This window comes from Cynocephalus volans, chromosome 2 (assembly GCF_027409185.1).
Source record: "Cynocephalus volans isolate mCynVol1 chromosome 2, mCynVol1.pri, whole genome shotgun sequence".
NCBI lineage: Eukaryota > Metazoa > Chordata > Mammalia > Dermoptera > Cynocephalidae > Cynocephalus > Cynocephalus volans.
In genome coordinates, this window is record NC_084461.1 from 66,782,350 (window position 1) to 66,854,438 (window position 72,089).

A 72,089-nucleotide genomic window follows, 5' to 3' on the forward strand; every position below is an offset into this window, starting at 1 on the left:
TGGAAAGTGGCGGGCAGCCAGCCGGGACCAGCAAATCACATGGTGAGAGGAGGCAAGAGAGGGAGAGGGGAGGTGCCAGAGTCTTTTAAACAACCAGCTCTCACCGGAACTAATAGAGTGAGATCTCACTCAGGACACCTACCTCCCAGAGAGACAGCATTAATCCATTCCTGAGGGATCTGCCCCCATGACTCAAACAGCTTTCGGCACTGCCACGTTGGGGATCAGATTTCCGCATTAGTTTTGGCGGGGATGACACATCCAAACTCTATCCAAGATCAAATGTCAACTGCAAATCCAAAGCCAACTGCATTTCTATCTACTAACAGGATTTCAAAAAGAAAAAGGGACCATTTGCAATAGCAACAATAACATAAGGTATTGGCCTCATGGCCAGCTTAACATCAGCACAGCCAGATAAGCAACTTTCCACCATCTTCCTCCTTGCCCCTCCCTATCTCATGTTAATTGACTTTCCACCCCCTACCCCTTTGCTTTCTGAGAAAAACCAGAATTTGTGCAAAACAGATTCTTATGCAAAAATGACCACCCAGTGCCCTTCCTCTAATTCAAACCCTATAAAACCTTCCTAATCTGTATGGGGGCAAGAACTGATCTGACTCAGTCTCTCCTCCACACAGGTGGAATAAAGCTTCTTGGCTGAAATAGTGCCTGGCTCAGGTCTCTGTCTTTTCTCCCTCTTGCCAAACCTAACATAAGGTACCTAAAAACCAATCTTATAAAAATTTTGAAAAATTTAACATTTTATGGAAAGTAGTCATTACAGAAGATGGTATTGTTGGAAACATGTTCATGGACAGGAAGACCTGATATTACAAATCTCTGTGAAAAAATAGCCTAAGTGATTCATTTTCAGGAATAGTTTAGCAAAGGGTGTTTAACTGGCTCAATCCAAAAGTTGTTTAACTGGCTCAACCTGTTCCCAGAGAGTCTCGAAACACACAGAGCTCAGAAGCAGCACGTCACTCTGGAGAAATGATTTCTCAACATGGTGGGTGGTCCCTAGCCCTTTGTTCTCTTCATTTCCTGGTTCTTCTCCCTTCTCAGGACTTTTAACAGGCCTTTTTCGTAGGCTTGTCTTCAGCCATCAGACAAAGGAATGCTTTGCAAGGGGATAATAAATCTTAAGTGGCTTCCGGGAAGACTGTACATCCCGTAGTACTCAGCCAGTGAGGAACTGGGGGAGGGACTTGTGCACTAGGGAATAAATTGCTTGCTGTAACTGTTTCGGGTGTGCCTGCCCATCAGACACCTGATCTTGCAAGACCACTATTACAGTCGCGCTGTGCTGTACCTTGTGTCTCTGTGTCCATTCTTTGGCATTGGACGGGTGAGGGTATTTCTTACATCTCCAATGTCACTGTTGCCCTTTTTAAACTGTAAACATACTTTGCATTCATTTTATCACACCTAAGACAAATTTGTTTGTTTGTTTGTTTTTGGCAGCTGGCTGGTTTGGGAATCTGAACCCTTTTTTGTGTGTGTATTTTCTATCAGTCAGCAACAGAAAAGTCTTAACAGTCTAGATTCTACTTGGAGAATAATCTTGAATTGTCAATTATTTTAGTCCTTTTAAAGGCTAAGCAGAGAAAAATGACATTTAGTCATTTATTGGCACAGGCAGCGTGGTGGAGGCATAGTACAGAACCTAGCTTGACCTCCCTCCCTGCCAGGGGTTGGGCTTATATTTCTTCTTGTGGTGAGTTGCAGTGTTCTGATTGGCCATAACTTATGTTAATGAGGAGTTAAATGAAATATCCGATGGGAGTTGTTGAGGCCTTATGTTAAATAGTGGATTTTTAAGTTTGCAATTACTGATTCCCTTAGTATGTAAAGTAGGGTTTCATAGGTGACCTACAGCACGGAGTTCTGTTGCAGTTATGAGTTCCTTTGTCTTTTTATTTTACAAGCATGTCCTGTAGGGCAGGAACTGCCATTCTGAGTATCTTTGTGTGGCGCCATCTTAAGTGGTCCTCTCCCAACCTAATAGCAATGTAGGCAGGGCTGAGAAGGGAGTGCTGGTCTCTGCTCCACAAGGTGTTGGCTGGAATGGCTGGTCTTAGGCTGGACTGTCACAAGTCTGCTGCCTCTGCTGCCTTCTTTTCTCTAACAGAGTAGTTAAACATTTTTACACAGTGGCTCAAGGCCCTCAAGAGCAAAGTGGAGCTGCCAGGTTTCTTAAGGCCCTGGCCTGTGATGGGCAAGGTGCCACTTCTGTCACATTCTATGGGTCAGAGCAAATCATAAGGCAGCCCAAATTCAAGGAGAGAGGAAATAGATTTCACTCTGCATGGAGAGGAGCAGCATGGGTGAACAGGGATAAGCAATTTCATACAAGGGAAATATGCCAGGCACATGGAAGGTAGTGATTCAGTTTGAATCATTGAGTGGGTGGATGAACGAATTAATAAATGAATAAACTAATATAAAATATAGGACAGAAAGTATTTTAAACTATACAGACAGTACAGAGACAACAGAAATGTTTAAAGCTTTTATATAAAGGGAATGTATTTAATTATAGAGACGGCATTCAATTTTGCACCAAAAGAGTGGTTGAGAGAATCAATGGATATCCTGCATCAAGACAGATTGTGTCAGGCCAAGCCAAAGCATGTGAGGCTGTGGACGCTTCAGTTTGACCAGAAAGAAATATCCACAGCAGGCGCCTAAGCCAAGGATAGAGGTCAGGTCCAGAGAGGTCAATTCTGGGAGTGCAGCAGGGGCAGGAGTCAACAAGGGATGGAGGTTCTACGTTAAGGCAGCCAGTGCAGATCGGTGAGGTGAGACCCTGGCACCAGGTACTAGTATAAAGACAAAGATATTTCTTGAGGGGACATTCTGGCTTTGGCCCAGGTATTCTGCAGTCCACCTTTCCTCAGACCCTAGAGTTCTGAGCAGGTTTCTCAACTTGCCTAATACAAGGGGTCTAAAAAAGTTCATAGAAGTATCTTTTAATTAAATTTTTCTCTGAACTTTTTACAGTATCTTCACAGACTGTCAGCCTTGCCACTTGCTTGCTCGATGTACAATACTTATGTACCTATGCTCCTTGAATTACAATGGGGTCACATCCCTATAAAGTCATTGTTAGTTGAAAATATGTTGGTTGAAAATGCTTTTAATACACTTAAACATAGCATAGCCTACCTTAAATATGCTCAGAACTCTTACATTAGCCTACAGTTGTACAAAGCCATCTAACATAAAGCCTATTTTGTACTAAAGTGTTGAGAAAATTGTCAGAATCAAAATGGAATCACTTGTGTTTAAAAAAAACAAAACAAAACCTGACAAATAGAGCTATGGGGGGAGGGGTTTTCACGCACAAATTTCTTTTCTTTTTTTAAAAAGATGACCGGTAAGGGGATCTTAACCCTTGACTTGGTGTTATCAGCACCACACTCTCCCGAGTGAGCCATGGGCGGGCTCCATGCACAAATTTCTGATAATAAAAATTATCACAAAGGACTCTGCAAACCACAACATTGCACAAAAGCCATGGCAACCTTACACAAAAAAAATGCTTTTCTGAGGACATCTGCCCAGCAACTGCTTGAACAAGCTCAGACTGGCATAACTCTTGTTACTGATCCTTGTAGCCAAGGATAATTATCCCAGAAGAATTATATAATCCTCCATCACTGTTTCTTCAAAACTTTCTCTTCCATTAACCTCCCTGAATTTTCAGTTTCCTATGGTATGTATATTCTCATTGTAATGTTATATTCCCAATTAAACTCATTATTCGTTTACAGAGCCTGTCCCTGTTTGTTATTTAGGTCAACAGTATTAAATATCTCGCGTATTTTATTGAATACTGTACCAAAAGTGTAAAACAGTGGTTGTTATGTGTTGTTCAAGTATGGTTTCTACTGAATGAGTATCACTTTTGCATTATGGTAATATAGAAAAAGCCTAAACCGAAACAACCTAAATCGGTGACCTCTTGTACTAAGTGTACCTGAGAATGCAAAGTTAATGCAAACGGTTTTAACACAGGCGGGTACTTCAAAAAGTTCGTGGAAAGATTCATATTATCTTCCAATTCTATTTTTCCACGAACTTTTTGATGTACCCTTGTCTAAATGTGGATAAAAGTAAAAGGACAAATAATTCCCATTGCACTTTACCGTGGTGCAGAATACCTGCACTGTGACTTGGACACTAATAGGAAAGAGAACACCAGTAATATAAACTGGATTACCAAACCTACTACGCGATTTCATCAGTTTCCTATGAATAGCAGAGTTCTTCAGATTGAGATAAAATTTTTGTAGTGCAACATCAAAAGAGCTAAAGCCCAGCAACTTCAAAACGAGGTTCACAGGACAGTACACAATGATGAAATCTGAAGCAATAAAAAACACCGATGAACTGAAACGTGAACGTTCACACTCACAGGACATGACTGAATTTTCATTTTATTTCGTTTTGGATCTACTGGTTGTCTTCAGACACCTTCCTTTCCTATTTTAAATTCTGTCTCAGGGCTGTTAGTGGAGAATCCAAGAATTTGGGGGGCCACAGTAAATATAGAACACGGTTCCCACAAAGTTACAGGATACTTTGTGAACACAGGAGCGGCCCATCCCGCTTCCCTGAAGGCGAATGGAGGCAAACCTACATTTGAGGGTCCCTTTGAATGCCCGGAGCTCGAAAAGCCTCAGTTCCTGCCGATCTGTTCCTCTTCCCCGGGTTCGGAGGCCACCTGGGCCGCAGGGTACACCTGCCACTCTCACCGCCCTCGCAGCCTCTAGCTGTCCGCGGGTCCCAGCCGCGGGGGGAGGGGACGGCGCGGAAGGAAGGAGGGAGCCGGGTGCGCGGCCGCGCGCGGGAGGGGGTGGGGACTGAGGGGCGGTGCCTGCGTGCGCCGCAGGAGTGCGCGCGCCGCCGTCGCGTCACCAGCGTGCGGCACGTGCCCGTGTTTACGTCCCTCGTGGAGCCGCCGACGTCAGCAGCCGAATGGCAACATTGTGGCGATGCTGAGGCGCGGAGTCTAGGAGACGCGTCCGTCAGTCAGGCCGGCGCGGTTGGTCGCCAGGAGGACGAGTTGGGGCGGGGAGATCGGCTGGACGAGCGGCAGAGACCCACACACACCGCCTGCCGACCCCGCGGGACCCCCGCCTCGCCTCTGGAGCGCCACAGACGCGAACCCGCGGCCTCGCGCGGGGGGGGGGGCGGCCGGGCGGCTCGAGGCGCTGCGCAGCGCGGGGCTTGTAAACAGATCCGGCCGCACGTGATCATGTGAACTACCTGCTTCGGGACGCGTATTGTCTTTCCCGGGAGCCGCGCCACAAAGGAGCTCGGGGTCCAGGTGCGGAGGGGCGGGCGACGGGGCCAGCCGGCGGCGCGCTAAGATGGCCGAAGGCGCCCGGCGAGGGTGAGCGGGGGACGCGGCGCAGCCAGCCGGGGAGTCCTCGGGCGGGCCGGGCCGGCGGCCGGCCCCCGCGGCCCGGCGCCGGAGCCACCACGTCGTTCGCGGTGGAGGAGACGCTCGAGTCGGACTGGGTGGCTGTGCGACCCCATGTGTTCGACGACCCCGAGAAGCACAAGTTCTTTTTCATTGTGGCCTGGAACGAGATTGAGGGCAAGTTTGCCATAACCTGCCACAACCGGACGGCCCAGAGGCAGAGGAGCGGCTCCCGGGAGCAGGCGGGGGCGCGAGGGGGCGCCGAGGCCGGCGGAGCCGCGTCCGACGGGAACCGAGGGCCGGGCCGAGGCCACTGGCGCTGTGACTCCGGTGAGGGGGGACCTGCTGCTGCGGAGTCCGGCCGGCAGAGGGGCGGAGAGTTCGTTCAAGAGCCCCTTGCGGGCCAAGCCCACCCCGGCCCGGAGGGGATCTGCAGGCAGAGATGCGGCGCCTGCGGCAGCCCCGCCGACGCCCAGGGAAGCCCCGGTGTCCTCGGTGCGGTTAGTGAGCGCCTCCGGGGCGGACTCCGAGGAGATCGAGGTGCTGGAAATGGCGAGGGAGGACGAGGCGCCCCTTGGGCTCCCGGACGCGGAGCAGCCGCCGGCCGCCGCCGAGCTGGAGTCTCCGGGCTCTTCCCCTTCCAGGATCTGCGCGCCGTGCACCAGCAGCTGTGCTCCGTGAACTCGCAGCTGGAGCCGTATCTGCCCGTGTTCCCCGAGGAACCGTCGGGCATGTGGACCGTGCTGTTCGGGGGCGCCCCCGAGATGACAGAACAGGAGATCGACACTCTGTGTTACCAGCTCCAGGTGTACCTGGGCCACGGCCTGGACACCTGTGGCTGGAAGATCCTCTCCCAGGTGCTGTTCACCGAGACCGACGATCCCGAGGAGTATTACGAGAGCCTCAGCGAGCTGCGGCAGAAGGGCTACGAAGAAGTGCTGCAGCGGGCCAGGAAGCGCATCCAGGAGGTAAGAGACTAGTGTGGGCTCCAGTCGTCGCTTGTGGTTACTCATTTGCCAAGGCTGGGTGCTGGGTGTGGGTGTGCGCAGGTGGGTCGCTTGTTTTCCCTGACCGGGGGAAAAGGAAAAGAAATGGGTTCCTGATCTATCTCCCCTTAATTCTTGTCAGTGGCTTCCGTTAATTGGCTCTGTGAAGGACCTTTAATCAATATTTAGATTTCCACACACAGTTATTAAATAGATTCAAATGTAATAAGTGCGCTCTGGGAATGAGATTAAAGCCACTCCAAAAAGGTATCCTGTAAACATAGGCTAAATAAGTGTTACTCTGCTCCGAAAGCTCTTTCCAGCAATAACTGTCTAGGTATCAACTTTTCCTGGTGTTATGTTTATGTTTCAGAATATACTCATATACTCAGAATAGTTTTTCCTTTTTTTTTTTTTTTTTAAATAAAAACAGTAGCCACTTACCCACACGTGGCTACCGAATACTTTAAATGTGGCTGGTGTGACTGAGGAATAAACGTTTTAATATTGTTCACTTTTAATGAGCTTGTTTAAGTAGCCTTGGCTGCCATATTGGAAAGTGCAGTTTTATCAAGGAGATAGTGCCCAGAATAGTTTGTCTTAAGAAGCAGTTGATCTTTTTTTATCTCTGTGCAGTCTGGGATGTAAGCAATTTTTAAATTTATTTTTAAATGAGTGATCTGTCCGAGTGAAAAAAGCACCAACTGACAATTGGATGCAGATATAGTTTTAGGCTGTTTTATACACACTTTGGGAGTATCTCAAGTCTGATAACTCAGGTTTCGCTCCTGTTTTACGGAGAGAAAAGGTCCTGGGCAGGAATGTTCTTTTTATTTTTGTACTTGCTGTAAAAATGCAAAGACTTTTCAAACCGTGCAATCCTTAAAATAACAGGAAATAATGAGGAAAAGTCTTAATAGGTATGCTGTATGTATTAGTCCGTTTTTGTTACTTATAACAAAATACCTGCATCTGGATGCTTTATAAAGAAAACAAAATTTGTTGCTTTTGAGGTTGGGAAGTCCAAAGTCCATCTGAGTTTCTGAAGCTGGGAAGCCCAAAGTCCATCTGGACGTGGCAGTAGAGACCCAGGGGTCTCACATTGCGAGATGGTGGAAGCAGAGAGAGAAACAGACAGACTTTCTTCTTTTAAAACCCTCAGAACCACTCTCCTGACCACCATTTTAATCCATTCACTACTGCATGTTCCTACAATCCAGTTATCTCTTTAAGGCTCCACCTTTCAATTACCATAATAGGATTTCTCACCCTCTTAACAGTCACAGTGGGGGCTAAGATTCTAATACATAAAACTTGGGGGACACAATTCAAGCTTCAGGGAGTTTTGAAGGGACATAGTTCAATCCACTACACCCTATAATGTGAAAGATTTGTATAATTTGAAGTTATGCCTACTTACCAGCTTCTGCTGAAGGAACTTAACTGAAAACATAATTTAAAATAGACTTGGTTTCCCCTAATGGACACTACAGGTAGTTTCTAAAAGCACTCTAATTATGAACGATAAATGCTGGCGAGGCTGCGGAGAAAAAGGAACTCTCATACATTGTTGGTGGGACTGCAAAATGGTGCAGCCTCTATGGAAAATGGTATGGAGGTTCCTTAAACAATTGCAAATAGATCTACCATACGACCCAGCCATCCCAGTGTTGGGAATATACCCAGAGGAATGGAAATCATCAAGTCGAAGGTATACCTGTTCCCCAATGTTCATCGCAGCACTCTTTACAATAGCCAAGAGTTGGAACCAGCCCAAATGCCCATCATCAGATGAGTGGATACGGAAAATGTGGTACATCTACACAATGGAATACTACTCAGCTGTAAAAACGAATGAAATACTGCCATTTGCAACAACATGGATGGACCTCGAGAGAATTATATTAAGTGAAACAAGTCAGGCACAGAAAGAGAAATACCACATGTTCTCACTTATTGGTGGGAGCTAAAAATTAATATATAAATTCACACACACACATACACACATACACACACAAACGGGGGGGGGGGGGAGAAGATATAACAACCACAATTATTTGAAGTTGATACAACAAACAAACAGAAAGGACATGGTTGGGGGGGAGGGGGGGAGGGAGAAGGGAGGGAGGTTTTGGTGATGGGGAGCATTAATCAGCTACAATGTATATCGACAAAATAAAATTAAAAAAAAATAAAAGCACTCTATTATTTTAATATTAGTACGTATTGAGGTTGGAATTGGGGTGGGGACATGCCTGTTTCATGGTATTTATATTCCTTACATTGCATTGTTATCTATGTGTATGTAATACTTGAATCCTGCTGTTAAGCCTAGGAAACTGGAACCTCCCATTTTCTTCATAGAATGTAAGGTATTTTTCTTTGCTAGGCTGAGTAGGAAATCTTTTTTACTCACTTGTATACCACAGGACTCTCTTACAATTCCTCAATTCATATTTTTGCTCTTTCCTGTTGGTTTATTTTATGCTAAATGTCACCCACCATAACTTGATCGTAGAGTTTCAGGTATCTGTTCTTATTTTCCATTTTATCCTCTTCTGGAGTCTCTTCTACCTTAAATTCTTTGGGGAGGAAATAACAGAAATCTTAAATGATCCCGTATATTGTCTTTAGTTTTTTGCTAATATTGACCTGTATTTTTCTTAAACTGCAAGAGAAATGTTACTGCTTCTTTCTCGTATTCAATTTATAAATATATCTATATATAAAATACTGTTTTTTCAAACTTTTTTCATAGGCCTAAATGAATGGCCTATCTGATTTTATTATTGATACTCAGAAAAAGTGACTATCTCTGTTTTTTTGTTTCGTTGGGGTTTTTTTTGTTTTTGTTTTTTGGCTGCTGATGGGTGGAACCTTAGTGTACCTTTGTGTTATCAGCATTCTGCTGTAACCAACTGAGGTAACCTGCCAGCTCTGTCTCTGGCTTTTCAACTCAAATGGATCAAAAATGAGCTGCTGAAAAATATAGTTAATTAGTTTCCTAAAATTCTTTGATAGAGGGGTTACATTTTTTAAAAGGAATGTTTTCTCCTAATTAAAGTTCTGTTGGCCATAATGTTTTATTCTCTTTAGCAGAGAAAAATTAAACTTTTAAAGAGTATTTTGTGTTTTGGGAAACAACTCAAAATAAATGAAGTTTGTTATAAATTCATGGGACAATAAAAATGTAAATTTTGGGTTTATTTAATTGAATTGAATAGTATTCGGAGAACAGTTGAATAGTGTCAAGGACAACAGAGGTTCACTGATGCCCTCCCTGATTTTTAATTAAAGATTATTTTGAAAGAAATTATGAGGCTCAGTTGGGGAAAGTGTGGTGGGATTGGTGAAGTTTGCCATGGGCATGATAGCAGAAGTCTGTAAAACACTAGCCATGTATTTGTCTTCTCCAAGCTTCTTAACTTCTTTGCTGTCTTAACAGTTTGCAGTGATACTTAAGATAAAAATCTTTATAAAAGTTATGATTGTGTTATTAATTCTTTTGAATTGAGCAATTTCACCTAATTTAATGTTGTTTTGCATTCCCAATTCTCAAGTTGACTTGGGTAGTAGAATTGGCTATAGCTTTTCAAGCTAGTACTTCTGGTAAGTCAAACTCATTCTTAGGGATATGTTACTTAGAAAATTTAGTCCTTCAGTCATGTTTTTCCTTCTTTCATTTCTGCGATTCTGTTTTTTTGGTCTTTTTTTCCTGCATGTTCCTTTTTCTATCCATATAAAGGTTTCAGCTTAAAGACCACACCTGTGGTCTTTTGTTCAGTGTGGTCAGTAAATTGTTGAAAAGAGTTTTGGTTGTTTGTTTGCTTTTTTAACAGACTGTACAACTAGGTTATAAACTTCTCGAAGTCACTGGGTTGACAGTAAGTTGGAATTCTCTTCTTTGCCACCTCTAGTTCAGGGCCACACATCCTGTGAGCACTCTTAATGCTCTTTATCTTAGTGGATAAAGGACAATAGAGTTTGCGGGGGGGGGGGGGGGGGGGGGGGGGTTGTTTGTTTTTTACTATTGCAAGAATTTAAAGGACTTAGAAGAATTGTTCTTTTGATGTAAAATTGTGGCTAAATAGAATTTTCATAAATTGATCAATGTAAATTCCTCAAGGGACTGTGCTTTAAAAACTAAGAGAAAAAAATCTCATAAAACTAAATAACTTCTTAAATAAGGGCTTGATGAATTTCCTGTAAGAGGGAAGGAATTTGGTTGGGCTTTAATGGGGGTACCTTAAGTAGCATATAAAGTTTTATATGTGTGAGCATGTGTGTATTTTGGAGTCAGACTTTTAAAGGTGTTTCTCAAAAAGAGTTTTATTTTTTTGCAGCTGGCTGGTCCAGGGTTCGAACCCTAGACCTTGGCGTTATCAGTATCACACTCTAACCAACTGAGCTAACTAGCCAGTCTCTTGAAAAAGAGTTTTAAAACTACCATTGTAAATTATCTGCTTTGTAAGCTCAGGGCATACTTCTGTTAGACTTTAATTTTTGGAGTACCCTTAAGATTTAATATGGGATCATAAAAAGTACTCCCATATCATTGTCTTGTGTAACGTTGAAGAATTAAGCCTTAGGTTTTCTGCCAAAAGTTTTTGCTAATGATTCACAAGTTTGGCCAACTGACTAGAAATTATAGTTTGTGAAGACTTACAATTCATACAGTGCTAATGAGAAATTATTTTTACATGACATGAGTTGTAAGATTGTACACTACTTAGGGCCTCAATCCAAATGAAATGGGAAATTTGTTACTGTTAGGTTTGTCTTGGTCTTTTATAAGTTTACTGTAGGAAGTGCTGTTTATACAGCAGGTACTTAATCCCTATATGAATGCGAGTGCCACCAAGGCATCTTTGAACAGTTTCATCAGTAGCCTTGTTTGTTGATCAGAGCTGAGGTTCCTATGATAGTGTGTGTGCATGGGTGACCCATACTGTGGCTTACGTTTGATAACCTAGATTTTGTAAATAATGGTTTCTGTATAAGGACAGCTATTCTTGAAATGGTTAATTGTGGTGCTTTAGATAGTGATAAAAGAAAAACTTTTGACAAATTAAATTTAACAAAGTTTAATTGATCAAGAAAAAAAATAAATGATTCGCGATTGGACATCCCCTAGAGTCAGAACACATTCAGAGGAATGGCTGCTGTGTGGTCAGTAAGATTTATAGACAGAAAAAGGAGAGTGACCTACAGAAAACAGAAGTGAGGTACAGAAACAGCTGGATTGGTTACAATTTGGCCTTTGCCTTATTTGAACATGGTTGGTTTGGGGGAGGAAAAAAGGGCTGACCAGTTAACTCAGTTGACTAGAGTGTGGTGCTGATAACACCAATGTCCAGGGTTCGATCCCTGTACTGACCAGCCACAAAAAAAAAAAAAAACATTGTTTGAAGAGTTGGCCACCTGTGAGTGGTTTGAGGTATTTCTGTTGCTTTGTATTGCTTCGCCCCCAACGAATTTGTCACCCCACTTCCCCTGGGTTACAGAGATGCAAAGGATTACTCAAGGCCCATCTCTTCTGAGCAGTGAGAAGCCCCGAAGTGGTTAACTTCCCTGGGAACGCTCCCTCCAGCGAGAGGCAACCCTTCCTCGGGAAATTAACCCCGAATTGGGGTTCTCTTCCTGCATTTATTTTCCAGACCAGGGAGTTACAGGATGAGACATAGGTGGGGTTATAGTTTAACAATATAGGCTGGTAACTTTCAGTAAAAACAAGTCAGATGACATTCCAGTAAGGCTATCAACAAAAGCTTGATCTTAGCAAACATTCCTTCTTACATCAATTTCTCAGTATCTTTACATAACAATCAGTAACTAGTCTGTCCTTGAGCAAGTAACCTTGCTGTGCCACAAATCTTTATCTTACACCAGAGACTTATAGCCTGAGGAAAATTTCCAGTCCTCCGCAAAGTCAGTATTTGAAACTGCAAGGCTTTGGAAAAGCAGGCCCTGTGAAGTACACATGCTTTATAGTGTATTCCACATATTTCTGCTGTGATTGGTCAGCCATTTGTGAGTGGTTGAAGTATTTTTGCTGTGATTGGTCAGCCACCTGTGAGTGAGTGGTTGAAATATTTCTGCTGCGAGAGACTCAGCACTTGTTACAGAAGCACACTCCTATGTTTTCAGTTTGTTTTACTTACAAAGTTAGATTGGAGTTTTTACATAAGAACCCAAGTATCGGAGTATGGAGGCTTTCTCAGACCAAATTTTAGTTTGGTTTAACAGATTCCCTCCTTTTGGTCAGCCTCTCTGTTTTGAGAGATTGACCAAAATTTTGGGCATTGATACTACTCTGTCACCATCATAAATGATGTATTTGGTCTGAGTGTGGAATCCATATGTCTTCTTTGCTTTCAGTATGGAGTTCACAAGTCCCAGAGTCACACTAGTTGAATAGTTAGTTCTTCATGTTATTGCTGATCCAATCAAAGTGAGACCATTCAATGCTTATGGATGTCAGTACACCAGACATTTAAGACTTGAGAGAATACAGTGCACCACAGGGACTGTGACGATTATCAAAAGACCAAAGTATACTCTTAAACAAGAGTTCTTATGAAACAAACCAAACCAAATCAGATCAGTCAAGGTTCAGGTAATATAGGGAATTCAACAACGTGTGAGTCTAAATCATCATAGTCCTTGCTCATGGTATGGTAGTCATTAAGGACCATCGTTCTCTTTATGAGTTTAAAGAGGCATTCATTTTTGTTGTTTCTAGTGAGTGCAGGTATGCAAGTAGCAGTGATGTTTAGAATATTAAGGGTAGCTTTCCACTTTTACTTTGGAGTTTCAGGATAACTTTTTTAAAAAAATTAATATTAATTTTTTTTACATTCTGTGATGTCGTGGAGCAATTGGGAGGGAGGGGGAAAGGGGAAAGGGCAAGAAAATGGGGTGGAAGAAGGAGGGAGGAGGGGTGGGATTAAGGCCTGTGGCACCCCCCTCATTCCCACAGGGAAGACCAGGGGGCTTCCAGCAGTGGCTTAGTCATTGATGGGTTGGGTGCAGATGTCAGGGGGGCATGGCCCCCCACTGCCCTGGCTTGGGACAGCCCAGGGCATTTCCTGCAGAGAGCTCGGTAGTCATTGCTGGGGTGGTTGCCCGTGTCAGGGAGTGTAGCTGAGGCCCTCCGTCCCCACTGCAGGAACTGGTTGCAGGTGGGGGGGGGGGCGTGGCTGAGGCCCGCGGCCCTCCCCCTTTTCTGACTTGGTAGCCCAGGAGACTTTTCGGTCCTTCTAGATGTTACAGGTGTTCTTTGGTGAAATGAGAACTTTACTAGTTAATATTAAACTTTGTCTCTGGTTGTGGGTACTTTGTTTTTTCTTTCAGTTCTGTGTTGGATTATTTGCTCTTCCCACCACTTAAACTGTGCACTGGAACTAATTTGTCCTTTGCTTACTTCTAAAATGGGGGAACTTCCTTTGGCAACCAGTACTTGAGCTCTGTGGTTGAGCTAATTGCTGCTTTGCTACTGATTCCCTAAGGAAGGCTTTTTGTGCAGCTCAGGTTTTAATGGTTGACTTTGTAAGTACTTCCAGATCTATTGAGATCTGGTGTGCCGGGTTGTGTAGAAACTCTGGTCTGGGCCTGAGTCTTTACATCAAACTGCACTTCATGCAATTCCATATTCTTGACCAGTCTCCTCTGAGTGATGCTGCGTTGATTGGGGGACAGATCAGCTGTCCTTGCTGTGCCCCAGTGTTCCTGGGTGGGCCTGTCTCCCCCACCGCTGTGCTCTGGTCCCGTGTGATGACTCTGAGTGGCTCCTTTTTTTCGGTTGTTGTGGTTATTAATTAAATCACAGTGGCACTCTACACAAATATTTGCAACATATGAATAGTACTTTACAAAGCTATTATGGAATAACCAAATGAAATACTCTTGCAGAGAAACCTAGGGCATGTCACCTAACACTACTAATTTATTAATCTGTTTTTGCTGTAAAGTTTCATGTTTATCCAACACTAAATTACTTTAAAAGCAATTGCATCTTTAATTGGTCGATCTGCTTTAATCTAAATACCTGAAAATAATTCTAAATGAAATGTATTTTAAAACTTCACTTCAAAAGATGCACCTTACTAAGCATTACACTTTTTAGTCTAAGGCATTTCCTATAATTCATGATAAAAGAAAATTCAACAGGTGAAAGAATAGTCACTAACCCCTTATAATTACATAATTTAATTTTCTTTCTTTTTTTAAACAATTTTTATTGAATCAAAATTTATTATACATATTTTGGGGGTTCCGAGATATGTTGATCAAGTCAGTATTACTAGCATATATATTGTTACAAATTGTAATTATTCTTTATGCTCCTTGTCCGATCTCTCTCCATCCCCCTCTCACTCCGCCTCCAATTTCCCTAGATTTCTTCTCTCCTTCTGAAAGAATAATGGTTACTCTGTTGATTTGTTGCCTAGATGATCTGTCCAATACTGAGGTGTGATCAGTTCCCCCAATATTATCACAGAGCAGATGCTGCTTCTGTCACTCTGAAATGGGCTTTGTGGAGAGAGACGTCCTCCTCTGTTGGGGCATTGAGGCCACACACCTCCTCCTGGGGCAGAGAACTAGCCACGACCCCACCCACGTACGGGTATGTAATCTGTTGAAAACATTCGCCTGGACAGGAGAGATAAAGATGGCGCCTGACGGAAGCCGCAGGGGCGTGACCAAGGAAAGACATAGTTTAAAATTATTGGATAAAAGATATTACCGCGCTCGTGCTCAACCAAGGAAAGACATAGTTTAAAATTATTGGATAAAAGATATTACCGCGCTCGTGCTCAACCAAGGAAAGACATAGTTTAAAATTATTGGATAAAAGATATTACCGCGCTCGTGCTCACCGCCTGATTGCAATAGCAAAGCACTAGAGCAAGATGCATGTTCACATGACCTTTAAGATGATAGGCTGAAGTTAGGAAATCCCCTTGCCATATGCTTATAAAAGCAGATGCTTGTGTGAAAATAAACGGAACTGCTTGACAGGACCCCTGCCGCATCTGAGTGTCTCTCTGTGGGGCTAAATAGGCGGACAGCATACTCACCTTCCTCCCAGGCTCTCCTGGCCACTAGGGTGGCAGGAGTAATCCTACCAGTTCCCTCTCTTGCTCATCCCGTGGTGGGGGGCTAAAAGGGGCTAATGGGAGGTTCGGGGCCCACCACCCCTGAGCCCCCACACCCTTCTTTTCTTTATCTCTGCTGGTGATTCTCCTTGTGTCAGTGCACTCCAGTGGCTGGCAGACCATCTGTGTGGTGGTTGTGGCATCTAGCTGCTTTTGCTTATCATGTTGGCTGTGGTGGGCCACCCACATGGAGGTGATGTTTTTGGCATGCTCTTTGGTGCTGCCGGTGTGCCTGGTTGTGGGGAGTGTCTGGTACCTGCCTCCAGCCCCGAAGTGCTGGCACGGTGTGCCTGGTTGTGGAAGTGGGGTCCAGTCCTCTTCCCCATGCCTGGTTGTGGGTGGGGGATCTGGTCACTGACTCCAGCCCCAGGCCCCCTGGAGGGCCCCCAGGCTCTGGCTGTGTGTCTGGATGTGGGAGTGGGGTATGGTCCCCAGCTTCAAGCCTTGGGTTCCTGGGAGGGCCCCAAGGCACTGGTGGTGTAAGTGGTTGTGGGTGGGGTCCTGTCTCTGGCTCCATGTCCCCTGGCGGGCCCCAAAGCGCTCGTAGTGTGCCTGGGCCAGGACATTATTTGTCCTTTGCTTACTTCTAACATGGGGGAACTTCCTTTGGGAACCAGTACTGGAGCTATGTTGTTGAACTAAATTGTTGCTTTGCTGCTGTTTACCTAGGGAAGGCTTTTTGTGCAGCTCGAGGTTTAAGGGTTGACTGTATAGGTACTTCTGGCTCGCCAGAGACTTGTTGCACCTGGGTTGTGTATAAACGCTCATCTAGGCCTGAGTTTTTTCGTCAAACTGCACCCGGTGCATTCCCGACCAGTCTCCTGAGTGGTCATGTGCTGATGGGGTTGCGGATCGGCTTCCTTGCTGTGTCCCAGTGTTCTCCCACTGGGCCTGTCTCCCCCTCCGCCTGTGCTCCAAACACTTCCTGTGGGACGGACCCTGCTCTGGTCCCTTACAGTGACTCACCGGCCTCTGAATTCCTCCCCTTTTTCAACTGTTCTGGCTCCTCACTCCTGCCTTGGTCCACGGGAACCTTATCAGTGGTCTTGCTGTCCTGTGGGCCACCAAAGTTCTCTTCTCCCCTGCTGCCTCCAAGTAACTTCATTTGAAGGGCACAGCTGCACCTTCTGCTAGCTCCTGCTCCATGCACTCCACAGTTCCAGCATTACAGTGGCCACGGCCCGAAACACTCAGCAATTTTTTCTTTTTTTTTTTTTTAAATATGACCAGTAAGGGGATCTTAACCCTTGACTTGGTGTCAGCACCATGCTCACTCAGTGAGCAAACCGGCCATCCCTATATGGGATCCGAACCCGTGGCCTTGGTGTTATCAGCACCGCACTCTCCCGAGTGAGCCACAGGCCAGCCCCCTCAGCAATTTTTTCTTTCTCTCATCGTGGTTTCTACTGCCTTCATGAACTCTGTAGGTCTCTCCTGCTCTTCCCCTGAGCTCCAGTGGCCCCAGCTTGGCTGATGTTACATTTTTATAGTTGTAAATTGGTTGATTTGTTGGATAGAGTGATGCTGGGGATGGTCTATTCCGCCATCTTGACTGGAACTCCCCGCATAATTTAATTTTTTATTTTGCCAACCCAAAATTGACAAGTCCTAACTGACCTGTGAACGTTTTCAGGTTATAAACTGTAAAATCTGCATAGTGCTATTATAAATAATGTAGATAAAAGAAGAATAGAAAGAAATTGTAAAGAAAGTTGGATTATTTAGGACTAAGGATCTTTGGGATAGAGAGGGAAGGCCTGAATTTAAAATGTGGAAGATGCATCTAAAATGTGGAAGATACAGTTTTGTTGAATTTGAGAAGATTCACTGAGGGACACATTGAATAAGAATGTAGACAAATCTGAATATAGATGAATCTGAATGAGAAAGCAACTTGTCTGTAAAGGAGCACAGAAGGGCTCAAATGCAACCAGCACAACACACATACCCTTTGACTTTGGGATTATAAGACCATTATGATCTTTGAAGACCTTAGAATAATTATTAAAGTCATAGATATAAAATTTGAGCTATAATCTACTATACTTAGTTTCATAATTTTTTTCCCTAATCTGATATGTTATGCCCAAGATTGATTGCCTCCTTTCTTTTTTCTTTAGTTAGGAAGATGTTTAAGAAGCAATGTAAGGGCTGGCCAGTTACCTCAGTTGATTAGAGCGTGGTGATGTTATCACCAAGGTCAAGGGTTCAGATCCCTATAATGGCCAGCTGCCCAAAAAAAAGATTGTTGAATCATGTTATATCTATGTTAATTATTGGCTTTTTGTTAATAATGGAATCAAGTTTTAGAAAGTGTAAGAGCTACCGACAGTAATGACCCAAACTGATATTTAAAAATGATTTTCAAAACTTTACTTTGTAGATTAGTGGTAAATTTGACTGCATTTTACCCCTGGGGAAACACATGCCTATCAGTAAAATGTACATATATGTCCTATACATACAACATGTTGTATACAGAAACCAACTTTTAAATGAATCAACATCTACTGAGCACCTTCTGTATACACTGGGGAATTTGAGGCATTGGAAAACAACAAAATCTGTCTTTGTCTCTTAGGAACTTAAAATGCATTTAACGGGCCAGGAGGTGTCCAAAAAGCAAAAAATCAGGGAAGCAGTTATGGATGTGATATGAGCTGTAACATAAGGCCTCTCAGACTTCTAAATTTCTTTTTTTTTTTTTTTCTTTTTTCTTTTTTCTTTTTTAAAAAGATGACCAGTAAAGGGATCTTAACCCTTGGCTTGGTGTTGTCAGCACCATGCTCAGCCAGTGAGCTAACCAGCCATCCCTATATAGGATCTGAACCCATGGCCTTGGTGTTAGCAGCACCGCACTCTCTCGAGTGAGCCACATGCTGGCCCTAGACTTCTAAATTTCTAACAGAAATTTCCGATTTCTGACAGTGTTGAGAAATGACTTTCTGAAGGAGGGGCACTTGATCTGGCCTTAGAAAGTAAGGTGGATGTTAGACATCCAAAAAAAAGGAAAGCATTGGGGGATGGTGTCCTGTACAATAAAACAAAAACAGCAGTGTATATGGTGATTTGAACAAATAATGCATTAAAGAACTCGGCTAGAATGAAAAGGTTCACGTAGAGAACAGAGTGAGGTAAGACTAGCAGGCTAACCAAGATGTGGAGAAGCCTGAATGCCAGGAATTTGGACTCTGTTTACAGGACAATGCTTAGTGATGATTTTGTGTATGTGTTAGGGCAGGAGAGGTGGGTACAAAGGTGTACAAAGTAGTTCTTTAAAATAGTTTGGGAGCAAGGTATAGAAAGGCTACACCTCAAGAAAGACATTGGAGGAGAGATAAAACCAGTCTAGAGATGAAGTAATGAGGGACTGGACTAAAGAGACTGCAGAAGCCAACATGAGAAGGCAGTAACATGGGAACAAGGGAAAGCATGAGTAATTCCACGGTCCTTTAGTTTTAAAATTCATATTTTACATTTCTGAATCAGTATGCATTTACAAATTAATGTGCACATATAACAGCATTTCTTTCCCTCACATTGAAATAAGCCTGTTGTAAAATCAATCGTGTCATTATCAATGGCTTCTTAGAATCAACAAATACCAGATTTGGAAGAACTGAGTAATTCTGAGAATTGATGTGATTGGGGCAATTCCATGGAAATAGAATACTCATATTAAAGGTGGCTGCTCCAGATAGAGCCACAGACCAAGTCAGGAATGTCAGGCAAAGGACATGCTCTGGGGAAATGGACCAAACAGGAGAAAGGCAGGACATCCAGATGCAAGGGAAAGATGGAAATGCAGCACTAGAGCTCTGTGATGGGGGGTGATCACAGAGCTGAAGGAGAGTGAAGTTTCACTTAATAAATCTTAAGACTCTGGAGGCAAACATACAAATATACACAGATATCAAACACCACTTTTAAAAACAACCTATTTATATATCACTTTAAAAACTGATAAAAATCAACATATGAAAACTCAGGGACCATACGGGGTATGTATGGCTAAAATGGCTCTTTGGCCCTAACCCCTCTTTGGTATTGCAGTTTATCCAGCCCTGCTGTACTTTTCAGATCATTAAACCAGGAAGAGTTTAGGATTATCACCACAAAAAATGCTTGCAATTATTATGCTGCTCTTTGGTAAAGGCAAGAGTACATGAGGTGCTTAAGCCTGGAACATATTCTACTGTAATGGCTTCCTTCACATTTCAAAAAGTGAACATTATAAGACTACTTCAGTTAGCTAGATTACCTGTAGTTGTATATACAATTCAGGGGTGAAATGAAGAAATGTTTACATTAGCCATCTAGTAACACTGTATCCCAAAGTGCTTGACTGCCCCTGTAATGAGAACACTTAAAAAACCTAATATTGTATGTATGTAATAAAAAAGCATAATATATTATTTATAAAAGAAATACTCAAATATATGCCCAATTGTGTTAAGCCACATTAATTTTCTACTCCTTCCCAACGAAAAGGGAATGGACATTTTCAAATAAGTTGACTTGAAATAAAACTCTGGATCCTTTGAAAAACATACTAAGGAAATCAAGGTAGTGAGAAAAGTCAACCACAGGCAGGTCCAAATTATCAAACATATTGTACCCTAAAGGCACATTTAAGGTTTTTTCCCCATAAAGACAATATTTTAAGTGGTGGTTAGACTTCCAATTACACAACCCAAAACTACTCAAAACGTAGGTAAACATATACAAGTGCAATAAAAAATATTAGAATACAACATTTTCCAACAGCAAGCATTAAAAATATGGGTCAGAAATGTAAGCACTTAAGGAAAATAAAAAGGATATAATTAGAAACAATTAACAGATAAGTAGAATTTGTAGCAAAGATTAAGGTGCTGTTGTGTTTTCTGTGGTATACCAAGCATCTGGCACAAGAACTTTTCATTGAAATGATTAATGAAAGAGACTTAAAGGTATTTTTAAGGGCTTCTGAAAGTTAATGCTTACTATTTCTTTAATAGTTATCTCAAATGGATTACCTGCAAATCAGTTGTGATCAGGGTTGTCCAGGATGCTTACAAACAAAAGGGAAAGAGAATACAGAAAAAATAGAGAAGAGCTATTTTTACTGAGCCAACTCGGGTGCACCGGATCTCAGTAGACCTGGAAGTACCTGTAAAGTCAACCATTAAAACCTGAGAAGCACAAAAAGCCTTCCCTAGGGAATCAGCAGCAAAGCAGCAATTTAGCTCAACCACAGAGCTCAAGTACTGGTCCCCACAGGAAGTTCCCCCATTTTAAAGTAAGCAAAGGACAACAAATTAGTTTCAGTGCAGAGTTTAAGTGGTGGGAAGACAATCCAACACAGAACTGAAAGAAAAAACAAAGTACCCACAACCAGAGACAAAGTTTGATATTAACTAGTAAAGGTCTCATTTCATCAAAGAACACCTGTAACTCCTAGAAGGACCGGAAGTCCCCTGGGCTACCAAGTCAGAAATGGGGGAGGGCCAGGGGCCTCAGCCATGTCCCCCAACACCCACAACCAGTCCCTGCAGTGGGGGCTAAGGGCCTCAGCCACACCCCCTGACACGTGCAATGACCCCAGTGACGACCACCAAGCCGCTGCAGGAAGCACCCCAGGCTCTCCTGAGCTGGGGTGGTGGGAGGCCTTGGGCCTCAGCCATGTCCCCCTGACATGTGCAGCCAGCCCAGTGATGACCACTGAGCCGCAGCAAGAAGGGCCCCAGGTTCCTGAGCTAGTTATTGGAGCTTTGTTGGTTTCTTTTAGAAGTGTCATATGAGTCCTTTCTTTGTAATCCTTGTATCTTTACCTTATTGTCTGCACGTTTGTGAAAACAGCCACCTCTTCTGGCCTTCATGGGTGTTCTTTGGCAGGGACAGAGCTTCACCACTTAGTCTAGCTTGTGATTCTGGAAGGGCTATCTTGTAGTGAACCCGGGGAGCTAGATCTTATTCTGAGTTCTCTAGTTGGTTGGGCCACTGCCTTTGCTCTGATGCTGGAGGAGCCTAATAGCTGGGCTCCACTGAGCAGTGATACCACAGGCTGGGCTGTTCTAGGTGGTGGAGCTGCTGGCTGTCCCCCCCAGAGTTTAATGGGTTGGAGGCTTGGTCCCCACTGTGATAGTGTTAAAAGGGTGGGAAGTCCTATTATGATAATTGGAGGGTGAGGCCTTGAAGAGATGATTAGATCGTGAGGACCGTGCCCTGGTAAATGGACTAATCCATTGATGGTTTAGTGGTGGTCATGGGCATGGTTCTGAGGACTTTAAAAGGAGGAGTGAGGAGTTGGCTCTCTCTCTGCTCCATCATGTGACACCCTGCATTGCTGTAGAGTCATCTCACCAGATGTGTTCCCTGGACTTTGGACTTCTTAGCCTCCAAAATTATAAGCAGTAAATATTGTTTGTTTACAAATTACCCAGTTCCAGGTTTTTTATTAGCAATAGAAACAGACTAATACAGAAATAATCGTTGTTCAGCGTTTGATTCTCAGCTCTCACTTGTCCATTTATTTTAGTTGTGACTCTTATAATACATAACTAGTTTTTTCTCTTCTACTTTTATCCAGTCTTTTCAATATGCACATGAGCTGATTTTTATATATTAGCAATCTTAAAATCTGAGTTCTTAAATTTTTTGTTTAATATCAGTTAAAAAATATTGGCACAAGTGATTCTTAACCTGAAAATAGGAGAAAAGTAAATATAAAGGAGAAAGTAAATAGCTCTTTATTTCAACACCAACAATAATCAGTATTAACATTGTATATATCCTTTGCTTAAATATGGAAGATGGAAGAAAGTGTAGAGCAAGGAATGGGGAACAGATTTCTATGTCAAATATCTTCAGTATTGTTGTTATTTCACTTGTTTTGTAAATTTATAGCTTCTCCTCTAGATCAGGAAAAAACAAGTATTATTCTTTGCTTTAGCACCAAGCATAATGCCTGGCATATAAACATTCAGTCAGTGAGGAATGATGAGTAAAAGAAAGACAGACATGAACGTGTTAATTTTTCCTTTTTTTCTAAAAGATTTCCATGGAAAATGATTATCTGGGATTTGAAACTTTTGAGAGTCTCCAAAAAAGAAGATTCTGAGTGACAGCGGAAAGCTCACATGGCTGTACTGTCAGCCTACTGTCAAATATTTTGAAATAACAGCTAAAGCTCAAAAAGGTAAGTTTCCTAGTAAAATTATTCTTGTTAGGTAGTTTTGAAAGTGAGTGGTTAAGTATTTTATGATTGTGTCAACCAAAGTAAATTAACCACCTGGTTAAGATATAAACAAAGAAGTTTGGAGAATTCATTAGGACTGCATCCCAGGAGGCACACATTCAAGATACTTTGAAAATGTGCTCAGGAGAACAATGCAGAGTCAGGGTACTTAAAGGAAAAAGATCACAAAAAGGAAGGGGGTGGTTACAGTAGTTGTGATTGGTGCTAGCATGTCAAACAGCCTTGTCCATAAGGGATTGGTCATTACAGTTCTTTGAGGCATGCTTTAGTTGGGTACCTTCAGGTTGGGCAAGAAATAACAAAAGAAGCAAACAGCAGTTTTTGTGGCAGTTGTTCCTCCAGGAGGTCATGATATTTGTAATGTGGCTGAGTACAAAATCCCAGAATGTTCTCAGTTTCGATGTGCCTAAAAGCTCAAGCTGAGATTGCCTACTGGCTCCATTTTAGGTGCCTTGGCCAAACTAACGTCATTTTCCCTTGTCAATTGAAATAGTTATATAAAAAAGTATGTAAAGATCTCATAAGCCAAGCAGTTGGGGAAGACCACTATTAGCAAATTAAGGTATATCCTTGGTATATATTCTTTGCTTATGTATGGAGTAGGGAAAGGATGGAAGAAAGTACAGAGGGAGGAATGGGGAACAGATTTCAGTGTTTTCTAGGCATTTGTATGTGTGTTTATTTATACCTCACCTTTAAATCAGTGGAAGAGAATAGAGAGTACAGAAATAGACTCACTTTTATGGCCATTTAATCTTTGTTAAACCAAGTTAATGGAGAAACAACAATTGAGTTTGAATAATTGGCCATCTCTATGCATAAAAATGGACTTTTACCAAAACGTTATATCTTGTATGAAGATGAATTTAAAATACACCATAGATCTAAATGTAGAATCTAAAACTATAAAACTTTCGGAAGAAAACAAAAAAGAAAAATCTGTTTTCTAGACTTACATAAATCTATATAACCTAGTTAGGTAGAGAGTTCTTGGCAATGAAACAAAAAATATAAACTGTAAAAGATAAAGTGATAAAGAGCACAATCATGAATGAAAAAGTGGGCAACAGTAGATTTCATCCAAGTTAAAATCTTTTAGTCTTCCAGACACTCTCAAGAGAAGACTAAAGAGTATTTAAGAGGAAATATTTGCAAGTATCCAGTGTATATGAAAAACTTTCAACTCACCAAAAGACAATAATCCAGTCAAGAGATTGGAAAAAGACTTGGACACTTTGCCAGAGAATAAGGATGGCAGATTCGCACAGGAAAAAAAGTTCAGCATCACCAGTCATTTCGGAAATGCAAATTAAAAATATGGTGAGATACCACTGTACAGCTATTACAATAGGTAAAATAAAAAATACTAACAATACCAAGTGCTAGCGAGGATGCAGAGTAAGTAGGACTCTTCCTGCATTGCTAATGGGAATGCAAAATTGTACAGTCACTCTGTGTATTAGTCCATTTCTGTTGCTTATAACAGACTACCTGAAATTGGGTAATTTATTAAAGAATTAAAATTTATTTCTTAACAGTTTCAGAGGCTAGGAAATCCACAATCCAGGGAACACATCTGGTGAGGGTCTTCTGGGTGGAACTTTCCACAGAGTCCCTTGGCCACCAGGGTGTCACATGGTGAGATTGGCTGAGCAAGAGAGAGCTAACCTCCTCCCTTGCTCTCCTTTTAATGCCATTAGAACCATGCCCATTACCATCCATTAAACCATCAGTGGATTAATCCTTTCATGAAGGTACACCCCTCACAATCTAATCACCTCTTAAAGGCCTCACCTTTCAATTATTACAATATAATTTCCCACTCTCTTGACACTGTTACAGTAGGGATTAAGTTCCAATGCATGAACCTTTGGGGGACACATTCAACCCATACACTCTGGAAAATGATTTTGTAGTTTCTAATAAAGTTAAAGATACACTTAACATTTGACCCAGCATTCCCAGACCAGGGTATTTATCTTAGAACTGTATGATAATTTTTAAAATAAAAATTTAAAAAAAGAAAAAATACTACATTAAGAATGGTACCTTTTAAACAACTATAAGGGAGAGATTTCTTGTCAAGATGGCAGAATAGACGGTCCCCAGCGTCACTCTCTCCCATAAATCAATGAATTTACAGCTATAAAAATGTAACATCAGCCAAGCTGGGGCCTGTGGACCCAAGGCATGGAGAAGGGGACCGGACTCCCCTCCCACAACCAGGCACCCCACGCCAGTGCCTCAGGGCCCACCTGGGGACCCGGGGTATGGAGCCTGGGACTGGGCCCCCCTCCCACTTGGGACCCACTCGGCGGCCCAGGGTATGGAACTGGGGATCAGACACTCTCCACAACCAGGCACACTGCCAGCACCACGGAAAACATCTCCTCCACATGGGTGGCCCACCATAGCTACCACGATAACCATGGCTGCCGCGAAGGCGGCTAGATGCCATAACCACCACACAGATGGTCCGCCAGCCACTGGAGTGAGTTGACACAAGGAGAATCACCAGCAGAGATAAAGAAAAGAGGCTGTCTGTCTCCACAGAGCCCATTTCATAGTGACGAAAGAGACATCTGCCCTATGATAGTATTGGGGGACCTGATCATGCCTCTCAGCATTGGACAGATCATTTGGGCAGCAAATCAACAGAGTAACCATTATTCTTTCAGAGGGAGAAAAGAAATCTAGGATGATTAGAGGGGGGATGGGGGAGAGAAAAGGAGATGAGGAAGGATTAACAAGGGGCATAAAGAATAATTACAATTTGTAACAATATATATGCTAGTAATATTGATTTGATCAACATATCTCAATGTTGAAACCCAAAAATATGTATATTCAATTTTGATTCAATAAAAATAAAAATTAAAAGAATAAAAATTTTAAAAAATAAAGATTTGGTAGAATTCAGCAGTAAATAAAAATAACTGTAAGGGCCACCCGCCCCGCCCCCACCCCCAACATCCAGGCAAGCAACAGCACACCTAGGATGGGGGCCCTGAAAAGAGGCCTGTGGCCACACGGACATTTAGAATATGTTTAGAATAAATACATATTTAGAACATTTTAGAATATATTAGCCACATGTGTTTCTTTGGGGTGTGTGACTTGTCTGCTCATGTTCCTCACCAAATTTCTGTTAAGATTTTTCTAATTCATTTTTAAGAGTTCTTTATAAATTAAGGATGTCAATCTGTGTGTAAAATTAGTTCCTTATCAGTTGACTTTAAGTATGCAAATATACGTACATAAATAGCTAATATTATTAGAGTATGGCTGTATCATAATTTAACCATTCTCTTTATGATAAGTATTTAGATTATTTTCGGTTTGCCTTATTACAGAAATACTATCATTGCACATATGTCTTGCTCACGTGCCTTTGCTTTTTGCTGGTTTTACAGTAAATCAGTATATTCAGTATATTCGATATTTCATGGAAAAATAAACTAATTATTGTTTATGAAGAAATAATACGAGTGAATTATACAAATAAAAACAACTATAAAGATGCCTTTCCTTACTATAAACTGTTTTTATGATAACTATGTACTTAAACTTTGTTTAGAGTCTCTTTTTAGACACACTCTTCTCTAATGCTTAAAAAAACCCAACTTTTTCTATTGGGGTTAAAAAATATTATAACCAGTATAGAAATTTAGCATGTCGGGGGGGAGGGTAACCCTCTTGTCTGTAATCTCACTAGCTGTATGCAAGCACTTTGTGTTTCTCTCAATTTTTTTTTCTACACGTGGTTTATTATAGAAGTGCAATGATTCTGTCTTTACATATTCATATATAGTTCATAGTTCTGATTCTCTACAAATAAGTTAGTTAGTGCTCTTATTTACAATTTGCTTTTCCAGTTTCAGGTAAAATGTTTTTTTATGTGATGAGCATCATTCTAGGATTCCACATGTTTTGTTAGAGTCATTTTAGACTTTGTTATTTCTCAATTATGGTGACTTTATCCTAGCACAAAGCCTTTGAGCCTGAGTAAGAAGAAATAATTAGTTTGCGTGACTTTTCAATTTTCTTTTTCTGATCTTGTTTCTGTCCTCCCATGCAAGAGAAACAGATCTCTGTATAGCTTTATGCTTCTAAGCATAGTAACCTCCTTTATGTTTCCAATCAGAGGGTAACATTTTATTTTGTATTTTTAGAAGAGGAGTAAAACAGACCTTTTTATTTCCTTCCTTCTACAAAGTCAGATGTAACCTAATTTTGATATATTATTGCTTAGTTTTCAAAACACCTTAAATGGGCCTGTTTCTGACAAGTATACATGTTAGAATATGAGGTTTTTAAAATAGTTTAATACCATATCTTCTAAACACCAGGACCCTGTGGCTTTCAGAGCTTTTTTACGTATAGTGAACATCTTAAAGTATTACAGCAGTAGTAGCATTGTTATACTGATAATGTAAATGGTCTTCCTAGCAAGAATCTTTATTGTTTGGGTCTTTTTATCTTTTTTTTTTTTTTTTTTTTGGCGGCTGACTGGTACAGGGATGGAACGCAGGACTTTGGTGTTAGCAGCACCATGCTCTAACCAACTGAGACAGCCAAGAATCTCTATTCTTGCCATCAAGGAAGAGAAGAACTTTTTTAGGGGTGTTCTAATACTTTTTCTAGGAATATTCCAAACATTCCACAATCACAAATTTTCATTACCTTCATATTCCTGAGCTGTTTAATTCCAAGTGAAGTGAACGGCAATTAAGTGTAAGAATATGTTTCACTCAAAGATTTTGGAAGACAAAATCTTGAGTAGCTATTGTGATAAATAACAACCTGAGACTGAGTTAGGAAAGGGATTTGCTCCCCAGACATGGTTCTGAAGTGGGGAGCAAGAGAAAGGGCTCCTGATTATTGTGAGTATGCGGAATGTTTGACTGTATGCTGTGATTACAAGTTCAGGTAAAATGGTAGCAGTAGTAGACTTAGAGATTTAAACAACTTGGGTACTACTATAGGTCTGTAACATTGCTTGAAGTTACCAAAAGTCCTCAATTTCTCACCTATACAGGTGGTGTTTTTGTTTCTTTCCTTTTTTGTTTTCATTTTTCTTGTTTTGTGTTATACAGGTCATGTTGATAATGCATACCTTGCTTGTTCTCTAGGATTGCTGTGCAGATAGAGGTAAAATATGGAAAAGTGCCTTGAAAATAATATAACATCAAGTAAATATTAGTGATTCTTGTGGTGTGTGCATGAGAGAGAGAAAAATGAAACAATAAACCATCTGTTGGATTAATGTTGCCATATGAAGTGGGAAAGACATTTGGGTATCTATCATTCTCTCCATTAAACCATAAAAACCCTTCTGGTTAGGTACTATATTTCCTTCCTTTTTTTAATCAAGGGAATTGAGCCCAAGAGCAGTTAATTTTTGACAGAGTTGGATATGTTGTTCCCCTAAAGCTCATGTAAAAATCTCATCCCCAATGTGGCAGTGTTAGGAGCTGTTCAGGTCTTGAGGGCGGATCTCTCATGAACAGATAAATGCCTGCCCTCACGGGCTGGAGGGGAGAGGTAGTGAGTGAATTCTGGATCTATTAGTTCCCTCTAGAGCTGGTTGTTTAAAGGATTCTGGCACCTCTCCTCCCTCTCTTGTTTCCTCTCGCCATGTGATCTCTCCTCCATTGGCTGCCTGCCACCTTCCTCCATAAGTAGAAGCAGCTTGAGGCCGTGCCAGATGCAGCTGTCCCAAAATTGTGAGACAAATAAACTTTTCTTTATAAATTACTCAGTCTCGGGTATTCTATTATAGCAACACAAAAAAACGGACTAATTACAAGTTTCTTGCCAGAAGTTACACACCAGTTATGGGTGCAACTGGGATTTTAACTCAAAGCTGTCTAACTCCAATTCCCGTGCTGTTTTTCCCCTCTACAGCACGCTACTATACTGATCTGATGGTTGCATTAATATTGTAATACAGTTTTAAAAGGTGGGCAGAAATTAAAAGTGGCAGAAACGTGGCTTATATTCATCAAACACGAGCAGATTTTATTTGTTAGAAAACCTAGATTGAAGTTCAAAGAGATTATGAATTGAAAACATTACTATTTTAGCCTTTCTTTTTTTCTTTTTTCTTTTTTTGTTTCTTTATATTTTAGCATTTAGAGGCCGCTAAAACAAAACCCCAGAGAAACCGAAAGAAGTGATGTAACTGTATATTTTGAGTGGAGATTCTAAGGATTCTAAGTTAGGACATTCCACATCCATCATAATAGGAACTGAACAGATGATTTTTTAAATTTAATTTTATTTATTTATTTTCTTTAAATTTTTATTTTGTCGATATACAATGTGGTTGATTATTGTGGCCCATTACCGAAACCTCCCTCCCTCTTCCCTCTCCTCCCTCTCACCCAGCAATGTCCTTTCTGTTTGCTTGTCGTATCAACTTCAAGGAATTGTAGTTGTTATATCTTCTCCCCCCGCCCCGCCCCGGTTTTTTTGTGTGTGTATGTGTGTGAATTTGTTTATTTATTTTTAGCTCCCACCAATAAGTGAGAACATGTGGTATTTCTCTTTCTGTGCCTGACTCGTTTCACTTAATATAATTCTCTCAAGGTTGTTGCAAATGGCAGTATTTCATTCGTTTTTATAGCTGAGTAGTATTTCATTGTGTAGATGTACCACATTTTCCGTATCCACTCATCCGATGATGGACATTTGGGCTGGTTCCAACTCTTGGCTATTGTAAAGAGTGCTGCGATGAACATTGGGGAACAGGTATACCTTCGACTTGATGATTTCCATTCCTCTGGGTATATTCCCAGCAGTGGGATAGCTGGGTCATATGGTAGATCTATCTGCAATTGTTTGAGGAACCTCCATACCATTTTCCATAGAGGCTGCACCATTTTGCAGTCCCACCAACAATGTATGAGAGTTCCTTTTTCTCCGCAACCTCGCCAACATTTATCGTTCAGAGTCTTGGATTTTAGCCATCCTAACTGGGGTTAGATGGTATCTCAGTGTAGTTTTGATTTGCATTTCCCGGATGCTGAGTGATGTTGAGCATTTTTTCATATGTCTGTTGGCCATTTGTATATGTTCCTTAGAGAAATGCCTACTTAGCTCTTTTGCCCATTTTTTAATTGGGTTGCTTGTTTTTTTTTGTTTTTTTTTTTGTAAAGTTGTTTGAGTTCCTTGTATATTCTGGATATTAATCCTTTGTCAGATGTATGTTTTGCAAATACTTTCTCCCACTCTGTTGGTTGTCTTTTAACTCTGATAATTGTTTCTTTTGCTGTGCAGAAGCTTTTTTGTTTGATATAATCCCATTTGTTTATTTTTCCTTTGGTTGCCCGTGCTTTTGGGGTCGTATTCATGAAGTCTGAACAGATGATTTTTAAAGACTATAAATCAAGAACTAGCAGTATTTCAGTATGGCTGTAACCAGCAGAAGTGGTTAAAAGTTAGTTGTGCTTGGGCATTGGCACTGGGGTGGGGGAGTCTGTACAGTTTTAATTTTTAAGTATGTACATGTATTATTGTAAGAAAAAAAGATTTTATAAAATTCTGAGGCAAAAAATGGTATACCGAACTATACTTCCTTGCAAAAGATGTTTAGGACATAGTAGCAGCACAAAATTGTTTATCACTTCTGAACATGTAAAAGAAACTACCAGTGAATATGCCCTGACTTAAAGATTATCTTTGGTACCAATCAAATTCCCTACTTCTTTTATGATTAATAAAGTGTGTCTGTAGCCTAATACAGTATGATTGGGCATGGGGATGGTTGGGTTTAATTGCATGAGGACCCAGGATGAGCCATTACCATGCCACTATCAGAGGTTAACTTCTGTAACTGGAAGACATTAGCTGTTTGCTAAGATTATCTTTTGAACTAGGCCTGTATTGTGACAAACTAAAAAGTTTTTCCTTCCTTTTTTTGGGAGGGGGAGAAAGCTGTGTCTTCTTTGGGACCTTGTTTGTACCACTCTCACCTCAGAGTTCCATGCTGGCACAGAGGATTTATTTCCTCCGTGTCAGGTTTTTATATAGTATGTTTGGAAGACTCAGAGTGATAAAACTTAGAACATGAATTTAAATAATTTTAAATAATTTTGAATATTTATGGCTGTGATTTCAACTAACATACCACAGAATGAAGGGTTTTTTGGTTTGTTGGTTTGTTGGTTTTTAAAGATGACCAGTAAGGGGATCTTAACCCTTGACTTGGTGTTGTCAGCACCATGCTCAGCCAGTGAGCTAACTGGCCATCCTTATATGGGATCCAAACCCGGAGCCTTGATGGTATCAGCACTACACTCTCCCGAGTGAGCCACGGGCTGGCCCCAGAATGAAGTTTTTATGGAAGCTTTGAATGCTCTTAAGAATGGACATATGAAAGTGTTTCTTAAAGTTTTTAAAAATTAGTCTGTCAACTCAGTTTCATCTGCAGAGCATTATTTCTGAGGATGAATAGAAGACACTAGAGAGAATCTAAGATCACGTTGAGTTATATTCTAGAGATGTTATAGGTCATCTATTAGGGGGATAGGATTTGTGTGTTTATCTTTGAGTGTATGGTCAGTGAAGTCTAAGATTTTCCAAGTTGTTTTATGTCTTAATGTATCTTTATATTTTTCTTTTTAATGTCTCTGTATTACTTTTTTGGTTTTTGGCGGCTGGCTGGTATGGGGATCCAAACCCGTGACCTTTGTGTTATAAGGCTGCACTCTAACCAACTGAGCTAACTGGCCAGCCTTTTAATTTCTCTTTAAAAAATATTATGAATAGCTCTGTATAATCTGATGGAAGCAGATCAGCAGAAATTTGGTAAAATGTCACAGGCAGCAGTAACTGAACAAATGGAAAAAATCTAGCATGCAGTTTCTAAGGAAACTTAGATGAGAGTTAAAGAGATCTGTTTGAAACGGAGGAAGCATGCAGTAAAAGGAGAGGTGACAAAAACCATCAGAAAAATATATAAAATCAAAAAAATTTAAGATTTGCCATTTTTATCTTTGTATAAGACACTATTCTAATCCCACAGGCAATTGTTAATTTTGTCTGGTCTCCATGAGATGGTAACACTATGACATGGCCTATGACAAGTTGCCATTAATAGAAGAATTAGACACATAGAGTATTTTACAGCAGTCCAGTGTGACAGTAGGCAGCAGTGCCCTGAAAATTGTTTTGAATTATTAAATTTTGGGGTGTTACCCCTTGTTTTCATTTATTCATTTTCTGCCTTGAGATAATTAAGTTAATTGTAGCATATTTTATTATTTTTCTTTTAAATTTATTTTTACTTAATTGACCCATGATAGTTGTATATATTTATGGAGTACAGTGTGATGTTTGAGTACATTTATACAGTGTGCAATGATTGTATCAGGGTATTTAGCATATCTATCACTTCTTTGTGTTGGAAATAGTCAAAATCCTCTTCATTAGCTCCTTGAAGTTATACAGTAATTTGTTGTTGACTGTAGTCTCTCTATATTGTAGAACACTAGGTTTTATTCTTCCTATCTCTCTACAATTTTGTATCCACTGACCACCCTCTCCCCATTCCCTACCCGCTTACTGTATCTAATAACAACTATTGTACTCTCTACTTCTGTGAGATCAACTTTTTTAGCTTCCACATAAGTGAGAACATGCAGTATTTCTCTTTCTGTGCCTGGCTTATTTCACTTAACATAATTTTCTCCAAGGTCATCCATATTGTTGCACATGGCAGGATTTCATTCTTTTTTATGGCTGAGTGGTATTTCATTGTGTATATATGCCACATTTTCTTTATCCAGTTATCCATTGATGGGCATTTAATTTGGTTCCAAATCTTGGCTATTGTGAATAGAGCTGTGATAAATGTGGCAATGGAGGTATCCATTCAGTATGTTAATTTCCTCCCCTTGGATACATGATCATTAATGGGATTGCTAGATTGTATGGTAGTTTCTGTTTTGTTTTGTTTTTTAAAAGATGACCAGTAAGGGGATCTTAACTGTTGACCTGGTGTTGTCAGCACCACGCTCTCTCAAGTAAGCTAACCCCCATCCCTATATAGGGATCTGAACCCTTGGCCTTGGTGTTATCAGCACTGCACTCTGCCAAGTGAGTCACGGACTGGCCCTAGATTGTATGGTAGTTCTACCTGTACTTCTTTGAAGAAATTCCATACTGTTTTCCATAATGGCTGTACTAGTTTATATTCCTGCCATAAGTGTATAGCAGTTTCCCTTTCTCCACATCCTTGCCAACATTTGTTATTTTCTATTTTTTTAATAATAACCATTCTAACTAGGGTGAGATGATATCTCACTGTGGTTTTGATTTGCATTTCTTTGATGATAAGCGATGTTGAGTATTTTTTCATGTGTCTATTGGCCATCTGTATGTCTTTGGAGAGATGTCTGTTCAGCTACTTTGCCCATTTTTTAATAGGATTATTTGGTTTTTTTACTGTTGAGTTATTTGAGTTCCTTGAATATTCTGGATATTAATCCTTTGTCAGATATATACTTTGTAAATATTTTCTCCAACTTCGCAGGTTGTTCTTTGTTCTGTTACTTGTTCCTTTGCTGTGCAGATGCTTTTTAGTTTGATATGATCCCATTTGTGTACTTTTGCTTTTCTTGACTGTACTGTTGAGATCTTATTCATGAAATTTTTGCCCAGTCTTATGTCCTGAAGTGTTTCCCTTGTGTTTTCTCCTGGTAGTCTTATAGTTTTGGGTCTTACATTTAGGTCTTTAATCCATTTTGAGTTGATTTTTGTATATGGTTATAGATTGAATGTAGTTTTGTTCTTCTGCAGATGGATCTCCAGTTTTCCCAGCACCATTTATTAAGAAACCTTCCTTTCCCCAATGTATGTTCTTGACTCTTTTATCAAAAATCAGTTGGCTGTAAGTACATGGATTTATTTCTGGAAACTTTATTCTATTCCATTTGCTCTGTGTATGTATTTGTGTGCCATTACCATGTTGTTTTGATTACTACAGCTTTGTAGCATATTTTGAAGTCAGACAGTGTGATACCCCCCACTTTTTTTTCTGGCTCAGGATTGCTTTGGCTATTTGGAGTCTTTTGTTGTTTTATATACATTTTTGGATTGTTTTTTCTATTTCTGTGAAGTATGTCATTGGTAGTTTTATGAGGATTAAATTAAATCGTAGATTGCTTTGGTCATTTTGACAATATTGATTCTTCCAATCCATGAACTTGGGATGTATTTCCATTTTTTGTGTCTTCTTTAAAATTTAGTTTTCCTTGTAGAGATCTTTCACCTCCTTGGTTAATATTATTCCTAGTAACAGCCAGCTACCATAAAAAAAAGGTGCTTATATTCTTAAGTATTTTATTTTTGTTGTTGTTGCTATTGTAAATGGGATTGCTTTCTTGATTTCTTTTTATGCTAGTTCATTGTTGGTTGTTGGTGTATAGAAATGCTACTGATTTTTGCATGTTGATTTTTTGTAATGTGCAACTTAACTGAATTTGTTTATGAGGTCTAGGAGTTTTGGGGTAGAGTCTTTAGGTTTCTCTGTATATAAAATTATATAATCTGCATACAAGACAATTTGGCTTCCTCCTTCCCTATTTAGATGCTCTTTCTTTCTGTTGTTTAATTGCTCTGGCTATGACTTCCAATACTATGATGAATAAAAGTGGTAAGTGGGCATCTTTGTTGCAATTCTCAGTGGGAAAGTTTTCAGCTTTTCTTTGTTTAGTGTGATGTTAGTTGTGGATTTTTCATATATAGCCTTTATTGCATTAAGATACTTTCCTTCTATACCTAATTTGTTTAGTTTTTATCATGAAGTGATGTTGAATTTTATCAAGTGCTTTTTCTGTATCTATCAAGATGGTCATATGGTTTTTTTCTTTCATTCTGTTGATGTATCACGTTTATTGATTTCTGTATGTTAAACTATCCTTGCATCCCTACAATAAATCACACTTGGTCATGGTATATGATCTTTCTGATGTGTTGCTGGATTTGTTTGCTAATATTTTATTGAGGATTTTTGCATCTATATTTATCAGGGATATCGGCCTGTAGTTTTTTTGTTGTGTCCTTGCTGGCTTTGGTTATCAGGGAAATGTTGGCGTCGCTAATACAAGTTTGGAAGAATTCCACTTCCTTTGTTTTCTGAAATAGTTTTAAGAAGTATTGGTATTAGTTCGTCTTTAAATGTTTGGTAGAATTCTGCTGTAAAGTCGTGTGGTGCTGGGCTTTTCTTTGTTGGGAGAGCTTTAATTACTGATTCAATCTTGTTACTCATTATTGATCTATTCAGGTTTTCTATTTCTTCTTGGTTCAGTCTTGGAGGGTCATATGTGTCCAGGAATTTTTCCATTTCTTCTAGGTTTTTGTAATAGTCTCTGATGAGCCTGTGTTTTTCAGTGGTATTAGTTGTAATGTCTCCTTTTGCATTTCTGATTTTATTTATTTGGGTCTTCTCTATTTTTTTCTTGAGTAGTCTAGCTAATGGTTTGTTAATTTTATCTTTTCAAAAAGCCAACTTTCTGTTTGATCTTTTATATTTCATTTTTAGTCTCAATTTCATTTATATCTGCTGATTTTTTATTATTTTTCTTTTACTTACTTTGGGTTTGCTTTGTTCCTGCTTTTCTAGTTCCTTGAGATGCATTATTAGGTTGTTTATTTGAAATCTTTTTCTATTTTTTTTTATGGAGGCATTAATTTCTATAAACTTTTCTCTTGATGCTTCCTTGGCTATATCTCATAGGTTTTGGTATATTATGTTTCTGTCTTCATTTGTTTCAAGAAATGTTTTGATTTCCTTTTAATCTCTTCTTTGACCAATTGGTTGTTCAGAAATATGTTGTTAAATTTTCATATATTTGCATACTTTCAAAAGTTCCTCTTGTTGATTTCTAGTTTTATTCCATTATGGTCAGAAAAAATAATTGATATCATTTCGTTTTTTTTTAACTTTTGAGACTTGTTTTGTGTTGTAACATATGGTCAATCCTGGTGAATGTTCCATGTGCTGATGAAGAGAATGTGTATTCTACAGCTGTTGGATGAAATGCTCTGTGTCTTTTATGTCCATGTGGTCTACGGTGCCATTTAAATATTTCCCTGTTGATTTTCTGTCTCAATGCTCTGTCCAATGCTAAGAGTTGATGTTGAACTCCCCAACTATTATTCTGTTGGAGTCTGTCTTTCTTTAGATTTGCTAACATTTGCTTTATATATCTGGGTGCTGTGGTTTTGGTACATATGTATTATTGATCCCATTGTCATTATATAGTGCCCTTTGTCTCTTAGTACAAATTTTGATTTAAAGTCTCTTTTATGTGATATAAGTATAGCTAGCTGCTACTCCTTGCTTTTGTTTTCCACTTGCATGGAATATCTTTTTCCATCTCTTCACTTGCAGTCTGTGTGTGTCTTTGTAGGTAAGGCGCATTTCTTATAGGCAGCATATGGATGGGGTCATTTTTTTTTAATCCATTCAGCTATTCAAGTCTATGTCTTTTAATTGGGGCATTTAATCTATTTACATTCAAGTTTATTATTGATATGTGAGGTTTTACTCCTGTCATTTTGTTGGTTTTCTCCTTGTTTTGTGTATCCTTTATTACTTTCTGCCTCTCTTATTATCTTTGAAATTTGGTGGTTTTCTGAATTCATATGGTTTGATGCTTTTCTCTTTCTAATTTGCATACCAGTAACATATTTTAAGGTGTTTCTTGTTTTCATGCTGCTTTTTATTGTTCTTTCTCTTCTAGATGTAGGATGCCTCATAAGCATTTCTTGAAAGATTTTATTTCTGCTTCATTTCTGAAGAATAGCTTTGCTGGGCATAATATTCTTGGCTGGCAGGTTTTTTTTCTTTCAGTAATTTGAATATATCTTCCCATTCTCTCCTGGCCTGTAGGATTTCTGGTGAGAAGCCTGCTGTTAGTCTAATGGGGATTCCCTCATAAGTGACTTGATATTTTTCTCTTGCTGTTTTTAGAATTCTTTGTCTTTAACTTTGGATAGTTTGACAACAACATGTCTTGGAGATGACCTTTTTGGATTGAATCTGTTTGGAACTTTGAGCTTTCTAGATTTGTATGTTCATAACTACCAAGACTAGGTAAGTTTTCAGCTATTATTTTATTAGATAGATTTTCAATATCTTTTTTGGGTTTTTTTTTTTCCTCCTTCTGGAATGCTCATAATTTGAATATTATTTGCTTACTAGTATCCTGTAGACCTTATATGCTTTGTTAATTTTTTAAATTTTTTTGTTTTCCTATATTATTTCAAAACTGCTGCCTTAAAGATCATAAATTCTTTCTTCTGCTTGATCTAGTCTGTTTTTGACTTTCAGATATTTTGTTATTTCATTTAATGAATTCTTCAATTCCAAGATTTCTGTTTGATTTTTTTAAATGATATCCCTTTCTGTTGAATTTCTCATTCAGATTATGAATTGTTTTTCTGATTTTGTTGAGTTGTTTGTTTGTATTCTCTTGTATCTCAGTGAGTTTCATTAAGATTATTAATTTGAATTCCTCTTCGGCAAGTTGGCAATTTCTGATTCTTTTAGATCACTTATTGGAGAGTTACTGTGTTTCTTTGTTTGTGTCATATTACCTTGTTTTTTCATGTTTCTTGTTTCCCTGCATCAATATCTGTGCATCTGGCAGAACAGTCACCTCTTTGAGTTTTGTAGAGTGGTTTACATGGGGAAAGACTTTAAATCATTTTTGCTTTATCTTTGAGTGACTCAGTGACCTATGCTTGGGACGTTTGTGGTAGCAGTAGCACAGCTTTGTTGTGGGTGGGTTCACTGGGTTGGTTCACAGGCTAGGGGAGTGTGTGTGCATCCTGTGGGCCAGTTGTCTTGGGAGCTGGCGCACTGGAGATGGTGTTGCTGGATTGATCCTCAGGCTGAGCTTGTGGGCAAGTAACATGTCAGTGTTTCTGGGATTGGTTTGCCAATGGCCGGGTCATCGTGCTGCTTCTCTTAGCAGGGCACATCAGCCAGGCTGTTTCTCACTCAGATGTGTGTGTGCAATGGCTCAAAGATTTAGAGGCATGTCTTTTAGAGTTGTGACAACTGTGCTGTTTCTCAGTGCCACTTCTTGGGGTCAGGTGCAATGTCATACTTCCCTTAGTGGCTCAGGAGCAGGTCTGCCAAGGGAGGGGCTGCTGAGCCACTTCTTGGGCTGTGGGCAAGGCCACTAAGGTGGAGCTGCAAAGAGGGGGCCTGGTCAGCCACTTCTTGGGTGGTAGACAAGGTCAGGAAGAGGGCCTGATGAGAGGAGGCCCAGCCAGCCACTTTTTGGACAATGGGTGAGGGCACTAATTTGGGCTGTTGAGGGCAAAACCACCTAGCTGCTTCTTCAGGAATGTGCATATGCTCTTTATTTCCACTGGGCCAAGGATGTGTTTGTTTAGGGTAGACCCATGAACTGTTTTTCAGGATTAGGATTTCAAGCACAACAGAACTCAGCCAGCTCACAGGGGCTACGGAATTAGGGGGAGGAAGGTCCACCAGAGGCAGGTCTGTCTCTTTAGTCTCTGGCCAGGGATTTGGATGCACCATTACAGCAGGCCTGGGGTTGGCTTCAAGATAGCCCAGGCCCAAAAGTTTAGACCCACCTTTAACACTTCCCTTTCATATGCTTTTTCAGCCTTTTGGAAATCTGCCCAACTCAAATGTCCCTGCTCAGTAGATCATTCAACAAACATTTATTTAGTGTTTTTGGCAGGAATTTCTGTGGGTGATAGGGATAAAGAGATGTTTAATACACTCACCCTCACCACCACACACACACTTTAAGGAGCAAAATTTATTACAGCTTAAAACAGAATTAATTTCAGGAAAAAGATATAAAAAGTCAGTTTCCATAGGTTCTGTCTGGATTGAGAGGTCAAGTTCCCGACCTGTTGAACAAACCCGTTTGCACATGGGCAGCCTCAGCCACAGGAGATGGGGATTGAGCTAACTAATTCATGTCCTGATTCCTCCCTCCCCTTCCCCTAAAGCTATTTTTTTAAAAAATCATAAGTAAAATGCAATCACTGTGTTTTGGGTTCTTTACAGTATGGTGGGGCAATACAGGTATAATGTGAAAACATGCTGTGAGACAGGTATTTTTCAGATACAAAGTAGACATTTGGAGAAGTACCCAGCTTTGACTAGAGCATTATAAGTGAAGACAGCTGCATGTTCCAGTAGTCTTAGTGGTGGCAGGAATAGTCAGGCTAGTTATCTGGAGGAATAAGTAAGAGATGATGAAGTTGGGAAAGTAAGCAAAATTTAGTATTGGCTTTCTATGCCCTGTCAAGGAGTTCCGCTATTACACTAAACACAGCACACCGTTGTGAGGTTTTAATAAAGGATTAACATGATCAAGTTTATTTATTTATTTATTTGTTATTTTTATTTTTTTTAAGATGACCGGTAAGGGGATCTTAACCCCCGACTTGGTGTTGTCAGCACTAAGCTCAGTCAGTGAGCTACCGGCCATCCCTACATAGGAATCAAAACCCATGGCCTTGGTGTTATCAGCACCGCACTCTCCCAAGTGAGCCATGGGCCGGCCCATCAAGTTTTTTTTTTTTTTATGGACTGTTATTCTGGCTAATTTATAGGCAGTGTCTTAAATCTTAAATCTTTATCCCGTTGCCTTTACATGGCATCTCTGCTTTTCAAACTGTTTCATTGCTCATGGTAGAAATCTAGGCATTACTCAGAAATGAGAATAAATACCAGGAATTTGGACCCTTAGAATAGTAATGAAAGAGGTCCAAGTTAAAGGCAACATAGGACTGGGGAAAGTTAAACCTATACTTAATGTTTTAGAAATCTGAAATTGCTGTTTTAAAACTACTCAGTGTTGCAGAGCATTCCAGGGCAGGGCAGTTAAGGCAGTTGGTGAAGGCCAGATCCAGATCCAGTGGCTAAAAAATAGGTGGATGGGAGGGGGGAGTGGTTTATTGGACAGAGTGCAATGAGGTAGGTGAAGCAACTTTGAATTTATATTAGGTATATTATTTATTTCCTTTTTTTCTTTTCTTTTCTTTTTTTTTTTTTTTTTTTTTTTTTTTTTGGCTGCTTGCTGGTAACAGGGATCCAAACCCTTGACCTTGGAGGTATTGTAACATCACGTTCTAAACAACTGAGCTAACCAGCCCGCCCAATATATTATTTCAAAAGAGCAATTATATCTCAAAGATTAGGTGAAAAATAAAATTATTTGATTCATCATTAGATTTGTTGTACTTTGTAGCCAATTTAAATGTTATAATTCAATGGGTTTTAATATATTAACAGAATCAGGCAACCATCACCACAGTCCTTTTATCACGCCAAAAGTGAACCCCTCCCTGCCCATTAGCAGTCACTACCCATTTCATCTCCCAAACCCCACCGTAGGTAACCACTAAACTGTTTTCTGTGTCTGTAGATTTCCTATTCCGGACATTTCATATGAATGGAAGTATACAATGGTCATTTTGACATTTTTCCACTTAGCATAATGTCTTCAAGGTTCACCCGTGTTGTACCATGCATCAGCAGTTAATTTTGTTTTATTGCCAAAGGATATTCCATTGTATGGTTATATCACATTTTATCAGCTCATCAGATGATGAACATTTGGGTTATTTCTACTTTTTGAGCTATTATGAATAATGATGCTGGGAACATTCATGTACAAATTTTTACATAAACATGATATTTTCCTTTCTCTTGGTATATACCTAGGAGTGGAATTGTTTAACCTCTTGAGGCACTGCCAGACTATTTTCTAAAGCAGCCCTAATATTTTACATTCCCGCCAGCAGTGTATGAGAGTTAGGATTTTCTCCATCTTTACCAATACTGTTTGTCTTTTTGGTTATAGCTGTCCCAGTGGGTGTGAAGTGGTATCTCTCTGTGGTTTTGATTTGTGTTTCCCTCATGGCAGTGATGTTGAGTATCACCTCATGTGCTTATTGGCCACTTATATCTTCTTTGGAGAAGTGTCTGTGCAGATCATTTGCCCATTTTTTAACTTGGCTATTTATCTTTTTATTATTGGTATGTAAGAGTTCTTTATATGTTCTAGGTATGTCTTACTATCTGATGTATGATTTGCAAATATTCACACCTGTTCTGTGGGTTGTCCGAATTGGCTTTAAAACATTGAATATATATTTGTGTAAGTAGCTCGTTTTAGTCTCTAAAAAAGAAGAAATTCTCATTTCCACTTTTATTAATACAGCTTTATGTAAAATACATCGCTTCATGAAAATTTTATTGGCTTAGAATGTTACCAAGATGGTCCTTACTGACATTTTTTTTTTTTTTTCTAAAGATGACTGGTAAGCGGATCTTAACCCTTGACTTGGTGTTGTCAGCACCACGCTCACCCAATGAGCGAACCAGCCATTCCTATATAGGATCTGAACCTGTAGCTTTGGTGTTATCAGCACCGAACTCTCCCGAATGAGCCACGGGCCGGCCCTCTTACTGACATTTTAAAAGTGCTTGTGCTTATCTGCTCTTCTTTGAAAAATACCATGAGATAACCTATAAGGTATCATACCTGTGATATAGAAAGAAATCCTTTTGTTAGTGTATTTTAATCATGGTTTTATTTTCCCCTTAACATTTTCTTATTTACTACTATTACAAGGTAAAACTGGGATTTGGCTTATTCTGGGAAGTTTTCACACTTTATAATCAGAATCTGTTTGCAGGGTTTGAGCACTATCTCATGTTCCCCTGAGGCATTTGTACTGCAATCTCTTTTTCTAATTAGCTTGCTCTTTCATGTTACTGCCTCTGATTTTCTTAAATTCTAGAACTTTTAGACTTAAAATCCCAGCCTTTTATTGCCCATGAAGGAAGAGTACCACCTTTGTCTTCATAACATTGACTAGCTTTGTTGCTCTAACCTAGCTGACATTGAGTTGTTCTGGCAATTTAGAGTACCTAAAAGAGATGCTGAGCATAAGATTTCTGACTACTTGCTATTGCAATAGTGTTCTTACTGGGATTGGTCTAGGCTGGTAGAGGAAGGACACTGAGATGGGTGCTGAGATTTGAGATGATTATCTGTGGGATCATTTTTACCTGGGGCTTCCCATTACTGTAATAATCTGTTTTTAATGTTCTAGACTGTGTTTGAATTCATCAAAAGATATTTTAAAACAGCCTGTTAGTCATTGCCTGGTTTATGCTTGTTGTATGTATAATGTAGGTATTGTGCTTTTTATATTTATCTGTGATGATGTACTGTACCAGTTTATTAGCATTAATTTAAGGTGTTCACATTACTCATGAGAAACAGAACAAATGTGAATTATTAAGCCCATCCCAAACAAATGCTTTGCCAGTAAAGGTTTTGTAATAAAGTGTGAACCCTGTGATTTAAATTATGGGGAAACTTTTGTTCTTCAAAAAATGTCAATATGTTTTGTCCCCTAGGTTATTTTAAAAACAAAAAAGTTCTTCCTGATGTGACAAAATAAAAACACTTTAAAAATTAAAATTAGAAATTAAATTTAAAATATCTAGGAATATTTGCCATGAGCATAATGCTCAACATGAAATAAATTCTCTAATTTAACACTGAAATATTAAAAATGGACTAGGCAAGCAGAATTCTATTTGACGTTTAAATTTTTTTAACTTAGAAGTACTGTTCCTTTTAATCTATATCCCCTTTTAACTGTTTCAGAGAATTGATTGTAGTCGTTTTTACCCTTTTTACATCATAGACTCCTGTCCCTTTAAGAATTTTACAGCTAGGAACCCTGTACTGAGAGTAATATACATATACACAAAGTTTTGCACACAATTTCACTAGGTTCCCAAATCATCTGTATCAGAGCCTCTGATCCCAGATCAACCCCTGATGTTCAGATTTTCCTGTCAATACTGCTGAAAATATCAATGATTTTTTAGCCAAATACCTTTGAAAGAATCCAGGGAGAGTTAATTAGTTGTAGCTATTTTATTCTACTCCTTAAATAATAAACTCCTCTATGGAGATTCAACCTAATAGTGTAATGTGACTATGAAAGTAAACCAGTCAGTACTTTTAAATCTTTATTATTACTTCAGTTTATATCAGATTTTTTTTTTCAACTTTAAACCATTGAACAAGATTAAAATACGTATAATCACACAGGATTAGGAGTAGGATGTATGCTAGAGATGTTATTAAAATAAGGAATAATATTGAAACAAGGGAAGTACTAGACAGAGCAATCAGGCAAGAGAAAGAAATAAAGGGCATCCAAATCAGAAAAGGCAAGTCAGATTGTCCCTGTTTACAGATGACTTGATCCTATATAGAGATAAACCTGAAGGCCCCATGAAAAAACTTCTAGAGCTCATAAATTCAATTGTTGCAGAATACAAAATCAGTATACAAAAATCAGCATTCAGCAACAAACAAGCAGGAAAAGAAATCAGGAAAGCAGTCCATTTACAATAGCTACAAAAAAAAAAAATACGTAGTATATTAGTCCGTTTTGTGTTGCTATAACAGAAATACCTGAAACTGGTTAATTTATAAGGAAAAAAGGTTTATTTGGCTTACGATTTCTGGGACAACTGTATCTGGCGTAGGCCTCAGGCTGCCTCTCTTCATGGCTGGAAGCAGCAGGCAGTCAGCGGGTACAAGCAGATAACGTGGCGAGAGGAAGCGAGAGAGAGAGAGAGAGAGAAAGGTTTCCAGGGTCCTATAAACAACCAGGTCTCATGGGAACTAATAGAGCAAGAACTTCTCATTAATCCGCCTCCCCCGGGGAGAGCATTAATCCATTCATGAGGGATCCACCCCCATAACTCAAACAGCTTCCAGCACTGCCACATTGGGGATCAGATTTCCATATGAGTTTTGGCGGGGACAACACATCCAAACGCCATCATCTAGGAATTAATTTAACCAAGGAAGTGAAGGATCTCTACAATGAGAACTACAACTCACTGCTGAAAAAAATTAAAGAGGACACTAAAGGATGGAAGGACAATCTGTGTTCATAGACTGAGAGAATTAATGCTGTGAAAATGTCCTTACTACCCAAAGCGATCTACATATTCAGTGCAATCCCCATCAAAATACCAGTGACATTCTTCACAGAAATACAAACAATAATTCTAACAATAATATGGAACAACAAAACACCCCAAATAGCCAAAGCAATCCTGAGCACAAAAAAAAAAAAAAAAAAGCCAGAGGCATTACACTACCTGACTTCAAATTATGCTACAAAGCAATAGTAACCAAAACAACATGATACTGGCATAAAAACAGGCACTGAGACCAGTGGAACAGAATAGAGAACCCAGAAATAAATCCACATACTTACAGCCATCTGATCTTTGATAAAAGCACCAAGAACCATACATTGGGGAAAGAAGAGCCTCTTCAATAAATAGTGCTGGGGAAACTGGGTATCTGTGTGTTGAAGAATAAAACCAGACCCTTACCTCTTGCTATATATCCAAATCAACTCAACGTGGATTGAAGACTTAATGTAAGACCTGAAACTCTAAACTCCTTAAAGAAAGCATACGTAAAACGTTCAGGAAGGAGGACTGGGCAAAGACTTTATGAATAAACCCCAAAGCACGGGCAACAGAAGAAAAAATAAATGGGATTATATCAAACTGAAAAGATTCTGCACAGCAAAAGAAACAGTGAACAGAGCAAAAAGACAATCTACAGAATGAAAGAAAATATTTGCAAACTATGCATCCCACAAGGGATTAATATCAAGATATACAAGGAACTCAAACAACTTTTAATAGTAAAAAAACAAGTAACCTGATTAAAAAATGGGCAAAGGAGCTGAATAGACATTTCTCAAAGGAACATATACAAATGGCCAATAGACACATGAAAAAAATATTCAAAATCACTCAGCATTGGGGAAATTCAAATCAAAACCACACTGAGATAGCATCTCACCAGTTCAACTGTTATCAAAAAGACAATAACAAATGCTGGCGAGGATGCAGAGAAAGGGAAACCTTCCTGCACTGTTGGACTGTAAATCAGTACAGCCATTAATGAAAACAGTATAGAGTTTTCTCAACTACATATAGAACTGCCATAGGATCCATCAATCCCACTGCTATGTATATACTCAAAGGAATGGAAATCATTATGTCCGAGGAATACCTGTTCTATTTACAATAGCCAAGATACAGAACCAACCTAAAAGTCCATCAGCAGACAACTGGATAAGGAAAATGTGGTATATATAAACAACGGGCCCAATGGAACTGAACCATAGAAAAGAATGAAATTCTGTCATTCACAGCAGCATGGATGAGTTTGGGGAAAATTATGTTACATAAGCTGGGCACGGAGAGAAATACCACATGTCCTCACTTGTAAGTGGGAGCTAAAAAATAAGAAAGAGAAGGAAAGATAGAAACAAACAACAATCATAATGTGTTGAACTTTCAGAAGAAACTTCCTAGAAACTGGTTTGTAGAGCCGAGCCTGGCTGGTTACCTCAGTTGATTAGAGCACGGTGTTGTAACGCTAAGGTCGGGTTTGAATCTCCATACTGGCCAGCCACCAGAAAACACTAATGCATCATTATTACACATGGTGAGAATGACTATGAAGTCAACATGCATATTGTACTTGTGTGGGTGTGAATTGGTACTTCATTTCCTTACTAGATTTATTGTAAAAACACTTTATTCCTTTCCTATATTTTTGGAATGGTACTACCTGATTTTGTCTAGTGGAAACAGCACGCTTGTGTAGAAATTGGGAGAACTGGGTCTAGTTCCACCTTTGTTGGTCATTATCTGGTCACGTTGGAAAGTCACAGTTTGGTTTGGGGTCCTGATATCTAAAGTATGTTTGTTTAGAAGGGTCAAAGTTGCACTGGGTGTAATTTATGGTAGCCAAGTGTAGTGGATTTAATTATGTACCCCCAAAACTCATTGAAGCTTGAGTTGTATCCCCCAAGTTTTATGTATCGGAAACTTAGCCCCCACTGTGACTGTTAAGAGGGTGGGAAATGCTGTTATGGTAATTGAAAGATGGAGCCCTGAAAGAGTGATTGGATTGTAGGACTGTGCAGTAGTGAATGGATCAAAAATGGTGGTCAGGGGTGTGGTTCTGAGGGCTTTAAAAGAAGAGGAGACTCTGTCTTCCTCTCTCTCTTTCTCTGCTTCCTCCATCTTGCAGTGTGAGACCCCTGGGTCACTGTTGCCACCACCAGATGTGTTTCTTGAACTTTGAGCCTTCAAAACTGTAAGCAATAAGTCATTTTCTTTATAAATCACCCAGTTTCAGGTATTTTGTTATCAGCAACAGACATGGACTAATACAGAAAGTTTTCATTTGTGCACTTAAACTACTTTCTGGGCTTCTGTGTTGCCCAGGAAAGCACTGCCTCCAGGTATGACAAAGACTCCCATGGCACCCACCTTCTTTGTGCTGCTCCATTTGATGGAATTAGTTTTCTTTCTATTCTGGATTCCCTTTCCTTAGTTCTGTGACTGTGAGCGGAAGACCGGAAGAATCAGTCTTTAAATTTCAGATATCATGTGGAGGAGATTTGGAGCACAGTGCCCATCCCGTACCTCATCATGTCTTAGTGAGGATTTTGCCTCCATGTTGACATTTCAATAAACCTCAGAGTGCCATTTTGCCGTTTGGATTTCTCTGACCCTTTTCCTCCCTCTCTCCTTAGCTTAACCCATAAAAGTCCCGTGTAGTATGATCCTACAACCCTTCAGCTTTTCCTAAGGCCCACTCTGCCCTATTGTTTGTTCTCTGTGGGGCTGGGATTTAACAGATTCCTTTCTACCCATCTGCCCCTGATGAGTTTTTGTCCTTCCTTAGAACCCAGCCCCAGACAAATGCACATCTGGACTCTTGCTCTGGATGGAACTCACTGAACCAGAAAATTGGGATGAGGTCACTGCTTGTAAGAGAATACCCACTTCTTTTCTCAGTTTGATAATTGATAGTGGCTGTATCCTGGTAGCAGTATGCATCTCAAGTGTCTTTAAGGTACATGACTCTAGGGAGAGGTCAGAGTATGGTTCTACTTGAAGTTGAGGCACCGACAGGCATGTCAACAGGGGGCTTTCCAGTTTCTTCCTTAGCCACAGGCTTGGTCAGGAGAGACAAATGTAGAGATTACTAGGGGAAGACAGCATAGCATTATGAATGTGGTAGATAAATGGTCATTTCCAGCTGGAGAGAAAAGGAGCAGTGAAAAATGGAGCTAACAGCTGGACCTGAACAGTGTCACTAGAAACTGATCTTGGATTTTTTTAGAGTGATTTATACTAAGTTTTTCCAGAGAGTGGAGGGGCAGCTGTCTGGTACAAGCATTGATATACTTAGGTTTTAACTGATTCCCCACTTGAGAGTAGAACCTTCTAACATTATGTATTTTACCTGTTTTGTATGCTGTACTAAGAGAGTTTGTGGGTGCAGGTAACAGAGTTAGATACATCCTGCAGCTATGGTCTCCAGAGCCAGACAAGATCCCCAAGACAGTCTGATAAGGAGTGTTTATAATTTAAAGTGAGACTGAGAGTCTCAGGGCAGAAATGATTCCTAAGTTCCTATTTTATGACTTAGGACACAGCAGGATTTTGTATAGTCAAAATTTCTGTCCCTACCTGCTATAATTAAACCCACTTTGGTTTTGTTCTGTATTTACTGTTTGTTGCTCATAAAATATTTCCTAATGCAGCAGGATCACTGGCTTACAACTTAGATAACTTGTTATTTATTTATAAAAATATTTATAAAATGTATCAAGCAGCACTATATTTAATTCACCTGGTTATTTTTAAATGTATACCATTGCACATTTAGACCAGAGCCTAACCATTGCTTTTCAGTTCAAAATTCTTGTTAGATTTTAAATTATGTATTAAGAAAAAAAATTCCAGTTATTGACTAAGAATGTGTGGATATCTAGAATGTAAAGCAAAAGCTGGAATCTTGTTTAAAACATATTCTTTTTATGTGCTAACATATTTTCTTTCACCAACGTCACCAGACAGAAGGGATCATTTAGCAGAAATGAGAATTCATTGTCTTTGCTGCCCTGGGCTGTCCCAGGACGGCCAGTTAAGTTTCTCCCTGGTATTCTGGGGCCCCAGGTGATGCCTCACATGAACTTATAAACATTTCTCTCATTTTCCTTTCCCCTTTGGTGTACTCCCTGGGAAACCACTTGAGACTAGGACCTCTTAACCAGTGCTCCTTGGGACCCCAGGGCACTGCAATGCCTGGAGCCTCCTGGAGCTTCTAAGCATGAACCTCTAAACTACCAAAGGGGGGTGCTACATTCTTGGAAGAAATGTTCCTGGAAGAATGCTGTCCCACTCCAGAAAACTATGCTTGTATTTCATATCTCATAGACTCCTGAGAAGCCATTCACTCAGCTACTTCTTGCAGCTGCTTTTTTCCATAGAGCGAAATAGAAATCTATGGAAATAGTAGGGCTAAGAACCAGTATCTGAAGTGTACTTCTTCGTTAGTGGTTTCTTTCAGTCCTGACAAAAAGTATTCCCTCTCTTGAGGGCCCAAAACAGACCAACCAGTAAACCAAACTTGACATGATTGTCTAGAAAAATTAGAAAGTTGACGTGAAAAAAAATCTTGGAATAAGTGATTATAAGTAGGTTGGTATACAAAAGTCAACTGCTTTCCAATACACCAGCAATGAACAATTGGAGTTTGAAATTAAAAACACTACTATTTATATTATCACCTCCACCCTTGCCCACAAAATGGAAGAAATACTTAGGTATAAATCTAACAAAATATGTACAGATGTGTATGCAGAAAACTATAAAATTCTCATGAAAGAAGTCAGAGAAGAATTTAAATAAATGGAGAGAGAGATTCCTTGTTTGTGGATATAAGAAAACTCAATATAGATGCTCCTTGACTTACAATGGGGTTACATCCCAGTAAACCTATTGTAAGTCAAAAATATCCTAAGCTGAAAATGTATTTAATACTCCAGTAACCCCATAGTAAAGTTGAAAAATTGTATTTCAAACCCTCATAAGTCCAAATGCTCCTTGACTTACAATGGGGTTAAGTTTAGATAAACACATTGTAAAGTCAAAAAAGCATAGTTTGAACCATCCAAATAAGGACCGTCTATCGTTAAGATTTCAATTCTTCCAACCTATCTTAAATTCAGTGCTATCTCAATGATTTTATTGTGATTATTGACAAGCTGATTCTAAAGTTTATATGGAGAGGCAAAAGACCTAGGTCAACCCCAAAACAGACCAATGCAGATCGAATCATCTGTTCTTTGACAAAAGGAGCAAAGGCAATTTAATGGAGAAAGGAGTCTCTTAAACAAATGGTGCTAGAACAACAGGACATCCACCTACCGAAAAACCTGGACACAAATCTTACACCCTTCACAAAAATTAGCTCAAAATGGATCACATAGACCTAAATGTAAAACGCAAAACTATGAAACTCCTAGAAAATAACATAGGAGGAAATCCAGATGACTGTGGATTGGACGGTGACTTTTTAGATACACCACCAAAGGTATGATCTATGAAAGAAAGAACTGATAAGTTGGACTTCGTTAGAAATAAAAACTTCCACTCTGTGAAGGACACTATCAAGAGAATAAGACAAGCCAAACTGGGAGAAAATATTTCCAAAATATACATCTGATAAAGGACTTACGTTATCCAAAATATACAAAGAACTCCTAAAATGCAACAATAAGAAAATGAAAAACCAAATTTAAAAATGAGCAAAAGACATGAACAGACACCTTACTAAAGAGGATATACAGGTGGCAAATAAGCACATGAAAAGATGTTCAACATCATGTTATCAGGGAAATGCAAATTAAAAGGAGATACCACTACATACCTATTGGAATGGCTAAAAATTCAAAACCCTGACAGCAAATACTGGAGAGGATGTGGAACAGCTGGAGTTTTCATTCGCTGCTGGTGGGAATGCAAAATGGTACAGCCACTTTGGAAGACAGTTGGCTAGTTTCTCACAAAAACTAAAATACTCTTACCATACTATTCAGCAGTCACACTCTTTGGTATTCACCCAAATGATCTGAAACTTATGTGCACAGAAAACCCTGCATATATGTTTATAGCAGCTTTATTGATAATTGCCAAAGGTTGGAATCAACCAAGATGTCTTTCATTAGGTTACATGAATAAACAAACTGGGATATCTACATAATAGAATATTATTCAGCACTAAAAGGAAATGAGCCATCGAGCTGTGAAGACATGGAAAAAACTTAACTCCATATTACTATGTGAAAGAAGCCAATCTGAATAGGCTACATACTGTGTTATTCCAACAATACATTCTGGAAAAGGCAAGACTGTGGAGACAGTAAAAAGATCTGTGATTGCTAAGGCTTTGGGGGGAGGGAGAGATGAATAGATGGAACAAAGGGACATTCAGGGCAGTGAAACTATTCTGTATGTGTCCTAATCCATTTTCTGCTGCTATAACACTACCTGAGATTAGGTAATTTATAAAGAAAAGAGGTTTATTTTAGCTCACAGTTTTGAAGGCTTGGAAGTCAAAGATCAAGTGGCCAGATGTGATTAGCCTGCTGCATCATAAGGTGACAGAGATGCACAAGGGGAGGTGGGCACATGGAAGGAGGGCAAAACTAGAGGCAAATTTGCTTTATGACAACCCGCCCTTGTAGGAACTAATCCATTCCCAGTCTCACTAGAAAGGCATTTATCCATCTTAACAACCTAATCGCCTCATAAAGGCACCACCTCCCAACATCACCACATTAGTGAAGCTTCAACATGAGTTTTGGTGGGGATAAACATATTCAAATCATAGCCATATCATACTATAATAGTATATTCACGTCATTATACATTTGTCATGTTTTGCAATTCAAATTTTCTATAAATACATAAAATGTGTTTTAAAACAAGTGAAATTTGAAAGACTGAACATCACACTCAGAATTGTTTGATATGGTTTAATCTTAATATATACCTACATGGTAAAATACCAAGTAAACCACCACCTGTTTCTCGTCTTGACTATTGAAGCAGTATAAGCCAAAATCTGAAACTTACAAAAGACTCTTCTATTAAACTGTTAACCTCTCTAGACCTTTTGATTTCTCTTCTTTGGAAGGGTGGGGATCGGGCAAGATGGAGTTAAAGGGGGTGTCTTTAGAAACCCCTTAGAGTGTCTTGAAGGAGGAGTGCTCCACTGGGTTGAATGCTGCTGAGACATTCAGTAAGATGAGAAACAGAAGCAACTGCTAGATTTGGCAAGATTGAAGTCACTGGTAACCTTGATAAAAGCTGTTTCAGAGGAATGTCAGGGAGTGAAGCCTAATTGGTAACAAAAATGAAGAACAAACTGTAGGCCCAGCCCAGTGAAATACTGAGACACCTGCCACAGAACACTTTGCCACAGGTTGTGGCATCAGCTCTGCTGCTCCTGTAATCTGAATGTTTGTGTCACTCTCATTGCATCTAGAAAAAATGTCCCCTGCCATTATTCTTGGTATCTCTATATCCAGGATACAAAAGCCTATGCCATCTAAAATAGTCCTTTTTTTTTTTTTTTCACCAGCCAGCCACCAAAAAAAGAAAAAGAGAGAAAGTCCTTTTTGGAGGTGAAATCAACCCAAGAGTCCATTAACAGGTGAATGAATAAACAAAATATGGTATATCCTTACAATGGAACAGTTTTCAGCCACAAATAGGAATGAAGTTCTGACAGTGTTACAGAAGGGATGAACCTTGAAAACATTATGCTAAGTGAAATAAGCCAGTCACAAAAGCACAAATATTATGTGATTTCACTTATATGAAATATCTAGAATGGGTAAACCCACAGAGACAAAGTAGATTAGAGGTTATTTGGAGCTGGGGGTAGGGGGGAATTGAGAGTTACTGCTTAATGGGTATAGCATTTCTCTGAGTAGGTGAAAAAATTTAGAAATAGTCATGATGGTTGCATAACACTGTGAATGTTGTTAATGCCACGGAAATGTAAACTTAAAAATGATTAAAATACTACTTTTATGTGATATATTTTACACAATTTAAAAATTCCAAAAAGAAAGAAAAGGCCTATTTGAGAATTTCTCCCATTTTGAGAAGATAGAATAAAAAATTATAATCTCATGCTGCCTCCTCAAATCTTCTGAAGGAGAAAAATTCCAGAATCATGTCTAATGATTGCTGTGATAAATCATCTTTGGTCCAGATATAATTAAGAACCTAATGACCATAAAGAAACCTTTTTTTTAAATGAGGTATTTATAACACATGTTCTCACAAATCAAACTTCACAGCAGCATATTTTACAAGAAAGCGTAAAGAAGGCAATCCCATATGGTTGTGAATCTGAGGAGGCTAAATGTGAATGAAAAGCTTATCAAAATGATTGATAGGCTGTTAACTACGCTGAGTGGATGAAGTCGAAAGATTTCAAGATTTTTCTTTCAAAATAGCATAGACACAAAATTCCTAGAAAACACATTTCCGAAAAACTTTTTTCTAAATTATGCCTTGCTATTGGCCCAAGAAGGCTAGTGGAGTTAGTAAACGGGCTTGGTGAAAGGGAACATTGATTTGCACCTCTAATGAACAGTATGGCAAGCACAGGAATAATCTAGCAGCAAGGAGTGTTGAAAAATTACTGTCCTTGTAACATAATGTCAAACATTGAAAAATTGCTGCTACTTGAAGTTAAAAAGCTCCAATAATGATTTTTTTTTTTTGAAAAAAGATGGACAGCCAAGTGTGCCTAAATGACACTTCAGTTATACCAGACACTTCAGTTATACCAGACACTTCAAAGTACTTTTCACAGAAAGCACTTCCTGCCTGCTAGTAATCATTCTCTCTCCAAGCTAAGGTTTGTGGGGAGTAAGGACCAAATGCTGTACTTCTAATTCGTCAGTCCAAATAAAAGCTTCCCGATTAAAGAGTGGAGAGCTGTGTATATCTGGTGCATCCCTAAAGCTGAAATGTCCTTCCACTTGCAGGAGCTTCCATCGTTGGTGTGAACTGCCAATTTGACCCCACAATTAGTTTACAAACAGTGAAGCTCATGAAAGAGGGCTTGGAGGCTACCCGATTGAAAGCCCACCTGATGAGCCAGCCCTTGGCCTACCACACCCCTGACTGCAACAAACAGGGATTTATTGATCCCCAGAATTCCCCTTTGGTAATACAGACATTTTATAAATAGCCTTACTATCTTTGTTTGGTAAATTTCAAATAAATCTACATATAGCCAGAGAGTTTTTGTCACAGTAAAGAAATGACTGCATATCTCTGCATCTCTTGCCCCAGTCTCTGTCCCTGCAGCCAAAAACCCCCTGATATTCGACAGAAGGAAAAGATGGGAGCAGCTAGCTAAAAAGAGCTCTGATCTTAAATGTAAAATCAGGGGAGAGTCAGCATCTAAGTAGAGAGCCAATTAGTATACTTTGAAGTGGGTGAAGAAAAAGGATGCTCTCCTGGGTGGGAACCAGCAGATATTTGGTTTGGTTCGAGCTCTGTTGCTGAGTTGTGTGACCTTAGGAAAATCTTTGAATTCCTATACATCTTAGTTTTCTCCTCAGAAAAATAAGGTTAGACCAGTTACTTCCAAGTTCCTTTTCTCCTATTTTGAATATTACTCAGATACTCCAGAGTTTGGAGGATGTGGGGAAGATACCATCCTTGGAATACTGTAGAAACAAATTTTAATGGGGAGACCAAGCAGATAAGGTGAAAGAATACTTGCAGTCTAGGCAGAGGGATAGAGCCTCTCGCATGTTTGACAAGTGGGTGTGAGTCCACACCAAAAATCAAGCCAGAGAGGTCAGCAGGGACAGAGCATGGCCAGCCTCCTGTTCCATTCTAAGGCCCTATACCTATCTTATATTCCACAGGGCCTCTTGGAGAGTAAGATATTATAAAATATAATCATTCTGGAAGAACCATTGAGGAAGATTAGCAAAGCCCTTCTGTTATTTATTGCTGTATGTCATAGTACTGCAAAACTTAGTGGCTTGAAAAAACAAATGTTATTATCTCAGTTTCTGTGGGTCCAGAATTCGGGAACAGCTTAGCTGGGTGGCTTTGGGTCAGGGTCTCTTCATAATACTGGAAGGGGCTATAGTCATTTGAAGGCCTGATGGGAGCTGGGAGATCTACTTCAAAGCTCACTAGGTTGGCTGTTGGGAGTTGGTGTCAGTTTTTTGCTCTCTGTTGACTGGAGGCCTCAGTTCCTCATCTCATGGGCCTTTCCATTGTGATACCTGAGTGTTCGTACAATGCGGCAGCTGGCTTCCCCCAGCATGAGTGCGCCAAGAAATGGGAAAGCAGACACCATGTTTTTTACCTCGCCTCCAAAGTCACATACCATCCCTTCTGCCATATTCTAATGATCTCATGGACCAACCCTGATAGGATGCAGAAGGGAACTGCACAAGGATGAGAAACTTAGAGGGCGGGGATCATTGGAAACCATCCTGAAGGCTGGATGCCACAGCATGCAAAACTGGACATATGAACACAAAGTAACTAATAGTTTCAAAAACTCAAGAATTTGAATATCGATAACTTGTTTAATTGATTTGTTGAAAATCACATACTTATAGCTATCTTGAATTTTTTTTGTCTTATCATTACACTATCTTGAATGTTTTTTTATAGAAGAATTTAGGCAGGATGCCATTTATTACAGGAGTGGAACACAGAGTTGACAGCAGATGGGATATTGAGAATTATGTGAGAGAGGCCTATATTCTGGGGGTCAGAAACATCAGTGGGTGCTATGTATTTGAGACCTACCACAGCAAGGCCATTGCAGAGGAGCTGGCCCTAGAAAGAGGCTTTTTGCCACCAGCTTCAGAATAACAGGGCAGCTGGGGAAGTGGTTTGGAAATGCACAGCAAACCCTGGATTAGAGCTTTAAGTACATTAAAAATATGTTTGCTGATCCAAACTCAATTAAATGATGACTATGTCCAATTAAGGTCATTGAAAAGAGTGCAAGGGGCTGGCTGGTTAGCTTAGTTGGTTAGAGCACAGCATTATAACATAAAGGTCATGGGTTCAGATCCCTGGCCATCAAAAAAAAAGTGCAAGATACTTGCTGTGTGATGATGGAGAATCAGTCCTCTTCCTCAAATTCTTTCACAGAGATGTTTATGAATATCTTAGAATATTCCTTAGAATCCATCTTAGAATCATCCTTAAAGGGTGATTTCTGGAGAAGGCTTTTAGAATATAGGAGATAAATAATATAAGTTGCAGTGAATTGCGATTTCAAGCTCTACTAAAGCACCATCCATGTGGTGGACACCAAGATTGAATGGCATTGATTTTTAAGAGTTAAGTATGACTTAAGCATAACAAATACCAATAAAATGTCTGTCCTGCTTCGAGCATGATTTTCAGATCTGGGACTACAGTGGTAAAGAAGATAGGCAAGATCTTTGCCCTCAGAGTTACACTCCAGTGGAGGAGATGAACAGCAAACACGTAAACAAATTTTATGACAGGCATCATGCAGGGCACTAGAAATATAGAAATTTAAAGCTCTGGACCCTGGCTTAGACATTCACAGTCTGCCAGGGAAAGCCAGTGCATTATACTGTGGTAAGTGTTTTAGCAGAGGCATGGATTAAAAAGTAACAGGAGACCACAATGACTTTGTGCCTAATAGATATTTTAGAAGAAGGGGTTTGGGGACTGGGTTTTGCAGGCTAAGTAGGCTTCCACCAGGTAGAGAAGGAAGTGGGTGGAGGATGGGCCCTCCAAGCAGAGAGAGCAGTTCCGCTCCAGTCAGCAGACATTAATTCAGCACAGCTGTCAGACACTGTTGTGGATGCTGAGGTAGCAAGCTGGACAAGGCACAACCCTGTTCCCAAGGAGTTAACAGTCTAGTAGACAGATAAACAGGTAAGGTCAAATGGGTATAGTAAGTTCAAGGATGAAGATGTGCACAGGTGTGCAGGGTCTGAGCTTATGGCCCCCTGGACAAAAGGCAGAGGGGGGTGTTAATGAAGGATTTCTAAGAAAGCAGATGCCTGAGCTGATTTCTGAAGGAGGAATTACATTGCCAGACAAAGGAACGGCCTACAGGAAAGCACTGAGAGGTGAAAAGAGGATGGTGTGCTGAGAAACTAGAAGTTTGATAATACCTGAGACAGAATTTGACAGAAGACACATTCCAGGGGGAGGAGGAGGAATACTTTTATTCATGCTCATGAGCTATGTGCCACCTCATCCCTAAGGCAGTGAGGAGCCTGGAGTGTTTCCCCATAGCAAGGTTTGATTTGCAAGTTAACAAGTTGTAATAACCTTGTGTGGAAGCCTTTCCAGAAGAGATATCGGACATGATGAAGCCTGAAGTAAAAGGAGACAATGGAAGCAGAAAGAAGGAGGACAGAGATTGAATCCCACAGGGTCAGAGGTGCATAGGTGTCTTCTTGGATTTGGGGAAGAGCAGCAGATGTTCATTGGGCAGAAGCGCTAGAACATGACGATGGGGAGGTAGTGTGCATTGGGTAGAAAATACTCCTCACTTCTTAGCTTTTGATACCTATATATGTATTAAAAGAAGAAATTCAAAGTAATATTAGACCTGCAGATTCTGGGGGGGTAAAAAGTGTTAATCCAGATTAACGTGTTTTAATGGACATACTCTTAGAGTCCAAAAATGGCTCCATGGATGTATTTTACCTCAGGGGCATGCAGATGAACATTAAAGGAGGAGTCTGATGTAGTATGTTTTGTTCACAGAGGGCCAGGAAGGAATACTGGGAGAATCTTTGGATAGCCACAAGCAGGGCATACAACCCTTCGATGTCAAAGGCAGATGCCTGGGGAGTGACCACAGGAACAGCTGAGCTGATGCAGCAGAAAGAAGCCACAACTGAGCAGCAGCTGAAAAAACTCTTTGACAGACAGAAATTCATATCTACACGGTAGCCTCAGTGGAACCAGTTTTTGTTGAATTCCTGTATGTTTGGGCCACAGTTCCTACAAATAAGGAAAAGATGGTTAAAAAATGCAAACCTGGACTTATAAGTGGTATTAGTGGATTGAAACAAAATTGCAAATAGCACTTGACAATTTTTAAAGTATGTTTTGGAAGTTTATTTAGAAGTAAAATAACTAGGAAGAAAACCTTAAGCAGGTTTACTAAGCACCCACCAAGAATAAGGTATTATGGAAATCACTGTGGCAAAGATAGAGTAATTCAGATGCTAATCCCACTTCAAGAAGTTGGTAGACTAGCAGGGAGGATAAGATGTGAACTGTCACATAAATGACTCAGCAACCAGCCAGGGACAGATAAAGTGCTATGGAAAGTGGCTTCAAAGCTCTTTTGAACATGACCCTTAGTAAGAAACACAATTTATATAGTGACCTAGGAAAACACATAACTTACAACTATTGAAATAAAATGTGTGAACCATTCTGGTATTTTGTATTCCTTTCCATCCTATTTCATTAATAAAACGTTCTGGTTGAGACCCTTCAGATTGGTTTTTTTGACCCATTAATGGATTTCGACCTATCGTTTGAAAAACATTTCCATGGGACTCTTTAGATATGGGGACTCTCGGATCTGCTCAACAAGGATTCAAAGCCCAGAGTCGTGCTCTCAGAGTTCTGCTATTTCCTGACCCACTTCTGCCACTAAGAGAGGACCTACCAAAGGGGAAGAGGGAGGAGACATTAGTATTTTGGCCCCTCCATCCTGCTCAACACTGGATCCACCGAATGATTCCAGTTGGTAGGGCTAAGGAGCAGTGAGCTTGAGTTAGTTTGGTAGCTTAAAGTATAATAAAAAAGAGATTATCGAACTCTAGTCAGATTTTCTAGATTGAGCTATATTTCTACATGATGATTTCATATCTACTCTCCTATGAGAAATCAAGCCTGAAGATGCAAGACTTGGAATAAATATGGTGGAGCCTTGGGTAGCTCAGCTGTTTGGAACGCAGTGTTGTAACACCAAGGTCAAGGGTTTATGTCCCAATACTGGCCAGTCACCAAAGGAAAAAAAAAAAGAATAAAATGGCTACCCTTCATGTATTAGAAAATAATTCATGCTACTTTCTAAACATTGGATTGGTTGAGCTGTTTTGCCATTGTAATTTCTTCAGCTATTAAAGACGAGCAATGAGACCATATTGGTTATATTTGATTATTATTTCAATAAAACAATTTGGTAAGTCCAACATGAAATCTCTATATCTCAATTTCTCCGTCTTTTTATTTAATTAATTATTTATTTATTTATTAAAAAGATGACTGGTAAAGGGATCTTAACCCTTGACTTGGTTTTGTCAGCACCGCACTCTCTCAAGTGAGCCACAGGCCAGCCCTCTCCATCTTTAAAAAAAAAAAATACTGCCTACTTCAAAGGTATACTGGAATTTTTTAAAAGGAGGTTGCAGTATTCAAAAGGAAATAAATTTCAAGAATTTTCTTACTAACAGAATTAATAATCCACCCCTCTTTCCCAATGCACAGAAAGAGATCCAAAGCAGCACAACTCTCAAAGGTTGCATATGCCTCAGGTGAAATGAGTGAACTCTTGTTTTGGTTTTTTTTGCAAAATTCCTATCTACCATTCCCTTCTATTGTCAAACTTAGTTTAATATTTAAACTTTCACTCATAGATGATAGAAACTTTAATGGAGTGCTGGCCAGTTAGCTCACTCAGTAGAGCATGGTGCTGGTAACACCATGGTCAAGAGTTAAGATCTGCTATGGGTTGAATGTGTCTCCCAAAGTTGCATCTATTAGAAATTTAATCCCCACTGTAACAGTGTTAGAGGATGGCAAATCCTATTATGGTATTGAAAGGTGGGGCCTTAAAGAAGTGATTAGATTGTGAGGACTGTCCTCCTGAAAGGATTGATCCATTCATGGACTGATGAATGTGGTTCTGATGGCTTTAAAAGGAGAGCAACTGAGAAGATTATATCTCTCTTGCTCAAGCCATTCTCACCATGTGATAACCTGTATCACTGGAAAGTGGCCACAAAGAACGAGGGCCTCACCAAATGTGTTCCCTGGACTGTAGATCTCCCGAACTCTGAAACTAAGCAATAAATATTGTTTCTTTACAAATTACACAATTTTAGGTATTTCTGTTATAAGCAACAGAAACAGAGTAATACAGGATCCCTATACTGGCCAGCCTCCAAGAAAAAAAGAAAAAACTTTAAGGGACTTACTGTTCTATTCCTTTGTATAATGCAAGTCCCTTTAATATTCTTTTCAGAACTTTATTGTCATACAAATTATTGTAACCTTTAGTCATTCTTTTAACCTTTGATTTATAAAATATTGCCTCAGACAGAACTGTTTATATGTCAACAGTGCCTCCTAGTGGTAAATCTCATGTTTTGAAAATTGTTTTGAAATTCAGCCCCTCCTCCAAGCACATTCTTTTTGTTTCCAGAAATCTTGTTCATTAAAAGGGAAGCCTCCTTTAATATCTGAGACATTTCTCACTGGTAAAGATGTTTTTATGGAACCAGAGCCAGAGGGACCTTAAAGAGGAAAAAGCCAAACTCCCTTTTAAGGATAAGATTGCTAAGGCAGAATGCCAAGTCAGGAGGCACTTCTTCCTAGTTCAAGGCTGCCAAGAAAGACAGCTTTAGCTTAGCCTCTTGGTACAAGGAGAGGGGAACAAGGACAGATCGTTCACAAAAAAATTAGGAGTCATCCATTTTCAACCAGGAAATAAAGAGCGTTGGCATTACTTAGGGTCAACATAAACTCACTAGACAAACTGTTGGCAGTTTATGGCCTAACAGGTCTTCAAGAACACTGTAACAAAGTATGTCTGGGGAAGATGGCCAAGACAATGAAGACCCATAACGTAGTGGACTGGAGGAGGATGGATCAAAGGCTTCAGTTCCCAACTTCTCCCAACGGGGGCAGCAGGTCACCAACAAGGAAATGCCTGAGGAGGCCTTCTGTGCTATGAACTTAAGCTATTTCATCAGCATAGGCTGTAACATCAAATGGCAGAAATATCTGTGGCCCTTTTTTGTTTGGGTCAGTTTTTCCCTAAGACATATGGATTTTTGAATCACATCCAGAACAACTCAGCAAGAAAAACTTTATGTATCTCCAACCAGGTTCCCATTTTCCCGAGAGACCCTTTTCCCCAGCTTTGAGCACATTGATGGCCTTGAGAGCATCACAGACTGTTTTCCCAAATGGCCTCCCTGTTACTCAACAACATCCCCTCACCAGTCTGCAACCTCTCACATGTCACCTGCCAGGTGGACAACCTGACCCTTACACAACAAAGGAGGAAGAAAATTTGAAGAGAGAAAAGTAAGAGGCCCTAGGAACTGCTTCAGGAGCAGTATGCCTGATGGTAACAATGTCTTTTTTTTCTTTTGACAGCTGGCTAGTATGGGGATCCAAACCCTTGACCTCGGTTATAACACCACACTATAACCAGCTGCGCTAACTGGCCAGCCCTAGTGACAAATGTTAAAGATTTGAACAGAAAAAGACCAAAGGCAGCCAAATGCAAGGACTTCTCACAGATAGTGACAGGAAGTGCGGGATCATTCAGTGAAATTGGTGAGCGTAAGGTGAGGGAAAGCTATAGCCAGAAAATGCTTCCAGTTTTCAAGAAGCCAGAGGCATTCTGTTGGCCTTGGATAGATGAAAACTTAAGGGGAAGGAAAGTGAGAGAGACAGATGTCATCATCTGTGCTGCTGTGAGCTACAGAAATAATGCCAAACAAGTACAACAAACCAGTAAAAATGAGTTAATTTAAATTCCATTAAATCAAACGCATGATCATTTTAACACGTGGTTTGATGTTTCTGTTTAAGTTTGTGAACATTTCCTATGTAAATTTTTACATGAAGGGTTTAAGGGAAACATTTAGCTTATTTTTAATAAAAATATTTCCCCAAATGTCTAGAATATCTTTAGTCGTCATCACTTACATGCAAACCATCGAGGTACCATTTATAAATTATTCCTCTTTGTTCCTTTAAGCAGGTTCAGTAAGACCTCTACTTGGCCCCATTCTGTGGTTAGTTGTTCCAATTTACCCCATGGCCTTGAAAGGAAAAAGCGAATATCTTTTTAAATAGTTCAGACTTTTCCACAAGTCAGCCTGACCATTCCTCCAGTTATTTTGATTTAATGAGATTTTACTGTTCTTTGGAAAAGTTAACATCTCAAACATCTGAAGTGGCTTACTGGAATTCAGCCATTTCTCAAAAACACTAGTACAATGTAGCAGAGAAAGCAACGCATACATCTAGAATCAGGAATTTGGTTCGAAGTCCTAGCTTTGCCCCTACCTCACTGTGAAGTATTGGGTAAATCACCTCACTTCTCTGGCCTTCAGTTTTCTCATTGGATGACACACCTCTACTACTTTGCTGGAAAACTCCACATTTTTGTGTCCAGTATAAATAATTGCCTCATCATTGTCAAATATTTGCTGAGTGCACCGTTTTGGTGTGTTTCCAGCTGACTTAATTGTTAATTAATTATTCCCTTGGCTAAACAGACAGCAGACTAAAAGAGGCAGAGAAAACATTATTAGCCTAGACTCAGTGTGGTACTGAAAAATGAAAATGTCATTCCTCCCCACAGGTGCTGTTTTCTAAGGAGATTTGGGGCTGTGGTTTTTCATATTATGAACTGTTTGTATTTTCAGGGCTTAATTCCTTTTAGGTATGTATGCAAAAGCTACGGAAGTTCTACAGAGGGTAAAGTGGGTAATTCTTGGTTTAGAGTCCTTCATTTACCTGGCAAGGGAGAGAACTGGCTTCTCACATTTTGAGAATAAGGTGGCAGAAGTGGTGGAGTTTGAGAGAGAAGAGCCTCAGAATTTTTCCTTTCTATATAAAGTCATTCTCAGCAGTTTGATGTCTCCTAGCTTTGTATCTCCAGTCTGGACAGCTTCCAAGAACATAGACCCAAGCAAGTGGTCCCTATCCTGAGCCCTGCTCCTCTTCCCATGGTCATGCTAGGCAGGGTGTCCTGAATCTGGACAAGTCCCACATGGGTTCTGGTTGCCAAAAGCACCTTCCTCAAAACTTTCTATGTTCCCCTCCAGTGGCTGGGACTGGCCAGGGCCTGCTGTGCCATCCAGGAGGGGTACCCCAAGCCTGGACTGATCAGCATGGCATCTGGTCCTGCTTTCTCCCTTTCTGGGTGCTCAGTGACCCTCTTCATCCCCTTCCCATGTCCCTCCCCTCCATCCCACTCCTGCAGTGACAGCGTGTCCTGAGAAGCCCTAGGATTCATGATGGCACTGGTTCCCGCTGGCAGGCATGGTGTTTCTGTCCCAAGATCTAGTGGGATTGGGCTGCCCAGTATGGTGTACACTCTGATTTTGGGGGACCCACATCAAACACAGGACAAGTTCAGGGCTCTGGACCATGAAAGGTCTACTGTCAACCCTTGCCTAGAGTGGCATATGGGGCCTCCGTGTTGATTATTATCTGCGGAGGTTCTGACAGCAGCACTGCCTGTGGTCTACAGCACTTGGGGGCAGCAGGGGTGGCAATGGGTGTTCTTTACCCTGTGTGTCCTTCCTCAGCTGCTGCCACTCTCTACCCTCCCTGTTGGCCGCTACTGCCACCGAGGGTGGTCATCCCACCCCTCCACAGGCTCCATCACATGTCAATGCATCAGGACATCCTCTGGGGATGGCTGTGCCTCATCCTCTTAAGGGTTTCAATGTGAACAGATTATGCCTTAATAACCCTGGCCCATTACAGATGTGGTGCTGTTGTGTCTTCCAGGTTGGTATTAAGTCATGCAAGATGAGGGATGGATGTTTGCTCAGTGAACAGAACCTCTTTTCTAGCTCTGCCCAGGACCCCCCTACTGATGGAGGTGTGTGGAAGGCAGGAGCACATTCAACATCCAAAGAGGTCCCACTCACTGCTATGGCCTAAAGAGTTCCAGACACGCTTGGAAGATGTATTCTTCTACATTCACACCATAAAACTCCTAATGGTAAATTTAACAAATTTATCATAAAATGAATTACTGACCTGTTCCCATATATTCTTGGTGAGACTTGCACTTGTGGTCATTGTCAACTAACCACAGTAACCACCACTGAGGGAGTCACTGGAAGCCAGTGTTCAGCAGTAGTGCCCTAGATGACGTAGCATCGGGAGTTATGATGTGACCAGCATTAAATAAGTGATACCAGGGAGCTACAGAAACAAGCTGTATATTGCATAGACACAAATAGGTTCCAAAGAACTGTGGCATGGGAGATAAGAAAGTAGCACATTTGACAATAAAGAACATGAAGAGATAGTTCCTATTCCTTAAGAGGCACAGATGGAGTCTGGATACTATGAAGAATCTTCACATGCACTAATTGAACAACACATGCATAAATACCTCCTTAACCCATTGTTCTAAATCCTCACCAACAGGTCACTACACCTCACATAGACTAATGACTTTTTTTTCCTTTGTGGCTGGCCTGTAGGGATCTGAACCCTGGACTTTCATGTTATCAGCACCACTCTCTAACCAGCTGAGCTCACTGGCCAACCCCTCATGAATTTTTAAATACATTTTTAAGTCAAATTCATTTTTAAATACTTTTTTTTTTTTTTAAAGATGACTGGTAAAGGGATCAACCCTTGATTTGGTGTTGTCAGCACCATGCTCTCCCAAGCAAGCTAACTGGCCATCCTTATATAGGGATCTGAACCCGTGGCCTTGGTGTTATCAGCACCACACTCTCCCTAGCGAGCCACAGGCCAGCCCTAAATACATTTTAAAATCAAATTGTTAGGAGCTGGCTGGCTAACTCGGTTAGAGCATGATGCTGATAACACCAAGGCCCAGGGTTCGATCCCTATGCGGGCCAGCCACCAAAAAAAAAAAAAAAATTGAATTGTTTATATAGAGAGGTGCCCCATAAAAATATTTTCCCAAGCCTCCACCCCCTAGGAGTAGTCCAGCTTGACTTTGAAAACGAGGTCCTGATCTTCCCTCCTCTACTTAAACTTGCCCCTCCCACAGGATCTTTCATCTTAGAAAATGGCACATCCAATCTTCCAGTTGCTCAAGCCAAAATCTTGGTATCATCCTCTTTCTCTCACACCCACATTCAATCCATCAACAAAGTCTGCCAGATCTACCTTCAAAATACACCCAAATCTCACCACTTTTCACTCCCTCCTGCCCGTTATCTCCCTGAACTAAGCCACCATCATCTCTCACCTAGAATACTGTACAATAAGTTTCTCTGCTGGTCTCCCTGCTTCCTCCCTAGCCTCCCTCAGACCTATTCTCCTTAGAGTATCCCAAGTAATTCTTTTAAAAGCTAAGTTAGATCATGTCACTCCTCAGTTCAAAACCTTCCAATTGCTTCCTGCTGTGGATCTGGAGCTATACACCCAGACGCCCCTGCAAGGAAAGACAGGCTGCCCAGCTGTGGATTATGTGAGCATAGCCTCCTGCTACCAGCTCCTTCAAGGTCAAAGCGGCAGAGGGTCTCTTTGTTCCAGGTCATACCCTTCCCAGGCCTCAGCAAAGCAAGGGTATAAAAGCTTGGCATTTTGGCCCAACAAGTGACAACTCTGACAGGTAATATTCTCCCCAGACTCACCACCAGGGTGGCCCAGGCATTTCTGGCCCTACATCGCAGCTCTCCTTCAATCTCTGCCCAATCCTCTCTCTGCTTCCTCTCCACAGGTGTCAGACCTGCACTGCAGTCTGAAGAGTCTGCCTACTCCTGCTCCCCCTCTCGTTTAAATTTTGCTAGTGTTTCCCTCCCCCCAAATCTAGCATTTCTATGTCCTTCTTGGTATCTGACTCCTAAAAGACCCCAAAATGATACATTTTCCCTGACCTCCCTATGTAAAATAGCAATGCATCCCTCCTCTATACTCCCTAGCCTGTTACTCTGCTTATTTTTCTCCATAGTAATAGGTACCACCTGCCAAACATTTTTTAGTCATAAGATATGTTATCCATTCATTCATTCATTGTCTCCCCACACACTAGAATAGAAGCTCCTCAAAGACAGGAACTTGACTTTGTTCACTTCTGTACTCAAGTGCCTAGAAAAGTAAAGCCTTGAATGTAGTAAGAGCTCAATACGTATCTGATGAATGAAAAAATTGAAGGCATGTCTGGGAAATTCCTGCTAGAAAGAAGGAAACTTGAAAGCCACAGAAATAACTTCATTGTCTTCTCTCAGACATGTAAAAAAATTTTTAACTGAAAATTTTTGTGATTTACTTGTTACTTCCAAATTTGAACCCAGACTCCCATCCTCTTCACTCCTCACATACACACTTATGCTTCATGTATTTACTGGACACCTTCTGTGAGCCAGACACAAAGGGCTGGGAGATACAAAGATGAAAAAGACACTGTCCCTGCCTTTAGTCGGCCCTTGGACCAGGGAGGGAGACAGACAGCTCGCTAAAGGAGTTAAGTGCCGTACCAGGGGATGCTGGGGAGGCGCAGAGAAGAGCTGCTTAGCCCAACCTAGGGAGGGCTAGGGTGCCCCGAAGAAGCCCACAGAAACATCTCCATCCACTCACTCTTTCTATTCTTCAATCACCTGCTAAGCTCACTCCTACCTCAGGGCCTTTGCGCTGGCTGTTCCCTCTGCCTGGCATGTGGTACCCTTCAGGTTTTCACATGGCAATACCTTCTTGTCATTCATGTCTCAGATCAAATGTCACCCTTTCAGGGAGGCCCTGCTGAATACCTAAAGTCCTCCCACCCCAATTCCCCCAACACCTACACTTTGGTCACTCTGTCAAATAGCCTTGCCTTTATCCTTCATAGCAGTTCACATGGTCTGTAATTTATCTATTGTATACTGTCTCCTCCACCCTGTGCTGTGAGTCCTATGAGGACAGGGAACTTTTTTTGTCTTGCTCAGTGCTCTAGCTCCAGGCCTATAAGAGGGCCTGGCACACACAAGGGGCTGAACAGATATTTATTGAATGATTATGTTAAAAAGTGAATAAAAAGATGATACTTCTATAGAAACAGAAAGAACAAGCAGTAAGTCAGGGTGGAGGTGAGAGTGGGGCATTCCACACTAGGGGAAAAGCTTTTGCAAAGAAATGGATTGTGCTCTTTTTTTCTTTTTTTTTTTTTAATCTCTCCAGTTGTCCCAACATCAAAAGTCTTCAGGTCTGGGTGGTGGTATATGGGGATTCACTATACTGTTCTCTCCTTTTTGTGTGTGTGTGGCTGGCTGGTAAGGGAATCTGAACCCTCGAACTTGATGTTATAATACTGCACGCTAACCAACTGAGCTAACAGCTGAGCCAGCCTCCATTTTTGTATTCAGAAATTCTTCATAATAAAAGAAAATTAAGGAAACAAAAGTCTTGGAGCCAAGTAAGAACTATAAATGTATGAGACACCTCAGTTTAAGTTCAAAGCTAGGACCGAAGGTAAACTGGAGACAGCAAGCTCTGCACAAAGGCATTCAAATTTAATTTTTTCCCCAAACTCTGGTGTAAGATAGATATACCAGAGCCTGAATTCAGGCTGTCTGTGACCCCTGCACAGCATCATGGATCCCAGATAGCCTATTCACTCTACTCTGAAAAATTTTTACACAGAAATCCTCCACCATCTGGACACTAATCCAAGAATATTGAAGAATATTTCTGTTTTCCAGGATGTCACTTTTGCTGCAGCCCTATTTTTATGGCAGACTGCTCATTTTCCTACTGCCTCCAAAACTGACCACAGGCGAAGTGTTGGTTACGGCTCCTCCAAGCTCTCCACTGCAACTTCCAACCATTCCACCCAACCCTACCTCCCCCTTCCTCCTTTGAAACTCACACCCTGCAACCAGCCACCTTCTTCCCTTCCTTATTTTTTCAGTCTTCTACCTCCAGCTTCCTCCACCAGTCAGCAAGAGGTTGAACACCTCCATATGGGTGCCCTCAGCCTCTGGTCATCATCTCAGAAAACTACAACCACCCACGAAGGTCTGAAGCCTGAAGCCCTGTTAGCTGCCATATGGCCTCCCTCCCAGTTGACTTCTTGCGGCCCCGTCCTCTGCTCAGTCACACCTGAAACTCATGATTACTTTCAGTCCTGACATCCCTCTCTCAGAGGCAGCCTCCCTTCTGAATCCAGGTCTCAATGAGTCCTGCCACATCCTGAATCTCCAATGCCTTGGCCTTTCATTCTCTTTTCAATCTACCCACCACTATCTAACTTCACTTCTTTTCCTGACATACAGCTTTAAGGTTTGTTTGTTTGTTTTTTGGTGGCTGGCTGGTACAGGGATCAGAACCTTTGACCTTGGTGTTATAAGGCTGTACCTGACATACAGGTTTGGTTTGCAACCTTAGCTAAATACTAGAGTCACCTGGGGAGCTTTTGAGCATGACTAAGATGGCTTAATCAAATACATCAGATGCCTTGGGGGAGGGACTCAACCATCAGAACTTTTAAGGTTCCCCCAGGTGGTTCCAATGTGCAGCCAAGGTGGGAAACCACTTAGTGCCCTGCAACCTGGACCCCAAGGCTCATCACTTTAACCACTTTCCCCTCAGCACCTCCACTTCCTTATTCTTTCTTCTCTGCCATGTGTTCCCTGAGAGCCCCCAGTCTTAGTGCAACCCCACTGCATACTTTCTCTATTTCTGTATGAAAGCTGCTGAGCTCTATCACGAAACGGTCAGCTTTCTCTGGAGGGAGAGTCACATAAAGTACTAACAAGGTGGGATTTGAAGAATACCAGAAACTCAAGATTATTCTTTCATGACGCACATTGACTTCTTTTTTTTTTTTTTTCTTTTTTTTTATTTATTTATTTATTTTTTTTTTTTTAATTTTATTTTGTCGATATACATTGTAGCTGATTATTGCTCCCCATCACCAAAACCTCCCTCCCTTCTCCCTCCCCCCCTACCCCCCAACAATGTCCTTTCTGTTTGCTTGTTGTATCAACTTCAAATAATTGTGGTTGTTATATCTTCTTCCCCCCCCCGTTTGTGTGTGTGTGTGTGTATGTGTGTGTGTGAATTTATATGTTAATGTTTAGCTCCCTCCAATAAGTGAGAACATGTGGTATTTCTCTTTCTGTGCCTGACTTGTTTCACTTAATATAATTCTCTCAAGGTCCATCCATGTTGTTGCAAATGGCAGTATTTCGTTCGTTTTTATAGCTGAGTAGTATTCCATTGTGTAGATGTACCACATTTTCCGTATCCACTCATCTGATGATGGGCATTTGGGCTGGTTCCAACTCTTGGCTATTGTAAAGAGTGCTGCGATGAACATTGGGGAACAGGTATACCTTCGACTTGATGATTTCCATTCCTCTGGGTATATTCCCAACAGTGGGATGGCTGGGTCATATGGTAGATCTATTTGCAATTGTTTAAGGAACCTCCATACCATTTTCCATAGAGGCTGCACCATTTTGCAGTCCCACCAACAATGTATGAGAGTTCCTTTTTCTCCGCAGCCTCGCCAGCATTTATCATTCATAGTCTTTTGGATTTTAGCCATCCTAACTGGGGTTAGATGGTATCTCAATGTGGTTTTGATTTGCATTTCCCGGATGCTGAGTGATGTTGAGCATTTTTTCATATGTCTGTTGGCCATTTGGATATCTTCCTTAGAGAAATGCCTACTTAGCTCTTTTGCCCATTTTTTAATTGGGTTGCTTGTTTTCTTCTTGTAAAGTTGTTTGAGTTCCTTATATATTCTGGATATTAATCCTTTGTCAGATGTATATTTTGCAAATATTTTCTCCCACTCTGTTGGTTGTCTTTTAACTCTTTTAATTGTTTCTTTTGCTGTGCAGAAGCTTTTTAGTTTGATATAATCCCATTTGTTTATTTTTCCTTTGGTTGCCCGTGCTTTTGGGGTCGTATTCATGAAGTCTGTGCCCAGTCCTATTTCCTGAAGTGTTTCTCCTATGTTTTCTTTAAGAAGTTTTATTGTCTCAGGGTGTATATTTAAATCCTTAATCCATTTTGAGTTGATTTTAGTATACGGTGAGAGGTATGGATCTAGTTTCATTCTCCTGCATATCGATATCCAGTTATCCCAGCACCACTTGCTGAAGAGGCAGTCCCTTTCCCAGTGAATAGGCTTGGTGCCTTTGTCGAAGATCAGATGGCAGTAAGTGTGTGGGTTGATTTCTGGATTCTCTATTCTATTCCATTGGTCAGTGTGTCTGTTTTTATGCCAGTACCATACTGTTTTGGTTATTATAGCTTTGTAGTATAGCTTAAAGTCAGGTAGTGTTATGCCTCCAGCTTTATTTTTTTTGCTGAGCATTGCTTTGGCTATTCGTGGTCTTTTATTGTTCCATATAAATGTCTGAATAGTTTTTTCCATTTCTGAGAAAAATGTCTTTGGAATTTTGATGGGGATTGCATTGAATTTGTATATCACTTTGGGTAGTATGGACATTTTCACTATGTTGATTCTTCCAATCCAAGAGCATGGAATATCTTTCCATCTTCTTGTATCCTCTCTAATTTCTCTCAGCAGTGGTTTGTAGTTCTCATTATAGAGATTTTTCACCTCCTTGGTTAACTCAATTCCTAAGTATTTTATTTTTTTGGTGGCTATTGTAAATGGGCAGGCTTTCTTGATTTCTCCTTCTGCATGTTCACTATTGGAGAAAAGAAATGCTACTGATTTTTGTGTGTTGATTTTGTATCCTGCTACTGTGCTGAAATCATTTATCAATTCCAACAGTTTTTTTGCAGAGGTTTTAGGCTGTTCGATATATAGGATCATGTCATCTGCAAACAGGGACAGTTTGACTTCATCTTTTCCAATCTGGATGCCCTTTATTTCCTTCTCTTCTCTGATTGCTCTGGCTAGTACTTCCAACACTATGTTGAATAGGAGTGGTGAGAGTGGGCATCCTTGTCTAGTGCCTGTTCTTAAAGGAAAAGCTTTCAGCTTTTCCCCATTCAGGATGATACTGGCAGTGGGTTTGGCATATATGGCTTTAATTATGTTGAGATACTTTCCGTCTATACCTAATTTATAGAGGGTCTTTGTCATGAATGAGTGCTGAACTTTATCAAATGCTTTTTCAGCATCTATAGAGATGATCATATGATCCTTGTGTTTGAGTTTATTAATATGGTGTATCACATTTATTGATTTGCGTATGTTGAACCAACCTTGCATCCCTGGGATGAATCCCACTTGATCGTGATGAATAATTTTTCGTATGTGTTGCTGTATTCTGTTTGCTAGTATTTTAGTGAGGATTTTTGCATCTATATTCATCAAGGATATTGGCCTGTAGTTTTCTTTTTTGGTTATATCTTTACCTGGTTTTGGTATCAGGATGATGTTTGCTTCATAGAATGAGTTTGGGAGATTTGCGTCCATTTCAATCTTTTGGAATAGTTTGTAAAGAATCGGTGTCAATTCCTCTTTGAATGTTTGGTAAAATTCTGCTGTGAATCCATCTGGTCCTGGGCTTTTCTTTGTTGGGAGCCTTCTGATAACAGCTTCAATCTCCTTTATTGTTATTGGTCTGTTCAAATTTTCTACGTCTTCACAGTTCAGTTTTGGGAGCTTGTGTGTGTCCAGAAATTTATCCATTTCCTCCAGATTTTCAAATTTGTTGGCGTATAGTTGTTTATAGTAGTCTCGAATGATTCCTTGTATTTCAGATGAATCAGTTGTAATATCGCCTTTTTCATTTCTAATTTTTGTTATTTGAGTCTTCTCTCTTCTTTTTTTTTGTTAGCCATGCTAATGGTTTGTCAATTTTATTTATCTTTTCAAAAAACCAACTTTTTGATTCGTTGATCTTTTGAATTGTTTTTTGGTTTTCAATTTCATTCAGTTCTGCTCTGATCTTCATGATTTCTTTCCGTCTGCTAACTTTAGGATTGGATTGTTCTTGTTTTTCTAGTTCTTTAAGGTGAAGTGTTAGGTTGTTTACTTGCCATCTTTCCATTCTTCTGAAGTGAGCATTTAATGCAATAAATTTTCCCCTCAATACTGCTTTTGCAGTATCCCACAGGTTTTGGTATGATGTATCATTGTTTTCATTAGTTTCAATAAACTTTTTGATTTCCTGCTTGATTTCTTCTTGGACCCATATGTCATTAAGTAGAATGCTGTTTAATTTCCATGTGTTTGTATAGTTTCCAGAGTTTCGTTTGTTATTAATTTCTAGTTTTAATCCATTGTGGTCTGAGAAGATACATGGGATAATTCCAATTTTTTTGAATTTATTGAGACTTGATTTGTGACCTAATATGTGATCTATCCTGGAGAATGATCCATGTGCTGATGAGAAGAATGAATATTCTGAGGTTGTTGGGTGGAATGTTCTGTAGATATCTGCCAATTCCAATTGGTCTAGAGTCTTGTTTAGATCTTGTGTTTCTCTACTGATTCTTTGCCTAGATGATCTGTCTAATATTGACAGTGGAGTGTTCAGGTCCCCTGCTATTATGGTATTAGTGTCTATTTCCTTCTTTAGGTCTAATAGAGTTTGTTTTATAAATCTGGCTGCTCCAACATTGGGTGCGTACATATTTATGATTGTTATGTCTTCTTGATGGATCAGTCCTTTTATCATTAAGTAGTGTCCCTCATTGTCTCTTTTTATGGTTTTTAGTTTAAAGTCTATTTTGTCAGATATAAGAATAGCTACTCCAGCTCGTTTTTCTTTTCTGTTTGCATGGTAAATCTTTTTCCATCCTTTCACTCTTAGTCTGTGTGAATCTTTATGGGTGAGGTGGGTCTCTTGTAGGCAGCATATAGTTGGGTCCTGCTTTTTGATCCAGTCAGCCAGTCTGTGTCTTTTAATTGGGGAATTTAAGCCTTTAACATTAAGAGTTGTTATTGAAAGGTGTTGATTTATTCCTAGCATTTTATTGGTTGTTTGGTTGTCTTAGGTGTCTTTTGTTCCTTGCTTTCTGATTTACTGTTTGGTTTCTTTGTTTGTTGGTTCCTTAGGTTGTAGATAGTGTTTTTGTTAGCTTGTTTTCTCTTCATGAATGCCATTTTTATTGTACTAGCGGGTTTAGATTTTTCTTAGGTTTTTATGGCAGTGGTAGTTATTTTTCAGGAACCAAACCCAGTACTCCCTTGAGGATTTCTTGTAAGGGTGGTCTTGTGGTAGTGAACTCCTGCAGTTTTTGTTTGTCTGAGAAATATACTATTTGCCCGTCATTTCGGAAGGATAGCCTTGCAGGGTAGAGTATTCTTGGCTGGCAATCTTTGTCTTTTAGTATTTTGAAAATATCATCCCATTCCTTTCTAGCTTTTAGGGTTTGTGAT

General features: G+C 40.1%; 1 protein-coding gene and 1 pseudogene across 1 annotated transcript; both read left to right on the forward strand.

Annotated features, from left to right (window-relative positions):
• The first annotated feature begins 4,666 nt into the window (after positions 1 to 4,666).
• Positions 4,667 to 56,665, forward strand: LOC134370517 (junction-mediating and -regulatory protein-like). The gene is given in 6 exon segments (XM_063087606.1): positions 4,667 to 5,260; positions 5,311 to 5,783; positions 5,785 to 6,059; positions 6,062 to 6,402; positions 51,402 to 51,473; positions 56,579 to 56,665. Coding segments are annotated over 5 exon segments (1,752 nt in total). The 3' UTR covers positions 51,471 to 51,473; positions 56,579 to 56,665.
• Positions 51,653 to 56,767, forward strand: LOC134370518 (betaine--homocysteine S-methyltransferase 1-like; annotated as a pseudogene).
• Positions 56,768 to 72,089: the final 15,322 nt, after the last annotated feature.